At 42.0% G+C, this 72089-nt stretch overlaps 1 protein-coding gene, 1 non-coding gene and 1 pseudogene across 2 annotated transcripts; 2 read left to right on the forward strand and 1 right to left on the reverse strand.

Annotated features, from left to right (window-relative positions):
- Positions 1–22440: 22440 nt before the first annotated feature.
- On the reverse strand, positions 22441–31507 carry LOC147440490 (uncharacterized). Its single transcript, XM_086483306.1, has 2 exons — positions 30923–31507; positions 22441–22527 (listed from the first exon to the last, which is right to left on the reverse strand). Exons 1-2 carry the CDS (start codon positions 31505–31507, stop codon positions 22441–22443), a joined length of 672 nt encoding a protein of 223 aa, XP_086339432.1.
- On the forward strand, positions 28185–28303 carry LOC147440491 (U2 spliceosomal RNA; annotated as a pseudogene).
- A 3624-nt stretch (positions 31508–35131) lies between the features above and the next one.
- LOC147440492 (U2 spliceosomal RNA) lies at positions 35132–35329 on the forward strand. Its single transcript, XR_015184407.1, has one exon. It is a non-coding gene; the product is annotated as a U2 spliceosomal RNA (small nuclear RNA).
- The last annotated feature ends 36760 nt before the right edge of the window (positions 35330–72089 follow it).

Consider the following 72089-nt stretch of genomic DNA (forward strand, 5'->3'; position numbering starts at 1 on the left):
GTTTGCTCTATAGGAAAAAGGAAATATTGCACTCTTTGATGCATTGCCGTGTAGATGATGTTACTTCTGAGCGTTATATTAGTGCAATGAAATTTAGAATGTACTTGCATAAAGAGTGGTATTGGGAAAGTATCTTGAAGCAATGCTTGAGGATCAAAGGGAAAATGATTGAAGAAATGCCGGAGGGCTTTGAAGCATGGTTTCATCACCAATTGAGGGACCACATTGATAAAGCTTTTGTGGAGCTTTGGAGTAAGCTCAACACAAAAGAGTCAGATGAAAAAATTTGAGAGCTTCTGGAATCTTCGAGGAGAGTATTATTCAGGTAATACAATTGATATCTTTATGGTTGTTATTCTATTTTTTACTTAGAGTTTGTATAATAAATAAGTCACTTAGGAAAGGAGCTCAAATAAAGTTAACTGCATTTTATGTAGATGGCTAATTCAGCTTTACGATCAAACGTTGTTGGAGAAGTTTCCAATTGCTGTTGAAAGTTGGAGGGACCTCTCTTGTGAAGAGTGTATGTATCCACTATGGATGAGAGATTATGGTTTGATTGCTTGGGAAATTGAGTATTGCCCTTGGTGGCTAGATTACACACGAGGCACCTACCCACGTGATGAAGGGAACTTATATAAAGGTTATTTTTGGCATTTATAAAAACTACAAAATTGTTAAAGTGCTCATACTATTTAGATTATGTTTGTGAGAAATATATTTTTGTTTGCTTTAGAGCACGTTCTTGAAAGAAATGAAAATGCTATTGAGGAGATTGGCTCAGCTTCCAAGAAAGCCACCTCTTCGAAAAGAGTAAACAATAGTACAATCTCCTCTATAAAGAAACGATTGGATTTTGTTAGATCCAAGAAGCCCAAGAAGTCTCCCAAAAAGAACCAAAAAGGTGCTCAAGGCTCCACAGGTAAACTTGCTTGTAAAGATATCTAGCTGTCACTTTCTTTCTACTCAACAATTATTGATGAAATATTTAATTTTCTGATTATGCAGTGCCTTCCATAGATTGTGATGTGACCGTTATTGGCAACATGCTAGATGTTTACAAATTTCTCTCTATGATGAGAAATGGTAAACACATGTGAAAAGAAAGACTAACTATGTGTGGTGTGTGTTGTGAATGTTTGAAATACATGTATTTGATCGTATGCAGGATATTGGATTTTCTTCATTCAGCCCATGTTGATGGGGAAAAGAGCAATGAAGTGTCCTCTCTTTTGTTTGCGGATTTTTCAACAAACTTTAAAGTTGAAAATTTTTCGGAGAACAAGGTATGCATCCTTCAAAACCACAATGGACAGTCTATGATAGTTTTGGAACTTTAATTAAATTAACAATGCGTATTATGCAAGTCCCTCCATGGAATCAATTCTCTCAAAAATTAAGTAAGAAAGTGGCCATAATAGCTTCAAAGTATGTGGCAGACAATGGGTGGTACAGCACCTTAAGCTCCACTGATCACTTTGGCATTGTGTCTAACCATGCCATCGAGATGGGATTCAAAATGATGCACACCATCCTTATTTTGATCCCCGATGGTTATGTGTGAAAGACCATTGAGATTGAGAAAGTAAGTAAATTTATTTGTTGATTGAAAAGCATGCTCGTAGTTTTCTTCAATTAGATCACATTCTAATTGTAATTTGTAGGTGGAAACACTATTGCCAGGATTGTTTTATCATAAGGGTCAACGTCCTATCTACGATCGACGAGATGGAGAGAGCGTGGACAACAACTCTTTCGATGCCAAGTCCGGAATACTGGTGGAGCGTACTCTTTCGATGCCAAGTCCGGAGAGTACATTGGAGGACACGCTCTTAGAGGTGCCGCCGAGCGTAGCCTTGACTTCTTTTGGTAAGAATATATGCTTCCTGCTATGCGTTATTGGACTATGCTACATAAAGTAAAAATACGCATATTTTTTTCTTTTTTTAGCTGGCTTGTGCGGACATTTACTGCGGAGCACACCTACATTGTTGATATGTTTTCTGGATGTGGTGGCTTGGGCAATGTTTGCATTGAGTTGTCTAGACACTGTCTCTCCATAGATAGTGATCCAGAGGTCTTCCATCAACATCTTTCATGCTTCAAGGCTCCATGTGTACGTGCTATTTCAGCAGTTGATGCAGATAGCGATGAGGAGACTGATTGGCAACAATATGAGCCCGGATCACATTGCGCTTGATTGACATCAACATTGGTATTATCTATCGTTTTTTCTAGTTTGTGATTTTTATGGAACGACGTGTGACCATGGTGTTTGGGTGCCATTTTTTTGGTATTACTGAAGACATGTTGTTGGTGTTGATCGTCCTTATCAATTCAGCCATGATTTCATATTTATTATGCTAGATAGAAGTTAGTTGAGAGCTTTGGATTTACCAAAGTAATATACCAACACATGTTTTTTTGCGTATGTAATTTCTTCTTCCCGTGAGCATGTGCCACTGCACGGAAGCAATTATGGAATGGGGATTTTTTTTGTTTGAATTTTCGCGCCGTTATGTTGCCGAAATTTCGATTTCTTGTGAATATAATCATGCTTTCTGTTCATGTTTAGAAACGTAATCATGGTTTCATGTATACAGAAAAGTTAGGCAAGCTTCACGGAAGCAAGTATGGAATGGGGAATTTTTTTGTTTGAATTTTCGCGCCGTTATGTTGTCGAAATTTTGATTGCTTGTGAATATAATCATGCTTTTTGTTCATGTTTATAAACATAATCATGGTTTCATGTATACACAAAAGTTAGGCAGAGCTTCACAGAAGCAAGTATAGAATGGGAAAGCTTAACGAAAGTTAGGCAAGCTTTCACGGAAGCAAGTATGGAATGGGTTTTTTTTTATTTTTCACGTTGTTATGCTGTCAAAATTTTGATTGCTTGTCAGTATTTATTTACACTGTCGGTCTAAGAATATATATAGTTTTTTATATCATATTTATATTATATATATATATAATATCTTTTTATTTATTTATTTATATGTGTGTTTATGTACGTAAGCAGTTCTGTTTTTAAGTACTTGTTTATACAATATATATAGTTATTTATATGTGTGTGTTTATGTATGTATGCAGTTCTTCAACTCAGTAAAGTGTTCTTAATTACTATTTTATATGCAAGAGTCTATGCGTGTATCATTACTTTGAGGTCTCTGCCCAAACAAGTACAACCATCAATATTTTTTAGATTCCTAGTTTCAAATTGGCTTATTAGGCATTCATCCTTGTTTGCAACAACACCTACATGGACAGGAAACAACATTCTACTAAAAGTAGGGTAAATACTAAAGGCATGCTCATCTTTTTCTTGCATTATATAAAAAACTCACATAGATTTTCTTTACGTTTGGCTTTCAAACAGCTTGTAGTTACATTTGGCGGTTCAGTTTAGCTACAAGATATCAACAATACCCTAAACAATGACAGATCTTGAAGATGTGTTAGTAGACCAGGCCGATTAAAAGTATCACAGCTACTTCAATAATAATAAGTCAGACAGAGACATATGAATTATTCTTGCCAAGGCACTGAAGAGTGGAACACCATCATATAGTTAAAATAAGCATCATATAATTAAAATAATTTGTTTACATGATTAGGTAGGGAATCAAACCTGCACACACACACACACACAATACAACTTGCATCACACTAGTACAATTTATCATGTGCTAGTGCATATTTATTTAAATATATAAAGTAGTGCATAATTATTTAAATCTTGCCTCAATCTTCTACCACATTAGAGCCAGAGATGTCGACCAGGTTGATTGTGTGTTTGCAGACAAGAAAATGGTCAATCTCCGCCTGTAAAGTGGCCCTTCAAGAGCTGTCTATGTACCCCCATGTCTCCCACTTGCCCAGAGCTTCTTGCATTGTCTCAAAGCCATCATTGAGTCCCTGGTCTCCGGTGTTGCGAGAGCGATTAAGGTGGTTGAACATCCGGATCGCCTTGTTTGTGTCATGCTCTCTCTGTGTAAACATCTTCTTTTCTTCAAGGGGTGCGTTGGGGGGGAGTTTGTGAAGCTCTTCATGGATTTTTCCAACTACCTCATTACCAGTAGTTTCATATCCTATAGGCATTGTATAAGTACAAGGAAAATGAAAAAATCTCTCTTGATTAGCACCTCCAATTCACTTGTGCAGCATATGCTGCTTGCCTTGTAACATTTATATAGGCTAAAGCAGCATGCTCTCAAAAAGCATTGATAGTGATGGAAGAGTGGCATGTGTTAGTGACATGAGGGGTCCCACGCATCATATGCTAACTGCTAAATTGGAGCGTGCAATAATATACGCATTATTTGTCAATATGAATATTATGCCTCTATGAATATTATAATCGTCTACTAGTCCACCACTAACTTTTAAAGTGGGGCGTGCAATAAAATATGCATGATTTGTCACTACGATTATTATTCCCCTATAAAATTTATAAGCATCTAATAGTGCAATGAGTAGACACCACTAACTGCCTCTCTAAGGGCTCGGGAAACACTATGATTATTATTCCCCTATGAATACTATAAGCATATAATAGTGCAATGAGTAACCACCACTAACTGCCTCTCTAAGGGCTCGGAAAACATTATTTGTGGACCTAGCTTTGGAACCTTTTCACACGCATATGAACAGGCAAACTCTCTCTCTCTCTCTCTCTCTCTCTCTCTCTCTCTCTCTCTCTCTCTCTCTCTCTCTCTCACACACACACACACACACACACACACACACACACACACACACACGTGTGTGAGTAGAAAACGTGCTCACAACAAAACTCCACTTTTACTTAACTCCACTTTCATCTCAATTAAAATGTGGGATATTTATAAAATATATACATTAAACCAACACATAAACAATTCTATACCAAGTTACTAAATGAAATAATTTGAACCAGCTTGAGAACCTTCTTGCCCAAACTTGAGCCGGACTTTTTTCATTTTGAACCTATCTTTTCTCTAGCACCCTCTCTCCCCGTCATCTCCCTCTCTCTCTCTCTCTCTCTCTCTCTCTCGTTGTCGGTACTCTCACACCCCGATCCTATCTCTATTTTGCAAGTATGTTTTTCTCTCTCCGTCTAATCCTTCTTCTCTCTCCTTCCCTCGGTACTTATTTAACATACCACAACGTCACCTTAGAGAGCATACATATGAGTGAAATCCATGCTTCTATAAACTCAAAAAAGCATCACCTTTAGCAAAAAAACACGAATTGATTAACTCGCAAATAAAATTAACCCACCTTAAACCAATGCATAAATCTCAGTTGCATAATATATAATAACACTCCATCACATCACTTTGTCCCTATGATACTCACACAACAAACGGTAACACAAAAAGAAAGTCGCGTTGTTCATATCTGCCTGTGCGGTTCAGGTTGACTAACCATATACCCTCACATGAGTTTATGGACATCTAATACTTGAAATCAAATCACCAAAAGAAACCATAAATCATACATAAATGGCTCGGTTAACTCACGGCATCATATGGTACTCCCCTTGGTAGCACCCCTATACGTGTAGGTAAACTCGGTTGTGGACGGACTAATAAATCGCATAACCAAGGTGATAACGGAGACCTAAATAAATTTATCATCAAGTTCAATCAAGATTTTCAATCGGCTAAGTGGGTTTGCCCATCCGGTGAATCTATATAGTGGTTCTCCAAGGAGCTTGGGGTCCAAAATTTTGACGTGTAGTGGACAACAAAGCTGTTCTTTGACCATATATCTTAGCTCGTGCATGATTTTCACATGACACCAAAGAGAGAAAATATTCTAAATGATGTGTTTTATCTTTGGTTTAAAGGTTTGGGTTGATTCATAACGGTTTGTGATTTATGACCAAAACAGTGTTCCTATCGCTCCTATGACGTGAAACGAAAAGCGCTTTTTATGCACACACGTGATCATAAACACATCATGTGCATAAATCAACGTGTTAAACATGATGAAATAATCATGGAGAAACTTCATACACACTCGAAAAATCCATACATACACTCGTATATGAAAAAACAATCATCGAGAGGGTGTTTACATAGAAAAACGAGATGGAGAGAGAGATGATGATGGCTATGGAGTTTAGAGCTTCTCTCCGTGCTTTAGAATTGATTAGGGACTATCAAAAAGCTTCTTACTTTGCCTCAAGAGAGTGGTGATGAGAGCTAGGTAGAGGTGTTCACCACGATAGCTTTTGGAGAGCGCGTACACCGTGAAATGAGAGAGGAGATAGTAAGCAAGTAAGAAGAGAGAGTATCCTTCTTCTTCTTCTTCTTTTTCTTGTAAACGCAAGAGAAGAGCTTATGGATATGGTGATGAAGAGCTTGAACCACTCCATATATGCACCACTCCATATAATAAGTACGTATAGCCTTGCGGTAGTAGACGCAACAGACGGCACTGAAAACTGAGCACTGCAGGTGAATTTATAGGTATTGGGCAAGGCTGGAGTGAGCCCCAAGCAAAAATCTGGTGCTAGTTTTCCAGCCAAGAATAGCTGCAAGTTTTTAGACACTTTTCTAAAAACATAGCTTGGCTTTTGGTGGTCATCTCTCCCACTTACTATTCAATTTTTACAGTAAAATTGATCGATTGAACAATATCCGGCTAGCTAATGAGACCTTGACTAGACTATGCCCAACCGTGATGTCCCGACATAATTATGACTTTTTTGTACTGCCTCGGCGTATTTACTGTTATTTCTTTTTATAAAAATAATTCTTGTAAAAATCCTGTTTAGTCGCGGTTTTTCTCCGGGTGATCATTTTTAAATATGACGAAGACTAAATATGTTTAGGTCATCCTGTAAAGCACATTGCTTTTCAAAAACACCGAAAAGCAGAAAAAGCTAAAAATAGCATAAAAAGCAAAAAAAGAAGTTTTCTCTAAAATTGAACCACGGGTTCCCTTACCCACTGGAATAAGAAAGCGGGCTTGCTTTTCACTAAAAAGCACTAAAAATCGCAAAAAGATAAAAATAGCGTGAAAAGCACTCGAAAAGCAGATTTTTACAAAATTGAACCATAGCTTCCCTGGAATACATAGGTTAAGGATTTGACCCTGCTTTTTGCAATCCCCTAAAAGCTAAAAATAGCGGGTTTTCTCAAAACATACGAATCCAAGTTTGTGGATTTGTGGGAGCGATGGGTTGCCTCACTGGAGGAAGGTGAAGGAGCGCCTAATTTCCTGAAGAAGCACCGTTTCATTGCTGGCGTGTGGGCACCGCTTAAAGAGAAGGTGAATGGGAGATTCTCCGTATGAGTTGGCAATGGAGTAGCCTGCCTTAAAGACAAGAAGTTGCACATGCAAGCAAGAGTCAACGGAATCGAGCTCAGTCTGACTAACCCCAGTGTGACTGCAACAATCACTCAGAGAACTCAACCACAAGAGGCATTAGAAGAGCAGCAATACCTATTGAGTCGCATCACTACTCACAGCTTGAAAGTCTATCCATGCATCTGGTGCAACAAGGGCATGCACCTATCAAAAATCCAGATCAAGAGAGAGGAAAACGAAGGCAAAACCAAGAATACCATTGCTACAATTGTGGGGAGGATTGCCATGACATGTATTACTGCCCACATCCAAGAAGGCAGAACTTCAATAGGGGAGGAAGACAGAATTGGATCTCTCCACCAAGGGCGAGGCCACAGCCACCCAGGCAACCAATCCCACTTGTTCAAATCCCACCACTAGCCATGCAACCACAACCAGTCCCACCAGTTCAAGTCCTATAGCCACCAATGCAACCACCGTCACAATCACCACTTACACTCATCTTACGTCCACCACCAATTGGCAGTCGCACACTAAGTTTCATTGGTCTTGCAAAAGAGATCAAGATGAAGATAACAGAAGAAGGGTCAAGCGAGAAGTTTGTTCAAAGGACTGAAGGAGTGGAACAAGAGGTTAAAGAATCAAAGGGTGCTACCCCAGTGAAGGAGGTAGGTCAAGAAAATCATGTTACAAATGTTAGTACATCTCTAACCTTGGAGGAAATAGACACCAAAGCGATCAATCGACAGCATTGGGCAGTAAGGGTAAGAAGGTGTAAAGTGTTGATCAAGCCTTGTCAGAGTAAGAGGAATGCAAAGAGCATGGAAGATACAAGAGAAGAGGAAGACCAGCCTGTGAGCAAGGCTTTGCAGAAGATGGACAACGTATCAAGCAAAGGGGAGGGCTTTGAAAACAGGAGCATGTGCACCAACATGGACCAAGAACAGTGTAGCAAGTTGAAGGCATCCTGCATCAAGGAAGTTTCACCATAGGACCATAACGAAGAGGTAAGTATTAATGAAGGTTTGGAGTTGGATATTGTTCCAGAGGCTTGGCAGACGAGCAAGACTTTATTGTGTAGTGTCATAAACTTGGAGATGGTTAATGCCTCTAGTCTATTGAAAGGTGTTATAAACTTGGAGATGGGTAATGCCTCCAGTTTATGTGAGGGTGTTTAGAGTAAGTTTGATGATCAACATGTTGCCAACCTTTTCAGGATGTTCCAGACTCCTCCACAACGCAGCATTGTGTTTGCATGGGATGCATCAGACCTATGGCTATGGTCAACCACTAGAACATATAGAGGTAAGATCAACATGGAGATAAAAGTTAAGGGGCCATGGATAGACAAATGGCGGATAGAATGCAAGAATGAAGGCCTCATCCCCAATTTGGTGCAAATTTGTACAAATAGTTCATCCTCTCTTTGGAGAGAGGTGAGTGGATTACACTTGTATTTAAGCCGCAAGGTATGTGGCTTACTATCAACATCAGAAAAGACAGCTGACATGTTTGAGCACACCCAAGAGGAGCATGATATGCTTGCTGTTTTTTCCAGTCGTGGCAGTAAGCAAGATTTTGAAGACAACTGGAGCTCACCACACCAACAAGGTGGCCATATATGGTGGATTCTTGGCACACTCTTGGGAATCATAATCTTCAGTTCTACCTTTGTAGAAGAACACATGATCATTTTTCCTCTTGCTACTAGTGATTACAAATTTGGTCCTATTTGGCATGCAAATTTTATTGTTCAGACACTGCAGATAATAATCCTATTCTTTACCTGGGATCCAGGAGGACACTGGCATAAAGTTTTGGAAGCCATGGGCTTCCCATTTAATCAGCCCACACTATTCCAAGGAACAGGCTATCATCCGGACCTATTGCAAATTTTTGGATATCCCAAAAATCTCACCAATGGCCAAATGGAATGGCTAGTTCTGAAGGCAACTTGATATCGGCTCCTACAGATCGATTGAAGAAGAATCAAAGGTAGCACTAGAGACATGAATGCCTCTAGCCAAAAGGGGAGGTTAATGATAGCCATTTTTTGTAAAACAACGAAAAAAAAAACTCTTTCCTATGCCCCTCAACCAAGATGTGATGCCCGACTTTCAGAGCCTGGCTGCGAGAACCAACCCCAACCGGGATTAAAATGATTAAAAAAAACATTTTTATTTACTTGCACCTCCACTCCTTCCATGCTTGCATGTAGTGGGCAGCCTCTCAGCATGGTGCCACCTCCTCTATCTCTCCTCCATTATCACTGCAAGCGGCCAAGCTCCCTCTCTCTCTTGTTCGTCAGCAGTCACAGCGGGAAGCCTCTCCCTTGCTTGGTCAACCTCTCTCTCTCTCCCATCCATTATCAAAGCTCTCTCTCTCACACACACAAACCCCACACACACCCCCTCACTCTCTTGCCATCACTCACGATCTTGAGACTCTCTCTCTCGCTCTCGGTGAAACAGCCCAGCGAGTGCAGAATCTCTTTCTCTCTCTCTATCGTTTGCCAACACACACACACACACTCCTACACACTCCCCATCCCCTTTCACCCACTCAAACCTCTCGTTCTCCTCACTCACGCCCTCTCCCCCCTCGTTCTCTATAGCTTGCACGTAAACATTATTAAAAATAATTTAATAATAAATATCTCTCTTTCCCTTGTTCCCACACACATCTTTACCGACACACACATGCACACACACATACACACACACACACACACACACACTTACACACCCACACACAACCCCACATACAACACGCACACACACTCACATCACCTACACCCTCACACGGCTACATACACCCACACGCGCATTTACGCACTCACGAGCATATGCACATACATACACGAGTAGACGGCATGCGCACACACACAATCAAACAACACAACATGCCATACACACACACAAGAAGGAAATAAACCCAAGAAGGAACTTGACATCAACAAACAAGATGACCAAATGCACGCAGTGGGGACACCAAATCAAGACAGGACGCCGAAGGCATGCCCCGGCTGGCCCCGAATGCGCTACATCAACGCACTACCAAAGCTTGCACTCATTCACCCGCATCTCGTCCATGACACATCTCCGCAGTAAGTATCCATAGGGTAATCTATCTTCTCCATTTTCAAGCCAAAAATCTTGTATAAAAAACCAATTGTATATTGCCACCTCTCTCTAGGTGATGGTCACAAAGGCCCACCTAGGAGATATCATTTTAAACATTCTCCTAAGACAAAGCAAGGGTCAACCATCTGGGACCCAACTCCTTGCTTTGCCTCTCCTGATTAGGGCCCTAACCTAATCAGGTTATCCTAAACTAATGCAGTCTGCACCTATAAAAGAGCACCGAGAGGTCACTATCAGGGGGGCACTTGGGAGTCAGCGCTTGAGAAGGAAGCCATGCATACACCATGACTCCAAGGGTCGCCACACACATGAGTAGAATCTTTGTGTATATGAAATTTCCGCTAGAGAACGCACTATAGGCCCTCTATCTCTCACTATCTCTCTCTATCACCACACTCGCCATCTCATTGAAACTAAGGTTTATGTAAATATTGCTTTGAATCAAGTTTCCCTCACATCTTGATGGGTTTTCATCACCTACGTCTCTCTCTCTCTCTCTCTCTCTCTCTCTCTCTCTCTCTCTCTCTCTCTCTCTCTCTCTCTCTCTCTCTCTCTCTCTCTGTGTGTGTGTGTGTGTGTGTGTGTGTGTGTGTGTGTGTGTGTGTGTGTGTGTGTGTGTGTGTGTGTGTGTGTGTGCGCGCGCAGTATTTGTGCTATTTTAAATTATCGATGTTCGCATCCTAGCCGCTCAAAGCTAGGTGGTGCCCCCTGTTCATTTCTCGTGATGAGCTCGACGTATGCGGTCCTGGCGTTGAGGCCGTTGGGGTCCATTTTGCGCTTTGCGCTTGTCAGTACATCATTGGGAACTATAGTCTTAATAATGGAGTCTCTCGCAGCTTGCCTTCTTGGCTTAACCATTATTGAGCTACTAGCAAGGTCAATAGGAACTATAATCAACCGAGAAATGTAAGACCCTCTCCACTAGTCTTGCAATCAACAGTGTCTAAACCACGGGTGTTGCTGCTTGACAACGGATTTTCAAAGGTAAAGAAGAGTAGCGACTAAGGTTTTTGAGGGTACCAAAGCACAAAGTAATTTTATACATAAGTTTAATTAGCATGGACGACAATAACCAAGAGACTAGAATGAACATTGATAACTTTGATTTTGCACATGAATGTGCTAATTATGATGCCCCCATGTTTGTCAATTATCTTGTTACTAGGTTGCAGCAAGCTATGGGCAACCCTGCTTTGCAAGCCGAAGTTACTCAACAACTTCGTGCTTATGGGATTTCCCTTTCTGTCCAAGAGGAGAGAGAGCTTAGGAGGCCTCTTGATGAGACCCCCAAAAGAAGATTCTCCCCCATACGAGAGGAGGAATCCAAAGAACCAGAAGGTAATGAATCCCCAAGTTCCTCTGAAGATGTGGCTCCACAAAGACGGCAGTCTAGACGATCGCCAACTCCTCCCAAGAGGAAACGGTCAACCCACAGTCCTTCTCCTCATCACTCCGAAAGGGAAGAGAGGAAACAAAGGAAGAAAAGCATAAGAAAGAGGTCACCCTCTGCTCCCTCTTCTTCATCTTCCTCCTCTTCCGACAAAAGCAATAGCTATTCTCGTAGAGAATACAAGAGATGAGGACATTGCAAATCTTACTCTGGATGGCAAAGGTCCCAAAAGCTCAAGAAGTTCAAAGAGGGAGGAAAGAGTATTTCTTTTCTCATCAATGATGGCACCTTTGGTGCTACCAAAAAAGTATTGGCCTTCATCCAACAATTTGATGTGGCCTTTGGAGACAATCTCAAAGGGAAGCTTACCTCCCAACCAGTGCTTATGCTTCCAAATCTCTCAAAGCCATTTGAGGTCCAATGTGATGCTTGTGGTGATTGTCTTGCAGCAGTCTTGCTTCAAGAAAGGCATGCCATAGCATATGAGAGACGAAGGCTAAGTACCAATGAGCGAGTCTTGGGAATATACAAAAAAGAGATTTTAGTTGTCCTACATGCCCTAGACACATGGAAGCACTATTTATTGGGGACTCCATTTATTTTATGAACAAACCACCAAAGTCTCAAGCAATTCATGACACAAACCAAGATTTCCAACAAACAAATGAGGTGGGAAAATTTCCTTTTGCAGTTTTATTTTCATATTGCTCACATTGCTAGTAAACACAGTCAAGTGGCCGATGCACTTTCATGAAGACCAAAAGTTAGTGCAGTGTCTATAGCAACTCACAATGATCTATCTTGTATGATAGATGAGTATGCTATTGACCCCGACTTTAAAGACATAATTTCAGCCCTTGCTTTGGGGAAGAAAGAGGAACCATTCACCTTGCAGGATGGTTATCTTATCCATGGAAACAGGCTGTGTGTTATCCACTCCCTTCATGAGAAAGTCATGTATGAATCCCATGCTCCTCCCTATGCGGGTCATAGAGGCATTCAACCTACTCTTCGAGGAGTAGAGACATACCTCTATTGGCCTACCATGTTGAAGTGGACATACAAGAGTATGTTTCAAAATGTGTGGTATGCCAAAATACTAAGTATGATAGAGGGAATCAGCCTCGATTGCCAATCCCTAATTCACCATGGGAAAGTATATCCATAGAATTTATCTTTGGATTACCCAAGTCTATCCATGGGAATACGGGAATATGGACAATAGTTGACAGGTTTAGCAAGCAAGCACACTTTATTCTTGTCAAAAAGACTATTAAGGCACACCAAATGGCAACTCTCTTCATATCCCAAACTTTAAAACTTAATTCCAAATGGCAACTCTCTTCATATCTCTTCATATCCCAACCTTAATGTTCAAAGAAAATGATTGGGTCTTACTTAAGTTTCCTAAGGCTCGATCGAGGCAAACGATGGGCAAAAATCCTACGGGCCATCAAAAGTATTATGCTAAACTAGCAAAAAGATACTATGGTCCTTTTCAAATCTTGAAGCCAATCAATGAGATGGCTTATCAACTTAATTTTCCCAACCATTGGCTCGTACACAATGGTTTTCATGTCAGCCTACTTAAGCCCTACAAAGGAGAGCCACCAAGGGAACCAATTATTGAACACCCTCCTGAAATCGAAGACCAAGAAGAGGTGCTACAACCCGAAGCTATCCTTTGGCATGAGGACAAGGTACTACGGCATGGTAACATTATCCGGTGGTATGTTATTAAGTTCAAAAATTATCCTTTTGAAGATGCTAGATGGATGCAAGGAACACATCTTAAGGATAATATGAACCTTGTCAATGCTTACAATGCTACATTCGAGTAAGCAAATGTGCATGTTTCTTTTAAATAATAAATGCTTTTGTCTTATCAGACTAATTCTCTTTTTATTGTGCATACATTCAAATAGTATGCATGCTTTCAATTATGTTTGTGATGATGACGTCTCGCAACAAACACCAAGTAGAATTTGTCACTCTTCTTTGGGAGAATGAAATGGACTAAAGAGCCGACATGCTTGCGGAAGCTACATCTCCCAAGCACCAAATGGATTAGTCATCCATCTTTGAATGATGTCATAGGGTAAAAAGGGATCCTCTACCCGCTAAGAAACATTGACTAATGACTAAGGCTTTATCTCTTCTACCTCATAGTCCAGGACGACTATGATTTCAAGAGAGAGGTAATGTCATAAAATCTAATATCTAACCAGCCCAAATGATTTTCTCATAGTAAACTGGTCATTTAATGTTGGATAATAAACGGGAACAAGGGTTAGAATATAGACATGTGCTTACGGGTCTATCTCAACACGGGGCCAATGATAAAGGGGTCCAAGTGAGAGATTATTTGTGTCAAAGAGCAAGGCTAGCTAATGGAGCTTAAAGACCTTAGGGTTAGATTCATTAATGACCTCCAATGGTTAGAGTTAGAAGTCCTTTGACATTAGGCAAGACCTTAGGCAAGCTAGGGCGGAGCTTGAGGTGTGAACCCGACCCAAGCTTGAGGTTCTTGTTGTTCTTGCTGATTAAGGTGCTTGAGGTGCTTGTCGTGCTTGTTGACTAAGGTGCTTGTCATGCTTGCTGACTAAGGTGCTTCAGGTGCTTGTCGTGCTTGCTGACTAAGGTGCTTTCATGCTTGATGAGTAAGGTTCTTGAGAAGCTTTACATGCATTGGGGGAGGGGGGGGGTAAGGTGCTTGAGGGACTTGAGTCAAATAGAGACCCTATAAAGAAGGGGGAAAGCCCCAAAGTTAGGGAAATATTTGACTTAACCTCCCACTCACCCAGAGGGCACCCCCTTTTTCAAGGGGCACATTGATGCATGTCAGACTCTCCCTATGCTTAGCCACATGGTGTGCTTGAATCCTATTGGCTGGGCTAAATAGGGGTCCAATAAGCTTTTAGTTCAATTCAACAAACATCTAGATATTTTCAAGCTCTCTCTCTCAAAGGGGTAAGGAGGAGGATACTTGTCCAAAGACTACCCATGTTGCTTGAAATGCATTGTGCATGTGATTGGCTAGGCTTAGAGGGGTCCAATGAGCTTCAAGCTTGAGCTACAAGGAGGTGTTGACCAAGGCAAGAAAGGGGTGTGCTTGGGGGTATACACCATCTCACACACTCATTTTTTCACACATTCTCACTTGGTGAAAGTGCAAGAACTCCATCTCCTTCTCCAAGCTTGTTGAGAAGTTGAGAGCCTACACCAACACTCTTGGCTATGGAATGCAAATCCAACCAAGAGCCATGATTCAATGCTTAAGCGTTTCATATTTTCCATCTTCATTACTATGCTATTATGTATGCTAGCAAGAAGAGTGACGATAAGTTAGAAACTATTTCTTTCTCCTATAAATGTTTCTTCTTTCTCTTCCCTACCGTCATTCCCCTCTAGCTCTCTCCACCTTTAAAGGTGTTTGAGGACTTGGGACTGAGGCTGAGGATGGTTAATGCTTTTTACAAGTTCTATGTTATGATTGTGATGCATGATGCTTTCCATCTTCATTGCATCACCTAGGTCACAAGGAACACAAAGATTTATTGTACCAAGTCTCTCTTTATGGGAGAATCTATAATACAAAATTCTATTGGAGGGGGGATCGGCTCCACATAAATCCGGTCCTCAACTGTTGTCAAGTTCTCTAATTCTCTCTCGTGCAAAAGTATTGTTCATGCCAAGTTAATTAGGTATTGAAGGAGTACGAGCGGAAGTGCGACGCGAGAGAGAGTGCGAGAAGAAGAGCACGATGATATGGTGAACTCGCTCTACTGTAATGTGTAGAGCATAGTGAGTTCTTATTAGGTTTTTACAAAAGAATATGTGTACATACCTGGCGGCCCGCCCACTTACCTGGGCGACCACATTGGGCTTTATACCCCAACAACCTCCCACTTAAAGTCCAATGTGGTACTTTAAGTGTGAGAGAAGCTACAATACAAGCTAATATACAAGAGATGTAGAGAAGTGATGTACTACCCTACACCTAACTGCTTGCGAAAATGCGCAAAGCTCTCTGAGGGAAGTCCTTTTGTAAGTAGATCAACAGGATTTTCTGTGGTGTGAACTTTGACAAGCTGAAGTTGCTTATCCTTGAGCATTTCCCTGATGAAATAATACTTCACATCCACATGCTTTGTCTTTGAGTGATAAACTGGATTGCGAGCCAATTGTATAGCACTTTGACTATCACAATATAACACAGGCATCTCTTCTTTGATTCCCAAATCTGTTACTAGTCGATTAAGCCAAATTGATTCTTTGCATGCCTCTGATGCTGCAACATATTCAGCCTCTGTAGTAGATTGAGTAACACAATCTTGTAATCTAGAACTCCATGATACTGCTCCACCAGCCAATGTAAAGACATACCCTGACGTAGACCTTCGGTTGTCTAAGTCACCTGCATAATCTGAGTCTGTAAAACCCTTTACACTTAGCTCCTGACTCCCATAGCATATACGCATACTCTTTGTAGCTTTCAGGTATCTCAATATTCCTTTCACTGCCTCCCAATGTTTCTTGCCTGGGTTTGACATGTATCGACTTACTACTCCCACTGCAAATGCAATGTCTGGGCGAGTAGCAGTCATTGCATATATCAAACTACCCACTGCAGACGCATATGGAATCTTATCCATTTCAGCCTGTTCTTCCTCAGACATAGGACAATCTTGTTTGCTAAGTTTCACATATGGTGGCAATGGAACACTTAGTGCCTTTCCCTTCTCCATATTGAAACGTTGCAAAACCTTGTCAATATACTCTGTTTGAGATAACCAAATCAACTTCTTTGATCTGTCTCTCTCAATGCGCATACCAAGTATATGACTTGCCTCACCCATGTCTTTCATGTCAAACGATTTTGCCATCTTTGACTTCAAAGCTGAAATTTCTTCCAAGTGCTTGCCAGCAATCAACATGTCATCCACATACAAAATAAGGATCAGCCAACTACCATCCTTAGCCTTCTTTGTATATAGACAGTGATCGAACTCACTACGTTTGTAGCCTTGAGAAAGCATAAACTTGTGGAATTTATGGTACCATACCCTCGGTGATTGTTTTAAGCCATAAAGACTCTTTAACAACTGGCATACCCAATCTTCCTTGCCTTTCTCAACAAACCCTTCTGGCTGCTGCATGTAAATTTCCACATCTAAATCACCATGCAAGAACGTTGTCTTGACATCCATTTGGTGCAACACCAAATCTAATATGGCAACCAATGCAAGAAAGCATCTCAATGTAGTCATCTTGACCACAGGAGAGAAGACTTCATCAAAGTCAATGCCTTGTTCTTGCTTAAAGCCCTTGGCAACAAGCCTTGCTTTGTACTTTGGCTGACTATCATGAGCGGTGATCTTATACCTGTAAACCCATTTACAAGGTAGAGCCTTTTTACCCTGTGGTAATTTAACTAGCTTCCATGTCTGGTTTTTATGCAGAGCTGTCATCTCTGACTGCATGGCCAATTGCCAATTCCCGGAGTCCTTCATTTGCACTGCTTCCTTGTAACATGAAGGCTCATTGCAATCAATCAAGATGACATAGTTCATAGATGGAACAAACCTATCAGGAGGTCGCGTGACACGTCCAGATCTACGCACAATAGGTGGCTCAGGCTCAGCCACAACCTGTGGTTCCATTCTATCCTGTCCTTGCTCCTCTTGAGCCCTGACATTTTGTCTTGCACGTGCAGGTCCATCTTCTTGGAAGACAACTCTTCTAATCTCCTCAACCCTCTCTGGTTTAGAATGATATTTGGATTCATTAAAGTGAACATCATTGCTACGGACAACCTTTCTGGATTCGGGATCCCAAAGTCTGTACCCCATCTCACCAGAATTACCATAGCCTAGAAAGATGCACTTTCTACTCTTTGGCTCAAGTTTGTTCCTAAATTCCTTTGGAACGTGAGTATATGCCTCACAGCCAAAGACTCTGAGATGCTTGTATGAGGGCATTTTGCCTGACCATACCATCTCTGGCACTGAATCCTTCTGCAAAACCTTGCTAGGAGATCTATTTACAAGATGAACAGCTGTTGATACAGCTTCAGCCCAAAACCCATTTGGTAGCTGTGCATTAGACAACATACTTCTGACCTTCTCTTGTATGGTCCTATTCATCCTCTCAACAACACCATTTTGAGGAGGATTGTAAGGAGCAGTAAGTTCACGTTTTATACCTTTTGACTCACAAAAGTCCTGAAAGGCCTTTGAAACATACTCTCCACCATTGTCAGTGCGTAAGCATTTAAGCTTCTTGCCACTCTGATTCTCCACAAGTGTCACAAACGTTTTGAAAACACTAAACGCTTCATCCTTGTGCTTGAGAAAGTAAACCCATACTTTCCTCGAGTAATCATCTATAAATGTCATAAAGTAAGAAGCTCCCTCTAGAGATGGGCTAGGCATAGGTCCACACAAATCACTATGAACAAGTGCCAACTGTGTATCTCTTCTATTGCTTCTATGCTTATGTGGCTGTTGTGTTTTCTTACCATACAGACAATGTTCACAAAATTCAAAATCATTAAATGAAAAGCCAGGCAAATAACCAGAATGAGACAAGATTTCCATTCCCTTCTTGGACATATGTCCTAACCGGCTATGCCACAAAGAAACGTTTGGCTGCTCGGTTACATTGATTACATTTTTAGAGACATTTGATACATAAATCATGTAAAGTCCTCCAGACTTTACTCCATGTGCTACTGTCATAGAACCCTTGGATATCTTCCACATGTTCTGTCCAAAAGTGGTGACGTAGCCAGCATCATCAAGTAAACATGTGCTGATCAAGCTCTTTGTAATTGCGGGAACATGTCTCACATTCTTCAGCGTGAAAGAAGAGCCATTCTGAAACTTCAATTGAACATCTCCAACACCTAAGATCTCACATGTCTGCCCATTGCCTAGCCGAACATGATCTTTAGTGGTCACATAAGAAGTAAACCACTCCTTGTTTGGAGACACATGAAGTGATGCCCCTGAGTCTATAATCCAGTCACTCAGTGCATTTCCATCAGATGCTGTAAGAAGAGCTGAGTCCATTGTATTCTTCAAGAAGTAGATGTCTCCTGACACTAGACTGTCATCCTCTGCAACAGTGTTTGTCACATTTATTTCTTGAATCTTCACTGAGGACTTGTTCTTCTCACCATGGTCTTCAGCTTTCTCTTTGTCTTTTTCTGCTTTCCATTCTCTGCAGTCTCTTTTCATGTGACCCTTCTTGCCACAATGGTAGCATTCTATGTCACTCTTGCCTTTAGCACTGCGGGACTTGCTACGAGACTGATTCCTCTTTCCACCTTTGTACTTTTCTTTGGTCCTTCCCCTGACAACTAAGGCTGTTCCTTTACCTTTGTCCATTGTCTTTCTATTGGTTTCTTCAGTAAGCAGACTTCCTTCTTCACCTGCTATGTTCAAACCATCTGGAGGTGCAGAATTACTCAAAGCTGTGCGAAAAGTGTCCCAACTTTCCGGCAATGTGATCAACAGGAACATAGCTCTAACAGGTTCATCAAACTTGACACCTTGAGCTGACAACTGACTATAGATTGTGTTGAATTCATTCAGATGATTGGACATAGGTGTCCCTTCTTTCATCTTCAAGTCAACAAGCTTCTTAAGCCAGTATACCTGTGAAGCTACACTCTGCTTCTCATAAAGATCACTCAGCTTTAACCATGCTTGATAAGCCGACATCTCGTCTGCTACATTGAAATAAACGCTTTCTGCCAAAGTCAGCATAATGGTAAAAGTGCCAATTCATCCATTTCGCTCCATTCATCTTCGTCCATATCTTCTGGTTTTATCCCCTTGAGCTTTATTGGTTTTATCTGCTTCTTTTATACCAACACGTGTCAAATCTGCTTCTTCCACAATGGGAAATTGGTTCCATCCAGCTTCTTGATATTGTAAAGAGCACTGTACTGTGATCCAGCCATAGCTACGCTTCACAGTGGTTTACTTTCCTGGGAAAAATTCGGCAGAGTTTCCCCTGTAAACTGACCTCTGAACCAATATCAACCTGTCAAATGAACCAAGAAAGCTTCAGATTCTGCATAAATTTTGGCAGAGTCTCCTTTGTAAAATGGCTCTGGTGTACTCAAAAAACATACCAAAAAATAGCTCAAAAACACTGTCTCTCTGACACTGTAAGCTGCGGGTAAACCTGTCCTGCACCTGTACTGTCTCTCACTGTCCTGTCACTGTCCTGTAAGCATAGACTGTGACAATGCCTCAACGACAGTAAAGCAAAGATGCAATCCCAACTGTCTAACTCACAGTTAATACATCCTAGCTGTCTATCTAAGGGTGCTCGAGGGATCGCTCCAAGACCTGTATCACCGAAAGGATCTCAACATTCGAGAATCCCCCAGCTCAATAAAACCTCACTCGACCCTCAACAAAGGCTGCAGTAAATCTGACAGTACATAGACTTCCCACAAAGTCATACATCCACAAATTTCCCACTGTATGCTGTAACCGCTGCGTCGTTTGTTTGGTGCGTGACTCACAGCCAGAAAACCCTCAACAGACATACATCATCTCTGACAATACATCCCATGTGGAAGTACCTGCAATGTCAAGATGAAATCTGGAATATCAAGCAGCAAACACAAGCTACCTGATGAACTAGTGGATGTCGCCTACAATCTGTGTGTAGATGCGCCCGTGTCGTATGTGACACGCCTCCAAGAACTGTGAGCCGTCCTTCGATGTGTAGACAGCCACAAATCAACACTCTGGGAGTGTCGATATCCTCAGCACCTGCAGTCGTAGGCCGAAAACCCCAAATTTGCAGAGTCGGATCTGCACCCATCGAGACCACGTAGTCGAAAATGGCCAGCGCAGAACTTTGTCGAAGCCGAACGGTGACCGAGATGACCTCAGAATGAAATTCTGAGCACACCAAGCCCTATGGTCTCTCCCACAAGATTTGGGGCCGTGTCTTCGCCTGTCGAATTTCACTCCAATCTGAGTTGGTAACTCTAGCCTCCTGCAGTGCTGCCCCGAGCCTCGATCTGAGCTCTGATACCAGTTGAAGGAGTACGAGCGGAAGTGCGACGCGAGAGAGAGTGCGAGAAGAAGAGCACGACGATATGGTGAACTCGCTCTACTGTAATGTGTAGAGCATAGTGAGTTCTTATTAGGTTTTTACAAAAGAATATGTGTACATACCTGGCGGCCCGCCCACTTACCTGAGCAACCACATTGGGCTTTATACCCCAACAGGTATAATGGATATGTTGCTACTACTAATTAAGTTCACCCTCTATGATCTCAAAGTAGTCTCACAAAAATGCTCTCTTTAATTCTCGTAATTCCACTATTCTCAAAGTTCATAGGCCATTTCCATTATAGAGGATTATTTATATGAGCATTCTATGCTCATTCAGCCTTGTGCTACACATACTTCTATCTTGCACTCAATTGGAATTGTAGCACACTATGGTTTTGTTCTTATAGAAAATCAAGGAGAGATGGTGGAAACCAGTTCTTCTTAGTATTATTTGAGACTCTTAAAATGATACTAGAATTGATCATTTAGAATTCTTGCTATGGTTCTGAAAATTGGATGAGACTCCTAACTCTCCTAACCTAATGATGGTGAATTAAATGGGTATGTAGACCTATTTACTGGGACTTAACACATAGTTCTATCTTTCACTCACATTCGTTTCTAGCACATTATAGTTCTATTATAATGGCAAAACAAGAGACACGGTGGCAGCCACTACCTTGTAGGTATTCTTTTGGGCTTTTCCATTGTTAACCTCTTATTGCTCTAGTATTTTGAATTGGCTATGGTTTTAAGTCATTATGAAGTCTTTAATTGATATTAGAATTTGTGCTTTCCAAAACCTTACTATCCTCTTAAAGTTTTCACTTGATTTTTGACTTGATGATGGTGAATTAGATGGGTATTTTTACCTCCTTATGGGGAATATGCTAATGTGATTAATCAAAAGCGTGGATATTATTTGAGGAGCTAATTTGATTTGGAATTTTAAACATGGCACAAAATAGACCATAAGTTGGATGGATGTCTTGGTAATATGCATTGATCTCTCTTAATACTGTTGGGTATGCAAGCCCTTGTGCGTCTAGCCTATGGGAAACTCCCTTATAGCATGTAGGTGTAGGAGTCAGTTGGAGTCCGAGTTGTGCATGAAAATTTTTGCTTTACATATGTTTTAAGGTTTACAAGAATAATATCAAATCAACAATAGCGTGATTTCGGTTTTGAGTGTCAAATTCTCCTCTCTCTCTCTCTCTCTCTCTCTCTCTCTCTCTCTCTCTCTCTCTCTCTCTCTCTCTCTCTCTCTCTCTCTCGTTCTCTGCAAGCCTCGCTCCTAGCCATGGCACCCCAAAGGCGGCATCCCCCATAGCTTCAGCCTATCATCTAGTATCAGAGCCCGGGTGGGCCACCAAAGTAAGCAGGAGTGGAACTCTTGGCACTGTTGATGTGGTACAGGCGGATAGGCAATCCTCTCACAGGAAGCGCGCAGAAGAGCTGCTCATAGCCAGTGAGGTGTTTTGAAGAATCATGTGCAGTCTCAGACTCTCTAGGATATCATTACTGCCTAAACCCCTGCTCACGGTGCCATCCGCGTTGTGCGCGGTGCTTCAGAAGAGCCGGTTGATTACTGCAGAACCTTATTTTCTGTTTTACAAACACAAACCAAAGTTTTGATTAAAACTTTCCTTTGGAAGCTAGAGTTCACACATAGTGTGATTATCCACGGCTACAAATTCTCAAATTAGCCTTGGATGGTGATGCTAAAGAAAAGCATGAGAATGACTCCAAAAATTGAAGCTTCTCGAAAAAGAAAGACAATGGTGATTATTCAATGGTTTATCTTCAAGCTAGGTCTAGGACATGCTCAAATACATTAACGAATTCTACACATCTCACAAGAAGATCTCCTTTTGTGGAACGGATAAGCCGCGATGGATGTCAGCACAGCGAGAACTGACCTAACAAGATTTGTCAGCTCAGGAGGAAGCTCGACCCGCAGGTGCGTGGAAGCAAGTATAAGGTGTCAACCTACACTCGACCAACTCCTAACTAATTCCTACAAAGGTCTCTACCCAATGTCTAAGTCACAGCCTTCAAGAGTGCATAAGAGGAAACTTCCTACAACGCTTTCTAGAGCCTAACACCCATCAAACAATCTCGAAACACCACAGAACTTGAAGGAGACCCTACTCACTCCAGTAGATCGCTCTCCCTAAGGTCTATGAACCAAAAATCCAACCCAAAACACCCGGTGCAAAATCACATAGGATGTCTGGCCGAAATTTTTAGGTCTTTGTTTTCGAAATCTAAAGTGCCTAATGTGTAGCTCTACTCAATGTAAACGCATGGACATGCTGCAATGCAAAATCGGACAAAATATGCTCACCAAATAACCAGATGAAGCTCGTAGGAGGAGCTCGCAAAACCGGACCGTACTCGCGCAATGTAAGTATTGGTGGGTAGCTCTCGTCGGGAGCAACACGTTGCACTTCTCCGCACTCGATTCCGACCACCGGTGCACACGTAGCATCAAGAAGAAGATCTCTCTCTCTCTCGTACACAGTACGCTCACTCACAGATAGTATATTTTTCAAAATGACAAAAAGGTCCTCCATTAAGGTCAAAAAGTGGTATATATACCTTACAATTCTCAAACCCTAAAGTTCCAAATTAACCAACTACTCAATCTAACTACCAAAATTGGGATACAATCTGGAAACTTCCATTAAGCCCCAATATTTACAAGGTGAAAAACCGGGTTTCCTCAATAAATGAATAATTACAAAAAATGATAATCTTCCGAGTAGTCAGTTTCCGTGGGGTGTGTCTAGCTTCTAACACTCCCCCCTTCTTGCTCATGTCGTCCCCGACATGGCCGTTGAGCTGCTTCTTCATCGTATGGTTTCGTGCATTTTGATCAGAGATTCATATCTTGCATGTAGATTCATCATTGTTGGGCCGAAAATATCAGTGTTTACGGTGAAGAAGCCGGTGTAGAACGCTTCTTCAAAGTCCTGGAGATGATAGGATGGCAGAAACATTATCCTTTGATAAAACGCATGTATCACTTCCTTGGAAGCCTGACCAGAGAGATCATAGGCACATTTGTAAGTATCTTGGAAGGAGAAGATACTATCTGTCACCTGGCCTTGCTTGAATGTCTCAAATACTGCTAAAAGAGTTTTGCAGATTTTCTTCATCGTGATGCACGTAAGGTCAGGTGAGCCAGTGAACAATTTGATGGCGCCCGTTAGGGTTTTCACCATGTATTGGACACTTATTCTCTCACCTGCCTTCAAGCCCGGCAACTTAGGATAATTCAAACAAGTGGGTTGGCTCCTTTGTAATATCTCCTGGGCCTTCCACGTCCTGATCCTTGGTAGAGGACAAAAGCTTCGGTTGTCTCTGATGTTTTTGGGTGCCTCTACCAAATGGATTAGGTACTGTGGGTACTTCGTCAGCCATGCCTTCCTCCATTTTGGCCGAGAGTCAACTATTAACTAGTTTGTCATGTATATATAATTGATTAGCTTTGGAGTGCTCTTCATCATTGCTCGAGTGAATGTCGTGGCAATTGCTCTTGGAGGCATTCTGTACTTTTGTGGCCGCTTTGTACACATATGGAAGTATTGGTTGTACAATTGACTCATGATTGCCACTTTTGGGTTGGCAATATCTTCAAAAGTGTAGTTACCTTTCTTCTCAGTGTACACCTTGACATCATCTCTTCTTTTAGTTACACTATCCCCCTTGTTTGGGAGGTCTAGTGCATCTGCTACAACGTTCTCGATGATGACTATTATTGTGTCTGGCCTGCCTTGCATATCTGTAACTTTGGCCACGCCATTCTCTTTGATGGTCGTCACAAACTGCCACACTCTCTTTATGTCAATTCCGGCAGGTATAGCTTCAAAATAGTTGTGGAGATCAATCTTCTCCAAGTACACGGCCATCTTGCTTCTTACGAACTCATTGAGTTCCCACGATAGCATTGGTAGCTCGATCACATTCCCTTCAGTGTCTTTGAACACTCCTTGGTAGATCTTTAGGTCGTTGGACTCTAGCAGATCTTCTTGGATCCATGTGTTGGTGGGCTTTAGTGTTCCTTCTGGTATGGTGAAGGGCTCCACTTCTTCTAGGTAATCCTTAATGGTCGTTCTTTTCTTCTTTGCTGGTGACTTTGCGGCTGCCATAGATCCTGTTGCACTCAGTAGTCCGAAGTTAGCGTTTTTTCCATTTTAGCTGAGAAACTGAGTTTTAACTATCCAAATGACTTGAAAATTGAAAATAAAGCTTAAAAGGAACTCTTGAAACTGTGCATGTGCTCACAGTGTAATTCTGGCCAAAAATTTCTATTTAAACATCCTACGCGTAGGATGTCTTTTTCATCAGAATTGGGTGATACTTGACATGCTGGTAGTTCTTGGCCTATGGAACATGGCTATGTGCTTGGACATGGATTTGGGCATCAAAAAGTGGATTTTTTTGGGCTGATTCAGGCTTTAGGTCACAAATTGGGTAGAAAGTCTATAACAGGTAGCAAGCGATGTCCAAATGGGTTGAAAATTGATATATGGGCTCATTGCACCATGGTATTGGCTCCCATGATGTCACTCTTTGCACAGAAGGTCTAAATTATGCTGGAGAGATCCTACGCGTAGGATGTCTATTTCATCAAAATGGCATGGGATTTGTTCTGTGGGTAGTTCTTGGCCTATGGAACATGGCCATGCTCTTGGATTTTGATTTGGACAAGAATTGATGCTTGTAAGAGCCTGTGTAGTGTTTTTGGTCTCCAAAAGTGTATCTTGAAGGGGTTGGGGTTAAAAATGATTAAAATGGCTTCAAAATTGGTATATGAGCTCTTGAAGATGATGTGATTGGATCTAGAATGGACAAACATCCTCTGTAGGCAAAAAATGTCAAATAGACATCCTACGTGTAGGATGTCTACTTCACCAAATTTTGCAGGTGAGTACACAGATGGATTGGTTATGTGCTTGTGAATGTGTTGTGCAAGTTTCATGTGATTTGGACAAGATTTGGTAGGTCTAGGGCCCATTATTGCCTCTATGCCCTAACTTTGCATTTTTTCATGCATATGAGGTCAATTTTAGTCCAAATGCGATGAAGCTTGGTGGCTAGCATGTAAAGGTCATTCAGAAAATGTGTGTGATGAAAAATGTTGGGATCTGTGCCCAAAAATGCCCTTGAGACATCCTACGCGTAGGATGTCTCCTGATGATTTTTCTTATGGAATGTGCCACTAGTGCCTGCCCTTAGTCCCCTTGAGTCCCTTTTAAGCCTAATTTCAACAAAAAAGTCAAATGGATAGAAAGTAACTCCCTATGTGGACTTTAGAGCCTTCGAGCCGTTTTCTGACTTTTGAAGTGCTTTTCGGCGATGAAATTTCTTGATATTGGTCTTCATAGCTTCCCGATCCCTTGGGGATCCTTGCCGTATGATTTTTGTCGACTTTGGCTTCACGGGAGCTCCTTTTGGCAATTTGTCGCTCTAGAAGCACCCGTGGTTGCGTTTACATATCTTCGATGATTTGTGGTGGTCTACCACCATAGGACTTGGTTGTTGATGGTATAGGAAAGCTGCTCGTGAGGTTTGGTGGCAAACGGGCATGCGGTTTGGCCGCGAGAGCTATTTGACGCTTTGTGTGTCTGATGCCATTTCTGAAGTTTAGTGCCGCTTAGGGTCACTTTTTGGTCATGTGGGCCACATAGAAAAGTACTCCAAAATCTATTGAAACCATGAATGATGTCCTCCTAGACGGTGGGAGCCTCACAAATCATAAACAATGTTCTTCTAGAGGGTGAAAGACTCACAAATCGTCAATCTGTTTACCACCTAAAAATTTGTCCCCTCATCATCTACATCCATGGAGGTAGAAGCCTCCTTTCCATTTTGCTTTTTTGAGAGGAGCAAAGGCTACACAAATGATGCAATCAGATATCACTATCAATGGAAGCACAAGCGTGTTGTGTGGTTGAACAAGCAGTAAGAATAGGAGCAGTCCCACACCGAAATTCCAAACAGATACTCTTGGGCCTACACAACATCTCCACAAAGCTTGCCAATAGTCCACGGCTCCTCTGCAATCCACCATGCCATGGCTCTTTCGACGAAGATGAAGCTTGAGAATCATTGAGGAGATAACGTGTTATTGGCGAATATGTTGGTGGCTTCATACCCAAGATGTGAAACATTGGCACGCTCTTTATAATGAAACATGGTGGATGGACGGCCCTCTTCTGAATCAAAAATAGAGTAGAACTTTCATACATGTACATAAAAGTAAGCGTCACATAGTGAAACCATATATCACCTAAAGCAAGTTTCAAAAGATGTTACCTCAACTCTGTGTGTGTGTGTGTGTGTGTGTGTGTGTGTGTGTGTGTGTGTGTGTGTGTGTGTGTGTGTGTGTGTGTGTGTGTGTGTGTGTGTGTGTGTGTGTAGCTCTCTATGCAACCATACAAATCATGGTGCATAATAATAAAGCAACGATGCACATGTATATCAGCTCCTCCACATAACCTGTCAACCCATCGAAGAATATCTCCTAAAAGAAAACCAACAAAATTTTATGAGAATGAAAAATCAACAAAATCAATATTAAAAACCAAACTCACAATTAGTGGAAAAACAAATAAATTAAACAACAAACTATTGGAAACAAAAAAAACATACATGCACTTGAAGCCATAACAAGTAACCATCCTAAGTCTGCAAGTGCATTATGAGCCAAATGAACACTAGTACGAACATGCTCCTCCCTACAAAAATCCCATGGTGGTTGTGTGCCCGATGGATGATGCAAACCTCCAAAGGGAAAGAAGTTGACAAAACACCACCAATCTAAACTACCAAAATCGTAGAAAACTTTAGCCAAAACCATATTTTGGGCAAAAAGGCCATAAGTCTTTTGAAATCTTAAGATGTGCTAGGAAATAGGGCAAATCTAATCAATATCATCGTGTGTTGATGGAGTTAGTTGCCACATACATTAAGGAATATGTTTGATAAGTTTGTTCTAATTCTGTAAAAGAAGTTGGATCACGATTCATGTACCTTAGACTAGAAATCCAAATCACACACAAAGGGCAAGGCGGGAGGCGGAGGCGGGGCAGGTCGAGAGTTCTATAGACTTGTGTGGTTATAATGGCATCACGAACATAGTGTAAACACGGGCTTGGAAAGAATAGGAGTGCTACCGGAGAAGCAATCATCCCACAAGGCAAGGCGCAAGGCGGGGCATGTATAAAAGCCATAGGGGGCACTGTGGGGAGCTCATACCTTTCTTGGCCTTTTGGCTAAGATCAAGTGTAGTATCTGTTCTCATCAGATAGTAGATTTGCAGATTGAAGTTCCATCGATAATTATCGATAATTTGTCCAACAAAGTACGCTTATCATAATTCAAAATTGGGTATTTCCTGCATTTATTTCAAAGCAATTGCTAAATTTTCTTGGATTTGTGAAGACAGATGTGCGAGGACATGAGAAGAAGTAGATTTTGTAGAAGATTGGCTAAGCGGTGATTCCAACTCGGCATCAAAGTGCCTTGAAGGAGTTTTTGAAGGGCTCAAGAGGATGTTGCATGTTTGAACAACATTGAGAAAGCTTGGGTTGTTGCATCACCAAAAAGATGAAGATTCTAGGAATCGGCTCGTCTCGACAACGGTCATGGGAACTAACGCCTTCACACATACGTAGTGTGAGGTCGACTTCAACCAACCCCTGCAAGATCGATTGCAACTAGTTTGCCCTATTGTGTGGAGTCTTTTTCAACTCTACTACATCTGCAACTCACAACCATGGCGGTCACCATCTCCCCCAACTCTTTTGGTGGTGCCACATTTTGTCCCTTGCACGCTGCTCCACAACAAAAACCCTTGCATTCACACTTTGATAAAATCAAGTGATGCTCTTTTTTTAACACTCACGACCATTGGTCAACCGCCTGCCAAGCCCCAAGTGGACAATGATGCAAATATAAAACCCTATCTATACACCTACCCTTCTTTGGGTTGCCACTAGGTCTAAAAGCAAGCTTATTCCATTCTTATATTACCATACCCTCAGCTTGCTCATTAGTGGCTCCTCAAACACATTAAGGTTATCTAGCTTGAGGATCACTTCTTGATAACGATAAATATGGCAAATCACTCATCCCAAGCTTGCCAATTTATGTCATATTTATTGGTAAGAAGGACCTCCTTTTGGAACATAGCTTGGACTCACATCCAGGTTGTAGGTTTTTTTGTGCGAATTCAATAACATCCACCACTTGTAGGCCTTGTCTTTAAGTTCTAAACTCGTACTTTGGAGAGGGGAATACATCTAGAGTTGCACAGAGATGATGGTAGTGCAAAAAAGTATTCATCAAATCTTTATATCCTCTCCTTGTCTTCACCTCTATACACTGGCGGCTTTTAAGTCCTTCATCCATGATGAAGTTTTGTGGTTCCCGTGCCCTACGAGAAGAGATTCAAACGGTGGTGGTCTGCCATTAGTCCCTTTATTGGCCACAATGGGTTTTCGTGAGACCGATCCTTGGCAATCTGTATTATGAAATTGTTAACTAGCTGCATGAGCGTAGTTAAGTTGGCATCGATGGAGGAGAGCTTTCAATTCCTGGATATCAACGAACCCGCAATCGTCATGCAATCCAACCCGCATATCCTCCATGGCCACGTTGGTGTAGCCAAACTGTGTCGACCTATGGAAGTGCAAGAAGCCTAGGCATGGCAGTTTGCAGGCAAGTGACAGGGACATTGGGCAGGTATTTGATGGAGCTAAGAGAAAGGTACACCGAGATGGAACACTTGCTAATGAAAACTGCAATTGTTTCTTCCTATCATAGGGGACAGGAGGAAATGCTTATATCAGGTATGCAGGTGCTATGGAGTCTATGATATGGGATTTTGATCGAAGTGTCTGTAGGATGCTCTACTTGCCAGGGTATGTATGCTACAACATGTCCATTGAGAGCTAATGCAACTGAGTGCAGCTCAAGTCTCATGAATGTCGGAGTGCTCTCAACGGGGTTCTTTTACCCAAGGGCCACCGATATCTTAGATTCTTCTCATTGGCCGACCAATGGCGATGGATCTTGCAGAGAAAGCATACTTTAAAGTGCATGGAACAAAACGTGCAAAGCAGCCGACTATGTGACCAGTGATTATCAAGGGTCAATGTGGGAGTTTGGGGTGGCCAGCTAAAGGTATGAAGTGGAGTAAAGCTGAATCTTTTTAAAAAGATGGCTCAAGGTGGCAGACGGACGCGTGGGAACAATGCCAAGCTGAGGAATACAAAAGGAAAAAAAATGCTATTGCAAGGAAATGGCGGCGCTATTGCAAGTTAACTAGGGGGATTACCTTCATGGGCAGGGAAGAGAACTAGGAGTATGCATGGAAATGGAGCGCCATCTGTTTGGCAGGCCGTGAGCATAGGGGGAGTGGTGGGTTGCAGTTCATTGTGAAAGGGGCGCCACCTGGTGTTTGGGATGGGATCGAGCTAGCTATGGTGGATTAAAGAGAAACATAGCATCAATGTGTGAGTGTGTGTGTAAGCAAGGTTATCACTCAAGTGAATTAGGTTCCAAGATAGAATTAGCTTGGACTCATAAACATAATCTTGAGTATTGACTTAGCTTAGTACAAGCTCACCATAGACAAGCATGTAGTGCAAAATAGAGTTGTGTTTATTCATTCATGAAATGAGCTTTAAGTAGCTCTACAACCTTGCTCCATAGCATGTGGGATAAATCCACTCTCTTCTCCTTGACTCATACTTTAGGACAAAGCTCACACTTTACAATCCTCCCCTTGAGGTTTGGACTATGACAAGATACTGAAGATGCATGATCCACACAGGATGATAAGTTGCTATCCACACAGGAGGGTAATATCACACAGGCTAACAAAATCCACATAGGATGGTGATGTCCACACATAGGAAAAATCCACAAAGGATGGTGATATCCACACAGGATAATAAAATCCACACAGGAAAAAGTCCTCCCCTACAAGGCTGCATCTTAAAAATGGGTCTTCATAAAAGACAATGTTGCTCTCGTCTTCATCCTTTTTGTCTTCTACTATGTGAGCTGATCCTCTGTCAGGTCTCTTGCCTTCGTTGCTTCTGCTGTTGCTTCTACTGCTGCTGCTTTCTCCACTGCTACTGCCTCCATTTGAGTAGCACCGAGAAGGAGGGTGTCCCTTCCTATCACATTTGTTGCAAGGTTTGTTTGTGTAGCAGTCTTTCGCTACGTGTCCCATTCTTCCACATTCATAACACTTTCTTCCATTTGTCGATGTTGATGGCGAATGCCTTTCCCTTGAGGATGTTGCAATAAAAACTCCTCCTGATGAGGTTAGTGAACCTCTTTGCTTTCTTTCTTCTGCTTGGATTGAGTTGATGACATCTTGGAGTGGTGGTGCTGGTTCTTTTTCTTCAAGAATTGTGACTAAGTGGTCATAAGAAGGTGGAAGTGCACTTAATAGTATGGCCACTTTGTCATCTTCTGGTACTTCAACCTGGATGTAAGTGAGCTGCGTGACAATGCTCTTAAGCTTATTTATTAGGATAGCAATGTCCTCCCCTTCAATCATAGTAATTTTGTAAAGCTGTCTTTTAAGACTAACTTTGCTTCTTTTGGCCCAGGCTCCAAAATTACTTTCTAGGACATGCCCGGCATCATGTGCATGTGTACATTCATCTATGAAGTGCACATAATTGTCATGCAAGGAGGTGATGATGATTCCTAATGCTTGTTCGTCTTTGACCAAATTCTATGCACTTACTATGAGTGTAGATGCCCTAGTCTCGCCCTAGTGTGCACTCCATCGGGTTCGGCTTGTTGCTCTAAGGTAGTGCTGATGACAAACCACAAACATTTTTTCATAAGGTAACCTCTTAATTTCATTTGCCAGGTGTGAAACCCTTCCCCGTTGAATTTTTCTATTCCCTTGTCCCCCATTTGTGCTAATAGAGGGGTCTTAGCTTAGGAGACTCTCCTAGCCAGTGTCTTCCTCTTTACACGGTGCACCAATAAAGACAAGCGATATTTATTTGCAAGTTATTGTGCTTGGCTGCAAGATTCAATTTTAATGTCTTCTTAATAAAACTCTCTTAATGTGAAGTACCTCTTCACTCGAGGTGAAGTCACCCTTCATAGCCTTGAGTTCTTCTTTGATGACTGGAATGAGCCTTTGAAGTTGGCTTTGGATACCTTTGGAGGCTTTGAAAGCTCTGGTTTATTTGCCTTGGAGAAGCCCTTGAATCTTGGCAGAGTGCTTTGCTGCAGTTTGGTGGGAGCAAGCCCTTAAAGGGTCTCGGAGGCTTGAGGCAGCAAGCTTGTGAGACTGCCCCCTTGAGGGAGTTGGAAGTTGGCCATGGGAAGGTGAGCTTGATTGGAGCTCTTGAGGCCCGAGAGCAGTGTGGGAAGGGGGGCCCGAGAAGGGCGGACCCAAAAATGGTATCAAAGGATTGTTTGGAGCCTCGGTTGAGGTCCGCAATCGGACGGTGGGGGGCAGGCACTTGCGGCCGGTTGCTGGTGAGTAGTCAGTAAGGACCGTCGGATGGACGCGCGTAGCCGTCGGGTTTAGGCTTTGCAGCTGACCGGTGGTGGACTCGCCTTCAAAAAAGAATTGGAATTTACCGCCTGCCAAGAATCTGCCGGCCTTGCTCGCTTGAAGAAGTCCTTGTTGAACCCACAACCCTCCAAAGCCACACCAAATATGGTGTTTAAGCTAAGCCAAGGGGCCCATTGGGCTCCACGTGAGTAATAGGCCAAAAGGAGGATATTTCAATGCTCGGTTCTGCAGGGCTTCTCCCACAAAATACACACACACACACACACACACCTTATTTTAGTAAGGTTTTAGGGGATGAGGCTTAGGGGGTTCTCGAGCTCGGATTTGAGTGCTTGAAAGCTCTATGAAAAGCTTGAGATGAGCACTTCGGGATGAGGTGAGCAATGTGAAAAGGAAAATGAGTACACATAATTAATTGAAGAGGCAAATGACGCAAAAATTGACACAAAAGGGCAATCTAAAATGCAATACAAAAGGATGCTAATCCTCTCCCTAATCAAGTCTACCTAGCCATGGAGGGTGGTGGCCTCTTGGGTCTGCCAAGGACATGCCCACACATAGCTAGATTAGTGCTTAATTAGTGAGAGATGCAACTAGTTATGAAAAATCAATGGGTCGTAACAATAATTATGAAATGCTAATCAATCTAATGGAGATGCTAATAATTAACACACACTAACGCATAATGACAAATCTAGCTAGCATAACCTAAAGCTCTAATACCAAATGTTGGGGACGGGATCGAGTTAGCTATGGTGGATGAAAGAGAAACATAGCGTCAATGTGTGAGTCTGTGTGGAAGCAAGGTTATCACTCAAGTGAATTAGGTTCCAAGATAGAATTAGCTTGGACTCATAAACACAATCTTCAGTATTGACTTAGCTTAGCACAAGCTCACCATAGACAAGCATGTGGTGCAAAATAGAGTTGTTTTTATTCATTCATGAAAAGCTCTAAGTAGCTCTACAACCTTGCTCCACAGCATGTGGGATAAATCCACTCTCTTCTCCTTGACTCATACTTTAGGACAAAGCTCACACTTTACACCTGGTGGCCATGCAAAATAAAAGAGGGTCTAGTTTTGCATGATGAGGCCAGTTTGTTGAGGGGGGACCAATAGGAAGGTCGCTATTGGCCAGAGCAGAGCAAAGGGAGGTTTTGGTTTGGCAGAGGCGTCGTTTGCAGGAGGGCCTCTGGGTGTTGACGATGACTGCCATGAGGAGTGAGACCAACTGAGGGGCGTGAGCTGGGGCATGATAGCGCATGAGGGAAGGTCGATTGGAGGCCTCCATAGGGTCTGAAGGGGAGCACTTCGGGGCTGAGATGCCGTGAAAAGGAGGTCATCAAGGACCGACACCTGCAGGAGGAGGGCTACGGCCCATCAAGTTTTTTTTTGGCTGTGCTATATGAGAAAGGCCGCCAAGGGCCTGCTTTACAAGCAAGGCAAGGGAGCTGAGGGTTGGAGGGGAATCCCTTCAAGATTAAAAAAAGGAGAGCTTTGTAGGTTGAGGTGTTACAAGCAAGAGAAAAGGGGAGTCGGCCATGCTCTCTCGCTCACAATATGCCACCGCAGATTTGGCGGAAGCGACAACAAGGAGAGTGTTCTTTTGGGATCCATCATTGTACACTCCTAAATTAAAGCTAATTCTATTGACATCATGATATTCTCTATATCTTTTTCGGCGTTTGAGTAAATGTTCTCAATCTCTTTCTCACTATCATGTCAACCCATGTGTCAATTATGTGGGTTTCTCGTGTGGGAGAGGTGTGTAGACATGAGATATGAGCTTACATTAGAGTTCGTGCATGTCAAAGATCTTGAAAGGCTGTGGTAGAGCAGATGTATGCTAGAGGTCTTGAAAGCATCCACATATATTGGTCGACTTTGAGTTGCAGTTTTGTTGTTTCGATGATCCCTTCAACCCTTTCCTTCTCCCTTACAGAGCTTCTACTCAACATCACCTACCGAAGAAGACTCCCTAGCCTTTAGCTTAGTTATTGGAAGGATCAAAGATTGAGGGAGTGGCCACTGATGGCTTTTGTATGAAGGACACAAAATAAGACATAGCTTCAACCTCATGACCTGCACATTGGTGCCTATTCTCAGGGTAGATTCGTTCCTATTTGTGTGTGACACTTTTGATTGCCTCTTTTGACTCTTGCGTATAGAGAATAGAGGGCCTATGTTATGGATTGGCTTCTGCACAAACAGATGGCCTGATATTAAGCTACCAAAACTGAGCTTATCTCTTACAGCTCGTAGACTATGGCGGATGAGAGAGAGTAAGCAGCAAGCTGCCAAAAGGGAAGTGCTTATTACAAGGCCAAAAAAAGCGCACAGTCGAGAGCTCCGTTGGCATCATGTGAATAGCGTAGAAACCTTCAAGGATGGGTGCTCAGATAGTGTGCTATTCCGGGAGCTGTGCGTGTAAATAGAAGTAGAAAAGTTTGACGGAGAAGCAATGATCTGAGAGGGCAAGGCGCGCGAGGTGGGGCAGGCCGAGAGCTTTGCGTGGCATCACGAACAAATGCTTAGATAGTGTAAACACGGGCTTGCAAAGAATAGAAGAAGCAATTATCCCAGAAGGCAAGGCGCGAGGCGGGGCACGTATAAAAGCCATGCAGGCACTCTGGGGAACTCATTCCTCTCGGCCTTTTGGCTAAGATCAAGTGTAGTATCTGTTCTTATCAGTTTAATATCTGATACGTGGTCCATCGGGCCACACGATATTAACCTAATTTTTCTCACAGGGGTAGTCCCCTTCCGGAAGCTTGCTGCCCGGGGACTGCGCACGTCGCCTCTGTATTGCACTGCCTCACAGGCCTGGCGCACCCCCCTCCCAATCTCAATTGATAATCGATTCTCTGCCCGCCCACTGACAGTGATCTGCTTCTGGTGTATTGTGGTGAGATTGTTGCCTTGTTAGTGCCAAAAACCGGTTGGAATGGTGTCATAGCTTCGATCAATTCTTCTTCTACGGAGAAATACTATGGATTGTGACAGAGAATCGGATCATGAATGGGAAGTCATCCCACCTACAATTTTGTGTGATAAAGAACCCAACGGCAGGTGGATGCAAATGGCAGGTGAGCCAACCAAGAACCCAATGGAAGGTGGATGCAAATCCAACCAAGAGCCAAGCTTCAATGCATGCTCATCTCCTCTACCATGCTAATTACTAAGCTAAGCTATGCTAATATGAGTGATTATGTGAGGAGATGTACATCTTTCTCGTAAGATACTCCTTCTTCCTCTCAATCTACTCTCATACCCTACTAGCTCTCACCATCTTCGAAGGTGTGTGAGGTCTTGGGTCTGAGAACGGGGATAATTAAAGTTGTGTTTGCTAAGTGTTTTGCTTAGTGCATGAAGCTTTCATCTTCATTGCACTAGCTAGTCTTGAAGGAACTCAAAGAATTGTATTGTACAATGTGTTGAGCCAGCAGAGGATCACACCCACATTTTTGCTCACACCCATCATTTTGTAACCATTGATTGTAATAAATGTCTTTCCGACATTAATTTTGATTTGAGCCATTCATTAAGTAACGGGACTCAATTGAGTTTCCAGCTTGTAATCCCGAAGTAATTTCACCTGCTGATGTAAATAATTAGAGATGTTCTCACCTCCAAGGCTGAGGTATATAAGCCAAAGTTTTGTAACCTAAAAAAAGATTCAATTATTAATCAAAGTGAGTTTTGAGCGCCGTGACTGTGTCTGAGAGAGAGAGAGAGAGAGTCTTATCTTCCTGCTACGCGAGCTACGGGGCCGCCATTGGAGAAGCGACACCGCCATTGTGTTAGCAACGGTGAGAGCTACGCACAGATACCAAGAGTGCGCGCTATCGGCTTCTACGTGTGGTAAGTTCCTACGAGCTTCGGTGTGAGTTTTCTTCCAACTCGTGTGTCGGAATAGAGCGTGCAGCATATCTATAGAACCACAACGAGTAGAGCTACACATTAGTACCATCGGGGTCAAGTTTCGGTCACCTGTATTTTTCGGCCTGTTTTCATACGCGTTTTACCGCACGGAGTGGTTATAGGTTGATTTTTGCAGTTCAAGTCTTTAGGGTGTTGTTCTTACTAGTGTATAGACTTCCCCTTGAGTTTGAGATCGATTCGATGATTCTAGGATCCTGTTTCGTATAGCATTTGTTCGTAGTACGGATTTCAGTCATTGCGTATTTTAGAACTTAGATTTGATTTCCTTAGTAGTGATTGTCATTAGAAGGTCGTCGAGTAGGTGATTTGACACCCACCTAGTTGTTTCCATGCGCCTGCGGGTCAAGCTTCGTCCTCGTCTGACAAATTCTGTTGTTGGTTGAGTTCTCGCTATTTAGCTTCCGCTAGCGGCGTAACCGCCTTAACATTTGGCGCCGCTGCCGGGGACGAGAGCCCTAAGTAGGTGACCTTAGACTAATCCTACGAGGTGAGTCGTATAAACTACTTTGTATACTTTAGTTAGAAAAGATCTAGGAGTGGTGGACTCCGAAGGTCTCGCGAGATACTAGGAAGTGGGGTATTCCTGGGTCTTCCGTGTTGACAGTATTTTTAGTTTAGCTTAGATTAGATTGTTTTTGATGGTGTTTAAGTGGTTGTTGACATAAAAAGCATTTGCTACTCCTTGTGTGGTAGTAAATTCTCTTTATATTTTCAATTGCAAAAAAACCATTTTATGATTAGAAGTAGCTTAGGTAGGGCCTGATTTGATCCTGATCTAGAGCTATCAATTGGTGTTCTATTTGCTTGATGTGTTTGATTGCATGTTAGATCACTGAAAAAGTCTCTTTGGTAGTTGAAATATGCAATAAACAAAGTTCAGAAAAATTTTCTGTGTAACTGATTGTTGCTGAGCACTTAAAAGAGCTATTGGAAGAGTTCTGTGCTGAAAAAACTGGAAATCTGCAACTTTAGACATCATACGGTATGATGTCTTAGGACCTAAACAGAGACTAAAATTGAAAATTTGACATTGCCAGAGTGTTTAGAAAGGGGGGTTTTACCCTAAGATCAACTTAAAACAAGAGCATTAACACTCAAAGAAACCAAAAAAGACAAGTCGGAGTCCAAGAAACGCAAAGAATAGGAAATTTTGGATTCAAATCTTGTTTTTACATTCAAACCTGACAAAAAACACTTGAAACTCAATTATAAACATTGGAGAAGGCTTAAAAACCAAAATAGTCAAAATCTGGGAAAAAAGACATCATACGCGTATAATGTCTTTTGGCACATCCACTACTTATTTTTGAAATCTGACCTGACAAGATTGTTACAAACACTGTTGGAAGCATAAATATCAAGTTTGGACCCAAATTGATGAAAAAGACATCATACGCGTATGATGTCTTTGACCTAATTTTGGACATATTTTGATACTTTGCTAACACAGATCCATTGTAATAGCTGTCTAGAGGTTATATTTCAAGTTTCATCCCAATTGGATCACAATTGACCCAAAGAACAAGTCAAAAGCAGAAAATTGCCAAGAAAAGCCTGAACTAGCCATAACTTGCTCAAACAGAGTGCAAACTGAATTTTGTGAGTGAACAGAGCATAAAGGGGCCACTGAGAGTGAGCATAACCAAAATAGTCAAAATCTGTGAAAAAAAGACATCATACGCGTATAATGTCTTTTTCAGCATAACAGTAACAAAATTCTCACTTGATGAAACAGAAGTTGTCCAACTGACAAGATTAAACAATTGACCAAGTATCAATCAGTTTGGATCAATTCTGACCACAAAAACCTGGGAAAACAAATTGCCGAGACGGAAAAGTTACAGTCCTTTAGGGGAATTGATGAATTTGAGATCGGGCAGGAATCTCCGGAATAATCAACCAAAACAAGGGGAACTAGCAAGTGTCATATCAACCGAGGGAAGTGTAAACCAAAGTTGGGTGCAACCATTAGAGCCGATCTTTGAAGGAAGTGTTTCTGATACTTCTTCGGAGAGGTCTTACGAGATTTTCACCGAACACTTGAACTTGAACAACAGAGAAAATATGGCAGCGGGATCATCAAACCCTTCCGCCACCATGAAGCTATTGTTCATAAAATACCAGTACGACAATGAGCAAGGTGCCAAGATCTACAAAGATGGAATGGACCGCTATTGTGTAAAGATAGAAGATAGACCTAGTGAGTTCAAGGACTTAGTGCCTGTGAGCTATAGCGGAGATAGATATCTAGATGACGAGGGTACCATGTACTTGGTAGTCCTAAATCCTAACATTGTGGACAAGTGGGGATTGATGGGCACCAAAGCCAAAATAGATGAAGAACTCGAGGAGAAAGCACCAATAATGAACTTCCCTAATGCGAGGTTAAGAAGAGAGAATGAAACTACAAGGATCAACACTGATAACATCTATGTGGGCTGTACAAATATAATAATGGGGAGCAAGATCTCTATTATAGATGTGAAGAACCCTACACCGGAGAGTTGACAGACCAAAAAAGACTTTATGTCTTTACCTACACAGAGGGATCGGAAGTGAAAATTGCCGCTTACGATAAGTATGGCAGGCAATACTCAACAATGGGCAAGAAAGAATTAGAAGGATATACATACTTTGGGGGACCACTACATCAGTATTATGTTACTTCTAGCTCACATAGACCAGCACCAACAAATGGAGTGCAAAACTCAATGACAACAGGAGGACAAAGAACTCAGGTTGCTGACTCTTTCAGTCAACCTTGGGACTCGAAGCTCGGACCAATGGGATCATTACATTCCAGAGAGTCAATGGAGACGAATCGAGGTAGTGCTGTTCCAATCCCCACCTATACCACTCCAGGTCCAAGGTTTGAAGCGGAACCATCACATTTACCTCCCAGTAGTAGATTCAGGGCAGAGGGAACCGACAAGGGTAACCATGAAGTCCATGGTGCTAGAGAAAGCTTTAGCCGAGACACAGGAGCAATGAGATTGGTAGCAGATCATAGACGTATGAGACCATCTCAAGTAGCCAAGTGTATGCCCAAGAAGTATGGTGGTTCAGGAGATCCGTATGCACATGTGTCACTCTTTAAGCAAGTTTTAAGAGCTGAGCAGATAACAGATTTCCATACACAATACGAGGGATTTGGTCTTACTCTAGAAGGTACCGCATTGACATGGTTTCAACCAATGAACATTGGGGGATTCCATGACATTGACCATTTGCTAAGAGAGTTTGCTGAGGAATTCTCAAAACGAGGGATTAAACACAATACGGTCTCACAAATATATGCTTTTAAATAGAGAGAACATGAAAACGTGAAGGAAGCGACACTTCGCTTCAAACAATACATTGAGAGATGTCCAGTACGAAAACCACCACAAGATGACAGACTATCTGTTCTCTTTATTGAGGGACTGAGGAACGACACTCTCAAGAAGGACTTGCACTTGAAAGCTTGTACAAGTTTCGAGCAAGTAACGAGAGAGTAATTGTACTTAGTGGATAACTGTACGGTTTATGGAGAGGTGTCAGCGGATACAGATTTTGCATCCAGTAGCTCCTCCTCCGTAGCGAGCGAGACTACCACTAAAAAGAATGTTCAAACAACAACCATGCCAAATGTAGAGCAAATGATAGAAGATGCTCTAAAAAGGATGGCACCATACCAAAAACCATTGCCAAAAACACTGAAATGGTGTGCTATTGAACAAAAATGGACAAATCATCCAACAGAGGAGTGCTATTACAACAAAGGGTATGTAAGGGAGCGCCAGTATGCACCTCCTGCTCAATTAGCACCACCTCAGATACATCCAGTACCTCGATACCCAACGGGAAATGTACCTGGACCTATGGGGATAGAAAGACCGCAACCGGTATTGGGCAACAACCACCTTTACCAGGAGCAAGACCAGTGGGCATTAGATATGCACCAACCTTAGAGAATCAGGAAGAACAAGCCTTAGTGCCTGTTCAAGCCTATTACGAAGAATCGGGTGCACACATGTCTCCGACAGTTTATTACCCACCAGAAGAACCAAAACAACCAGAACCATGGGGCATGATGGGGAATGTTGGAATACCCACAATTACCAGTGCTTCTGATGAAGAGAGATACAATATGGACGCAAGAACCTTGATGTTCATAGCTCATGGAGGGTTAACAGGACAAAGACCATCCTACCCACAAAGGACGAATCAAGCGGGACCAAGACCAGCACTAGGACCCTGTTACAAGTGTGGAGGTGACCATCTGATGAATGTTTGCCCACATACGGAAATCATTCGAATTAACGCTTATTGCACTGAGTGTGGGGTTACTCACTTCATTGAGGATTGTTCAAAGAATCCAAACAAAGTGCAAAAGACGACATTGAATATGCTAGAAACTATTCCTACCAGCAGTGGGTCTGAAAATGAAACTCTGATACCAACGCAAGTTGTTACTAGAGCTCAAGCTAAGAAAACCACTAGAGAACCTGAGAATGGAAAGTTAGCGACTGAAGTGGTTAGTCAAGGACCGCGGAGTCAGAAAAACACATGGAAAGCTAGAAAAGCACGCATGAAGTTGAGAAAAGAACGTGAAGACGCTATTCTAGCTGAGGAACTAAAGCAAACTAAAGCTAGATTAGAAAAACTTGAGAGTCAAAACGGGAAACGAGAGATGAGCCCGGAAAGAATGAAACAAAAGAGTATCAAAGAAACAACGAGCTTAAGCTCAGGGGGATCAGTGCTAGTCGACAAGGTACACGAACCATTGGACGCACTGATGAGAGCTTACGAAGCTAGGTTAAAGAACAACCAAACACAAGAACAGAGGTGGATGACATACCCAAACGCGGAATTGGAAAAGCAGAGACTTGAAATGTGCCAGAGAATGATCGAGACTGCACAAGCCTTATTAGAACCACCAAAAGAAACAATGAATTGTGGAAAGGAAAACCCAATTCAGCAAGAGACTATCGTTTCACGGGTAGCTGAAAAGACTCCTAGTGCACAAAAGCCTGAAGATACACAAAAGGATGACCGCATAGTATTGAACACAACCGATCAGGAGATAGAGAGTTTTCATCCAGTCATACAGAGGAGTTACAAAAGAGATGATGATTACAATGAATTTTGGAAACAAGTGAGAGAGGCAAACTTTGCAAACGAGCTAAGTTGCCAAGCTAATCAGACAAATTGGGAAAAGGACATCAGGAATCCTCCCATAGTGGAATTTGAGGCAGGATCTCAAGTGGACTTGGATCTGCAATCTTACTGGGGAGATGGGGGCTCTGTTAGAACAATGGAGAGCAAACCTCATTCACTGAAAACCTTACCTTCATACTTAGGAGAGTATGAAGCAAAATCCGAGATTAGAGCACTTCCCTCACAAAAAATCTCATCAAAAAAAGTCATGGACTCGCAAGGATTGATAGAGATTTTGTCAACACCAGTGACATGCACTATCACTCTAGCTGAGCTTTTGAGGCTAAGACCACATATGTGGACCACTGTAGGAAAATGCTTGGAGAAATTCGGGATAAAAGATCCAACATCGAGATTGCAAGAGAGCATTGAGGAGCTGAGCAAGCCACAAAAGAACGCTAAGCCTGTACCCTTAAACAAGGTCGGAGAGTATTGCGAAGGTGAAGAGGGGAATACAACCTTACCAGTTGAATTCCAAGGAGTGCACACAATGGCAATACTAGACAGCGGAGCTGGGGTAGCCATAGCTACAAAAGGAATCTGGAAAAAATGGGGGAAACCAGCAATAAGGAAGACTAGGTTGAAACTCCAATTAGCAGATGGACACATGGAGAAACCTATGGGGTTATTAGAGAAAGTTGTAGTGACTTCTTGCGGCATTGAATACGAACATACTTTTGCTATTGTCGATTTTGCCAAGGAGAATAACTATGAAATCATATTGGGAAGACCATTCATGAGACAGTTGAAAATGGTCCAAGATTGGGGCTACGATCACATATACTTGAGAAATATGGAAACCACTACACGTGTGAACCTGAAAGACCATAGCTACAAAGATGTAAACCGAACACCGGTAGAGGAATTTGATTCGGCTACTTTCGCGGGATCCGAATTTCCAGCTTGGTTAGGTAAACCCAAGGAGTTATGGATGTGTGGAGCTTCGAAATGTGGAAGTTTGAAACGAGAAGAATGTGTTTTAGAAAGGGCTATCGAAGACGAAACTTATATAGGAGAACCCTTTCCAGAGGACACGTTTGAACCATTAGAATGGACACACATTCTAGCAACCCTAGATGTTTGTGCAATTCCGGAGGGTCCCACAACGAAATTTTGCGATAAGGACGGGTACGATGTGGTTCCTTACTTCATGTTGAGAACTGTACTCGAAAAAGAAACTGAAAAGAACGATACACTGGAAAAGGAAGATGGAGAGGAGGTGTTTCACGACATTACAGATCATCCTGAGTGGGGAAATGAAGCAGACAACGAGTCAACGGACAATTCAAGCGGAAACGAAGAAACTATAATGGATGTCCGATTTTATGATTTTCCGAACCAAACTAAACAACGCTAGAAACGCTATAGAGCAAAGAGAAAAACAAAAGGGGTTAGAACCAATCCGATGCATAGAATAAGAGGAAAAAATCAATTCCTAATGCTAGTAAAGGCTGAAGATTGTGTTAAGGATAAGATTTCTGGAAGAATGAGAGGCAGTGATCAAAAGAGCTTACGAAAAGACAAAAGAGGCTCAAGAAATCAAGTTCAAAAGAATGGAACGAAAACTAAAACAGAAAAATCAGAAAAGAACAAGCGCAACAGAGAATACACGGAGTCCAAGTTAGAACGTAGAAACAAGTACAGAGAGCTCAAGAAAACTCTGAAAGAAGTTTGGACTACAGAAATTGAGAGTGGAGAGGACGAAAACGTCAAAATCAAGGAAAACATGGATGCTCCCTCTCACTATAGGAAATTCACAATAGAGGTGATATTAACCCCACCTATTCGACAGAGGAAGGAGAACGAATCTTATGACGGACCGGAGGATGCAAAAAAAGTTGATTTAGCAGCTCCAGGTGAGACGCCTAGACCGGTGTACATAGCCACAGATTTGTCTCCAAGCGAGGAAGAGAGACTTTTGAGTCTTCTCAGAGAGTATAGGGATGTGTTTGCATGGTCTTATAAGGACTTAAAGGGAGTTGACCCATCGATATGCCAACACTCAATCCCACTGAAACAAGACGCAAAGCCTAGCAGACAGAGACCATACACATATAATGATACTTTTGCTAAGCGAATCAAAGAAGAGATAGATAAGCTAATGGAAGCTGAATTCATATACGAGATTGAACACACTGATTGGGTATCTCCGATTGTGGTAGTACCTAAGAAGAACGGAAAACTCCGAGTGTGTGTCAACCTAAAGAAAGTGAATGCTGCAACAATCAGGGACAATTATCCCCTACCGATAACTGATCATGTTCTAGAGCATGTATCAGGAAAAACAGCATACTCCTTTCTTGATGGTTTTTCAGGATATAACCAGCTAGCCATAGCACTGGAAGATCAACATAAAACAGCTTTTGCAACGGAGTGGGGAATTTATGCTTATCGGGTTATGCCTTTTGGTCTAACCAATGCTCCCGCAACCTTCCAGAGGCTGATGACGCATGCTTTCAAAGAATACTTAAGGCTGTTTCTCGAAATATACATGGATGACTTATGTGTACATTCTCTACTGAGAAATGAGCATCTAGAACACCTAAGAAAAGTATTTGAGAAATGTAGGACATATCGCATTTGTCTCAATCCTTAGAAATGTGTGTTTATGGTCCGACAGGGCAGAATTCTGGGACATATTGTCTCACAAAACGGAATATCCACGGATTTAGAGAAGATAAAAGTTATAGTGGATATGCCTAGACCAACCAATGCGAAACAAGTACAGAGCTTTATGGGACATTGTGGATATTATAGACGATTCATTTACATGTACGCTATAATAGGCCAACCACTTTACAGGCTAATAGTGAACTTTGAATGGACAGAGGAGTGTGAGGAATCGTTCAAGAAATTGAAAGAGGCACTCATTACTGCTCCAGTCTTGAAATCACCAGATTGGGAGAAGATATTCCATGTGCACATACATGCTTCTGCATATGCAATAGGATGCATTCTGGCTCAGCCAGAAGAAGGAAACATGGATTTTCCTATCTGTTACGCCAGTCGACAGCTCAACCATGCAGAGAAGAATTACACCACAACAGAGCGAGAAGGATTAGGAATGATCTATGCTGTGAAAAAATTTCGGCATTATCTTCTAGCCAACAAGTTTGTGTTTTTTACGGATCACCAAGCCTTGCTCTACCTAGTGAATAAACCATGTAATACCGGGAGAATAGTGAGATGGTTCATTATCTTACTGGAATTCGACTTCACGGTAGTAGTAAAGAAAGGAAAAACACATCTTAGAGCTGATCATCTTTCGCGATTAACGAATGGAGAAGACCCTATAGGAGTAGATGACGACATGCCAGACGCGTACTTGTTCAACATAGAAATGATACCTAAGTGGTCTCAAAATGTCGTTGACCTATTAACCTATGGAGGAGAGTTTGATAGAAGCGAATACAACCTGAAACATATTGCTATTCAGCAATCCAAGAATCTTCAATTGATTGCAGGAAGGTTGTATCAATTGGGAAATGATCATGTTTTACGACTATGCATCAATCCTGAGGAATATAATATATATCTGTGCGAAGCACATGTTCAGGAATGTGCATTTCATTGTTCAAGAAGGAACACATATAGGAATTTGTTACAATTGGGAGTCTATTGGCCAGGAATGAAAGAAAGCGTACATGAATATGTCACAGTATGTATTGTATGTTCATCAAAACCGCCAGCCGAGTATTCAACATTATATCAGATAATGATCGCTCCAGAATGGAGTCAGTATATTGTTGAATATCTCACAAATAGAACTTTCCCAGAAGGAACGTCAAAAGCTCGTCAGAAATCTGTAGAGACAGAAGCTAGAGATTACGCTTTAATAGGAGATCAACTCTATAAGAGAGGTAAAGACAACCAGCTTAGGATTTGCGCATCAGAGTCTGAGTATGTGATAATCCTAGAGCAATCTCATGGAGGAGTAGGTGGAGGCCATTTCTCAGGTGATAAGACAGCAAAACTTGTCTTAGCCGCAGGAATATGGTGGCCAACATTACATATGGACGCTGAGGAATACGTTAAACGGTGTGATGACTGTCAGCGGACCAAAGTACCACTTAAAAGAGATGATATGCCGCTTAGACCAATGATGGGGGCAAGAGCTTTTGCAAAATGGGGGATTGATTATGTCGGACCCATTTCACCTCCTGCATATAAGACTCATGCACAATACATCGTTGTGGCTACAGACTATCTAACAAAGTGGGTCGAAGCAAAGGCAACTCAAAAAGCAGATGCCAGGACCACGGCACAATTTCTATATGAATACGTCTTTGTACGATATGGATTGCCAATAGAAATTGTGAGTGATCGAGGCACACATTTCATAAATGAAGTGATAGAGATCCTTCTAGATGAATTCATGGTAATCCATAGGAAATCAGCCCCGTATCATCCACAAGCAAACGGACAAGCTGAAGCAACAAACAAAACCATATGCACGGTCCTTACGAAGATTGTATCTAAGTCGAGAACTGACTGGGACCAGAAGTTGCATTCAACATTATGGGCATATAGGGTAGCATATAAAACATCAATAGGAACGACCCCATATAACATGGTTTTTGGGCTAAATGCTATCTTGCCAATAGAATTCTTGATTTCAACCTTAAGGGTGGCTAAGGATCTAGAATGGACAGGGCACGAGCTCTCTGATAGAATAGATGACCTGGAAAAGCTAGATGAGCTTCGCCTAAAAGCAGTAGCTTCCATCTACGCTCAAAAAAGGCGACAAAAGGAATTTTTTGATAAGCATGTGCGGACTAAAGAGTTTAAAGTTGGGGACTATGTCCTAGTTTACACTCTGAAACAGCATGCTAAAAAGCTTAAAAAGCGAGGGATGGGTCCTCTGGTGATTAAAGATCTATCACCAAGTGGAGCCGTCAAGCTTGCTACATTAGACGGAGAAGAAATGCCCAATTGGATTAGTGGATGCAGAGTGAAAAAGTATCTGTTGCCGCTAACACAAGACATGCTTCTCAAAATACATCAAGAAAAGCTGCGTGTCCAGAAAAAGAAAATGATTGTGGAGGAAGCACAAGCTGAGGCGAAGGAAAGAATGGAGAAAAGAAGACTACTGCGCCAGAAACAGCGCAATGAAGGAGCAATACGAATAAACGCAGTTAGTATAACAGAAATGGGGAATGACAAAGAAGAACCCATCATTGAATGCAAAGTAGGGACCAACCAAATTAAAGCCAGAGCACTATTGGATTCAGGAGCTCAAGCTAACCTACTTTCACTCAGTTTGTATAGACAATTGACAAATGACACGAAATTACAAACTGCCAAGCAAGAGTTAGAAAGTTACTCTGAGAATTCAATCAAAACTGTCGGATGCACAGTTTTACATATACATATTAACCAATATGTGTATCCTCATATGTTTTACGTGGTTGAAGACCAAGCTACACAACATCCATTATTGCTAGGACAACCATGGCAGAAGCAATACAATGCAATGATTGACTGGAGTTCTAAATCAGTGCTTATCAAATACGAAGGTGAAAGTCAATCAGTTAAGTTCACCAAAGGAGCAGAGCCAACTCCAAAGGAAGATTCCACGGACAAGGTCAAACAACAAACAGAGAAAAGGAAGAAGCAATGGAAACCAAAAGTTTCTACACAACTGGATTGCTCGTCGACGAGGAACTCTCAACATTGGATAAGGAAGACAAGCAATAATATAACAGCTCAACCTTGGGATAAAACGGAGTCAACATTGGTATGGAGACCAAAAAAGGTGGTGCCAGAAAAAACAAACAGAGTCTTCAATACCAGACAACAGAGTGATCCCCGACAATCAAGGACAGTGAAACAGATCTGGATTCCAAAGCAGTTCATGACGGCACAAAGCTATAGCAAGCAAATTTGGATCCCAAAGATTTGTAAAAAGGAACTCCCTTCAATACAATCAACGGAAACTCCTAGGTATTTCAAAGCGAGGAAATCAACACACAGAACAAAGCAGGTTTGGGTCGCAAAGAGTTTGTGGCAAGCACAAGCAAAGCGGAAGCAGATTTGGATTGTGAAAAAAGACAACAAGGTAATGAAGAATCCATCTACTGATTCTACTACTGAAGTGCCAAAACCAACCCAAAACCCGACCACCAATCCTTCAATCAAACAAAGAGCAGCTTTATTGGAAAGACTGTTGTATCATCGCTCTACAATTGCATTGGGAACTGATGACCAAAACAACTACAATGCTTCACCCACAGACACTTCATAGTCGTCCGGGAGGACTCAGACTCGGAGGGGGGGAGGTATACAGGAGCTACAAAGCAGCTACAAGCGGAAAAAACAAAGAAAAACAAAAATTATATTACAAGGGCAGTGTCTTACATGATTTTGCAATTTTTTATGTTTGATTGCGGATATTGATAATATTTATGCCCTTATATACCTTGTTTTGCAACAAAGAAGAGATCAGATGATGAATTTGGGTCTTTAGATGTGTAAATATCACTAAATAAGAGTGTTTTTGGAGCTAAAAAGTGGAAAAAAGTGGTAATCCAAGTCCAAAAAATCACAAAGAAGTGTATATTCATATACACAGGGTTACCAGATATTTATCGTGTATGTTTGGAATTTTTTGGCTTCAATTTGCTATTTTCCTTTATTTTTTATGATTTTCTTAATAAAAATAAAAGAAAAATAAAAAAGCAGGTGAAATGAGATCGGAAAAAAGAAAAGAATAGACGGTGATGATCCTAATGACAAGGGCAACCCATGGTAAAAATGGGGTACAATTCTGAAAAAGTTGCGGAAAGCCCGAAATGACAGAATTTTGGCAAAGTGGACAGATTTCTCAGAAACAGGTCAAATGGAGTCCAAATTGAGAAATTTCAAATCCTAAAGTGTATTTCACGACGAGATAGGAGCACATGTCAAATTTGGTAACAAGTGATCCGGGAAGCCCGAAGTTAAGTATTTTTCACTTCACTATCAAGCTCATTTCCACTATTACCTTCTTGGAGAGAGCAAAGAGCACACAGGAGCATCCGACCTTCTACCGCCTTCTACGACTGCTACGAGAGCTCAGAGGACACCAAACATGAGAGGTAGACTCGTTGCCATAAGCTTTTGATGCTTATCGTTAACTTTTGTCGCGAAAACTCACCAAAACCAAGAAACAAGAGCAGACGGGGAATGGGGAAGAACGCTAGGTAGGGGCACAACCGCCTAACCAAACCTTACAAGAACTTAGAGGTGGGTTACCCTAACATAGAAGATGAGTTTCTAGCACTCAAAGCTCGAGAAAGAACGACTGGAAAAACCCTAGGTCAACAGAGCCTGCAAGAGGCAAACAGAAAAAAGTTGTCGGAACGACACAAAACTTCTCAGGAAGCTTAACAACATCGAGGGAAATGCAACCATGGAGTATCTCCAGGTTTGGATCACCAAAAGTAGGTCGGAACAACCGATTCGGCTGTGGACACACAAAGCGTCATTTTGGCATAACGGCTAAAATTGACGACCAAATGACATGAAACTTCACAAGCAGTTTCAATTATACATGGATGACTTATGTTTGCAAGCAAAACCCAAAAGAAAGCTGATTCACTTACCGATGGTGAAAAAGACGCTTTCGAGCAACCAAATGGATAAAGATGGAGAACGGGGAGCCAAAGTCAAGTCCAACCAACTGGATGGCTTCGCAACATATCCAATGATCTGGAAATGCAACTCTCAAGAAGAAAAGTTGAAGAAATTCAACTCCAAGGCAAAAAGACGACTTCGGAGACTGAAATGCCTATAAGGGGGCTTTTTAGCTAAACTGATGACTTTTTAAGTTGAAAACTAGTTAGCAGGGCTTAGGGCACTAGCACAAAGCATTCCTTGCACAAAAAGACCAACATTTCAAGAAAAGACATCATACGCGTATGATGTCTCACAGCATGATTTTCACATCCATTTCAACATTTGAGTGCATAGCTTCATTCCACATGTTAATCACATCCTATGAACCAAGTATCATGAGAATTGGAGTTAGAAAACCCAAGAAAACCAAAAAGACGCAAAGTAGGCCATAAAATTGATTTTTGGTCCTAATTTTGTCAAAATAACTCCAAACTCATTGAAACTTTGTAGGATTGTTGATTAACACATCTACAAGCTATTTGGAACCAAAAAGCACCATTTTGACACAAAAGACATCATACGCGTATGATGTCTATTTGCACTTACAGAGCCAAAAATGCTCACTTGTCATCATACATCCATTATATATATCTAATACATGCTACATATGAAGTTTGGAACCATTTGGTCAAGTGGATCACCCCATTAGCCCAATTAAGAGAAAATCCTTCATACAAAGCCTATTTTTGTCCCAAATCCAACATATTCAAGTCCAAACCAAGATTTGAGTATAAACAGTCCTTCACTAGCACATGGAGAGTCCACAGAACCAATCCCATGAAAAATTGATGAAAAAGACATCATACACGTATGATGTCTCCAAAGCCATTTTTAGTCCAAAATCTATCCAAACTTCATAAATCCACTGAATAAGCCTATCTAAAGCCAAATCCAAGCTTATAGAGAAAATTGGTCCAAAAATGCACCAAAAGACATCATACGCGTATGATGTCTCACTATGTGATTTTGGCATCTAAGGGCTTCAACCACCAAACAGAAGTGTTCTACATGCCATTTGAAAGTAATCCACCAAGTTTTACCCAATTTGGATCATAAAATCCATTTCCCTTTCAAAATTTTGCCAAGAGCCTGAACTGGACTAAACTGGCCAAAACTTGACCAAATGGGATCCAAACTCAAATCCAAGCATATGATACTCATGTATACACTATCAGCTACAAGCACAACCAATATGAAGTCATTCTGACACAAAAGACATCATACGCGTATGATGTCTCAAGCATGTTTTTGAGCCCAGTTTGCATATTTTTTCACCTACATTGCATCCTTAGGCCCTGAATAGCTCATGTTTCAATTTTCAAGTCATTTGAATAGTTAAAAGCTTCATTTCGGCTTTCAGTACTAAAAAGACGCTAACTTCTGAAATTGGAGTTACAGGATCCATGGATTCTGCTAAGTCATCGGCAACTAAGAGAAAAAGACCAACCATCAAGGATGCTCTTGCAGAGGCAGAACCTTTTGATATTCCAACAGAAACCCTCAAGCCAACCAAGACTTGGGTGGAGGAAGCAGTACTAGAAAAAGAGGGAATAAAGATCTACCAGGGGACTTTCAGAGATCCTCAAGGGCAATCGATCGATGTACCTATGATCCCACGAGAATTAGTGGATTATAGCAGATCAGAGAACATAAGCAGATACCTGGAAAAGGCTGACTTACACAGGTTCTTCACCTCGAGACCATCAGGTGTAGACACAAGAAGAGTGTATGAGTTGGCAACATCCATTCAGAAGGATGGGAAAGCCACGTTGACAGCCATGGATGGAGAAACAGTTGAAGTACAGATCACTCCACAGCTCATTGCAGATGCACTGAAGCTGCACAACAAAGGGAGTTCTGTCAGAGAAAGAAGAGAGGCCATAGAGGTCTATGGATCAAAGAAACAAAATACAACCTACGGAGATATGGCAGATCAACGAGCGGCAACCCTTTGCCGGTTATACAACCAGTTTTTCCATGTGTGCAGTAAAAGACCGCAGAAGTATACTACACCACCCCATGCCATTGCGACTACCATCACATGGGCACTGAAGAGCAACGTGCCAAAAGAGGTGAATTATGCTCAATACATCCACGAGCAAGTAATCGCCATGCACAACCAGAAACCAAAGTACATAGGAGGAGGAGAAATCCTAACAAGAATAGCTTATGAAGCTATTGGAGCTAGGGATCAAGGGCCACGGATTCCCTCCCAGAATGAGTGGCTTAGAGAAGCCGATGAGGAGGAAGAACAGCAAGAAGTATCCAAGAGGGCGTCCACAAGAGCACGCCGAAAACTAGAAATAGTCAGAACCTGAAGAGGCCGTGGACGAGCCGCTCAAGAAGAAAGTGAAGAAGAAGGCCGATCCCAAGCAAACCAAAAGTCAAAAAGCCACAAGAATGGAAAGGCTGGTGGAGCAGTTTAGAGCGGAAAGAGCTCTAAAGGGGGACTTTGAAGAAATGTGGGTGCCAGACCCCAGTAAAGTCGGAACCAGCTCAGCCAGGCCACATGTTGATCAATATGATCAATATATTAGAGCTTATGAGGAGTCGGAGGCCATACTGGAGCAACAACCTGTAGAGCCTTATACCGAAGAGGAAGTACAGCTTTTAAAAGCTGAGCTGCAAAAGGACGACAAGGGGAAGAAGAAAGTAGATGAGTCTACTGAACCTCAAGAGAAAGACGGGCAAGCAAACAAAGGGAAAGCCAAGATGACTGAGGACAATCAGCCCTCTTTTACTGTTGTACCAAGCCCGAAGAAGATGGAAATTATTGTGGAGGAAACCACAATAGAAATAGAAACAGAAGTTATAGAAAAGCCGGAGGACGGGACCAAGGAAAAGGAGATAGATCCAGTTCAGCAAAAGAAAGATGATTATGAGGATCTGGTCGCAATCGGATACAGTGAAGAAGAGGCCCTGGAGGCAGTTTATGGGATATCCCTACGGAAACAAGATGATCGGAAAGGGACGAAAGAAAAGACAAAGGGTACATGGAGAGTGAAAGGAAAATGGACGAGCCGAAGCCATTGGAGGTGGTGGCAGAAAGAGCTGTCAAGTTGACAGATGAAGATGAAAAAGACATGCACATGGTGCATGAACTGCTCAGCAAGATTAAAGAAAGATCCAGAGCAAAGGAAGTAGCACTTGAGACAGCAAAACAAAAGGAAGCAGAGTTGCAGAAGAAGTTAGAGAATGCTATGACTGAATCTGAAAGTCATAAAGCATTACTCTACGACGCAGAAAACGAGAGGGACGGCTTGATACTCCAACTAGCCGAAGCTTCAAGAGAGGTAACAAGCTCACAGGAAGCAAAGGAGCGAATAGAAGATGAGTTGGAGGCAGCCAAGGATGAGCTCATTGAGCTAAGGGAAAGAGTCGAACTTCAAGAAAGATCAATCATGAGACTCAGGACCACCCCTAGAGCTAGCAGAGCAGGAACAGAACAAGAGGGAGCCCTCGTACCAGCTCTGGAAGATCAGGTAAGAAGTCTGCAAAGAGAGCTGAGGTTAGAGCAAGTGCAAAGATTGCACATGGCGGAGGGATCATTGGCTGCAGAGGAGAGGCTCACATCAGAAAACCAAACACTAAGGACAGAAAATGAGGCCCTCCGCAAACAGCTCCAAGACATCCAAGAGCAACAAAGAAGAGAAACAGAGACACCACAAGAAGAAGCAGGGGGAGCAGCCATAGAGCTACCTGAAACTGGAGAGGCAACCACAATTGAAGATCCAGCCCCAGTTCAAGAAGTGGCCTCGACTTCAGGAATCTCTGAAGAAGAAGAACAAAGGCTCCAGGACCAAATAGAAAAGTCAACAGAGGAAAGTGCCAAGGCGGAAATGGAATGGGAAAGGAGACTCCTCATCTCCATTAGACTTCAAGGTTTAGACACAAAAGTGCTCCACGAAGAGTGGATGCAACCCAGCCTGCCTTTCCCTCTGATGAAATTTGAAGTGATAAAGACGAAAAAGAGAATAGAGGAGGAGCAGTATGTCGCTCTTTACGAAGGCGACATCACAAAGGATGAACAATCAAAGAAGATTGTAGATTCTCAACCTAGATGGAGGAAAGGTTGGCTGAACAAATACCCAGCCTACCTCATCTACTTGGTAGAGGCTCCAAAGGAGATTCGGGAGGATGCAACCTTCTGCCCGGTGCCAAGAGTCAGAAGCTGGAAAGAGCATGGCAGGATTGCAAAAAAGAAGCCAAATTGGCTTAATTACCCAAGGATGCCAGGACCAAAGGCAGGAGAGAGAATAGGTAAAGCCTATATGGTGAAAACCCTAACGGGCACCATCAAACTTTTTACTGGCTCTCCTGACCTTTCGTGTCAGATGCTAAAGAAAATCTGCAGGACTCTCTTAGCATGCATTGAAGTGTTCGCGCCAGATAAAGCCACGACCTCGAGTCTACTATCGACGGCCGACACAGTGACGGATATGATGTATGATCTTTCATTGCAGCCATCACCAAAGGTGTTACATCTCTTATACCAAAGAATTATGTTTTTGCCTAGCTTCCACATGCAAACATTCGAAGAAGCTTTCTACACCGGCTTTTTCACTCACGAAAGCAAAATATTCGGCCCAACCTTGACCATCGGCAACCTACGCTACGAATCACATTTGCAGATGCTCAAGACGACAGGACTCTATTGACCAAGCCTAAAAGTCATGTCAGGGACGACATGAACGCGGAGGGGGGGGAGTGTTGAGCCAGCAGAGGATCACACCCACATTTTTGCTCACACCCATCATTTTGTAACCATTGATTGTAATAAATGTCTTTCCGACATTAATTTTGATTTGAGCCATTCATTAAGTAACGGGACTCAATTGAGTTTCCAGCTTGTAATCCCGAAGTAATTTCACCTGCTGATGTAAATAATTAGAGATGTTCTCACCTCCAAGGCTGAGGTATATAAGCCAAAGTTTTGTAACCTAAAAAAAGATTCAATTATTAATCAAAGTGAGTTTTGAGCGCCGTGACTGTGTCTGAGAGAGAGAGAGAGAGAGTCTTATCTTCCTGCTACGCGAGCTACGGGGCCGCCATTGGAGAAGCGACACCGCCATTGTGTTAGCAACGGTGAGAGCTACGCACAGATACCAAGAGTGCACGCTATCGGCTTCTACGTGTGGTAAGTTCCTACGAGCTTCGGTGTGAGTTTTCTTCCAACTCGTGTGTCGGAATAGAGCGTGCAGCATATCTATAGAACCACAACGAGTAGAGCTACACATTAGTACCATCGGGGTCAAGTTTCGGTCACCTGTATTTTTCGGCCTGTCTTCATACGCGTTTACCGCACGGAGTGGTTATAGGTTGATTTTGCAGTTCAAGTCTTTAGGGTGTTGTTCTTACCTAGTGTATAGACTTCCCCTTGAGTTTGAGATCGATTCGATGATTCTAGATCCTGTTTCGTATAGCATTTGTTCGTAGTACGGATTTCAGTCACTTGCGTATTTTAGAACTTAGATTTGATTTCCTTAGTAGTGATTGTCATTAGAAGGTCGAGTAGGTGATTTGACACCCACCTAGTTGTTTCCATGCGCCTGCGGGTCAAGCTTCGTCCTCGTCTGACAAATTCTGTTGTTGGTTGAGTTCTCGCTATTTAGCTTCCGCTAGCGGCGTAACCGCCTTAACACAATGTCTCTCTTGATGGGAGAAACCATAACACAAAGCCTTTTGGAGTGGGGACCGGCTCCATGCAAATCCGGTCCTCAACTGTTGTCAATAGCTTAATTTCTCTCTCTTTTGAAAGTATTGTTGATGCTATCTAACTAGGTGTTATGCTTTTTGTTGATCTCTCCACCCAAGCACTCTTGTAATTCTCATTAGGAATCTATTCTAATGAAATGCCCACTATGTTCATGCTAATTTCCGCTACACACAAGTTATTAGGCCATTAAATGTTACACAGGAGCCGATGATGTTTTGGTGTTGAAAGACCCTCTCTTCTATTCCTTGCAATTAATGGTATTCGAGCCACGGGTACAATAGCTTGAGTGCTTTTTCTAAAGAGGTAAAGAGGAGTAGCAACTAGGGCTTGAAGTGCCAAAGTACACCTAAAAAGTTTACACCTAAAAGTTGTTAGAATGGCTGACAATAGTAAAGAGAGTGAAATTAATGTTGATAACTATGATTTTGCTAATGAGCAAGCTACTAATGATTCTCCGATGCTTGTTAACTATCTTGTTTCTAGGCTTCAACAAGCCATGGGCAATCCATCTCTCCAAAGTGAAGTGCAACGGCAGCTCCGTGCTCACGGGATTCTCCAAGCTCATCACCATGACGAGAGAACACCTAGGAAGCCTCCTTGTGAGACTCCCAAAAGAGGTCTCTCTCCGATTCGGAAAGAAGAAGAGAATCCATATGAAGGGCTCAAGAATTTACTTCTTGATGATGCATCTCCTTCCCAAAGGAGAACTCAAGAGCCTCCATCGAAGGAACAAGAAAGAAGTGAGTCTCCCGCCACCTCGGTGGAGATGGCTCCACGAAGACGGCGGGCTAAACGCTCTCCATCACCACCAAAGCGGAGAAGACCATCACACTCTTCTCCACACCATAATTCAAAGAGGGATGATAAAAATCAAGAGAAGAAAAAGGCGAGAAAGAGGACACCCTCTTCTCCATCTTTTTCATCCTCTTCCTCTTATGAAAGTGGTGAAGACGACGAAGATCAAGACAAGAAAAAGGTGAGAAAGAGGTCACCCTCTTCTCCACCTTCTTCAAATTCTTCACCTTCTGAAGAAACTGATGGTGCAACCTTTGAACCATCAAAAAGAAGAGGCCATAGGAAATCCTATGCCGCATGGAAGAGGTCATCCAAGCTGAAGAAGTTCAAAGAGGGAGGGAAGAGCATCTCTTTCCTTACCTATGATGGCACCTTTGGTGCTACGGACAATGTCTTGGCCTTTATCCAACAGTTTGATGCGACGTTTGGAGATGAGGGCTTCACGGAGTCCTCTAAGCTACGCAATGTAGCTATGCACTTTCAAAAGTCCGCCAGGCATGGTGGTCTAGCCTACGAGCCAACGGTGAAGCTCCACGAACATGGAAAGCTTTAAGAGCTTCCATTATGAAGCAGTTTTTGGCCACCGATGCCAAAGACAAAGTACTCACTGAATGGCGAAGCTTAAAGCTCTCTCCCTATGAATCCATCCACAAATCTGTAGACAAGTTTTGGGACTTATAACTCAAAGCCACTGTCTTCAAAAAGTTGGATTTTGGAGAGCAAAAGCAACAATTTTGTGCGGGCTTAACGGAAGAAATGGTGGAGTATGTCAACTCCCAAAGGCCATGTACCATATCGGCGGTAATACACCATACTATGGTGGCCTCTTGAATCAATTTCCAAACGGGGGCTAAAAGAAATAATAAGCCCACGGAAAACAAGGGTTCCAACGAGCCTAAGGGGACGGACAATGTCCAAAAGTCTCCTAAGGGCAACCCCAACAAAGCTAAAGAGAAGGGAGTTTACAAAGGTAAAAACAAACTCTCTCCTGAAGAGCTTGAGCGTTATCGCAAGGATAACCGGTGTTTCAAGTGCGGCGAACAAGGGCATGCGTATCGCGCTTGTCCCCAAAAGAACAACCGCCAAGATCCTCCTAGAGCTTCCTTGGTTGAAATCCAAGAGCAGAAGACTCACCAAACTCATCACAAAGGATCTCCTCTATGCCATGCTTGGGGAAAGGTAAGAGAACATGATGCTTTTATTCTCTTTGACCCTGGTTCTACTCACAATTTTATATCTATAGAGTTGGCCACCAAGCTAGGCATACAATCTTATGAGATGGGAGATGTCCTACCCGCAGACAGTGCCTTCAAGGGGCAAGAAGCTTCAGTCACTCCCTTAATCGGGAAATTGAGGCTTCATGTCCAAGGCTATGTGGACAAAGAGGACTTCTTTATCTCTCCTCTCAAGCATGAGGATGTAATCCTAGGGGCAAGCTCAACAAGAGGAGATTATGCGGCAAGGGCATGAGTTAGTTGAGAAGGGCATGGTTAGGCCTAGCTCATCTCCATTTTGCTCACATGTGCTATTAGTGCAAAAGAAAGACGACACATATTGTATGTGTGTCGACTATAGAGCACTAAATAGGATCACTATCAAGAATAGGTTTCCCGTTCCACCGGTAGAAGACCTATTTGATAAGCTACAAGGATCGACCTAAAAAGTGGCTATCATCAAATAAGGATAGTTGATCAAGACATTGTAAAGACAACATTTCGCACCACATTTGGTCTTTATGAATACATTGTCATGCCTTTTGGCTTGACCAATGCACCAGCCACATTCAACCGCTTGATGGAGAAGCTGTTCAGACCTCATCGAACCTTCACTGGAGTGTTCTTTGATGATATTATCATCTACTCTAATTCATTAGACGAACACAAGCAACACCTCCAAGTAATATTTCAAGTTTTAAGAGAGAATAAACTTTATGTTAATTGAAAGAAAAGTGAACTTTTCTTGCAAGAGATTCAGTATTTAGGTCACATTGTCTCTCAAGATGGTATCCAAATGGATCCATCAAAGTTGGAGGTAATAAAAGGATGGCCTAAACCAAAGAATCTTCATGAACTAAGAAGCTTTATAGGTATGTGTGCATACTATAGATGCTTCATAGAAAAGTTCTCACAAATTGCGGGACCATTACATGACCTAACAAAGAAAAGCGTTAGGTATACATGGTCTGCTAAGGAGAACAATGCTTTTGAAAAGCTTAAAGAAAAGCTTATCTCTCAACGTGTGCTTACACTACCGGACCTCTCAAAACCATTTGAGGTCCAATGTGATGCTTGTGGTGATTGCCTTGGAGCTGTTTTGCTTCAATGCCTTGGACTCATGGAAGCACTATTTATTGGGGACTCCTTTCATTCTGCGAACGGATCACCAAAGTCTTAAGTACTTCATGACGCAGACCAAGCTCTCCGACAAACAAATGACGTGGGAAAATTTCCTTTCGCAATTTCATTTCCATATTGCTCACATTGCTGGCAAGCATAATCAAGTAGATGATGCACTCTCAAGACGACCGAGAGTGAATGCGGTTTCCATAGCAACTCACAATGATCTATCTTCAATGATAGATGAGTACGCTATTGATCCCGATTTTAGAGATGTGATTTTAGCCCTTGCATTAGGGAAGAAAGAAGAACCATTTACTTTACAAGATGGTTATCTTCTCTACGGCAATAGACTATGTGTTACTAACTCACTACGTGAGAAAGTAATGTATGAATCTCATGCTCCACCTTATGTGGGGCATAGAGGGATTCAGTCTACCTTAAAGGGAATTGAAAAATATTTCTATTGGTCTACCATGAAAGTGAACATACAAGAGTATGTTTCTAAATGTGTGGTATGCCAAAAGACAAAATTTGATAGAGGGAAGCAACTTGGATTGCTTCAACCCTTGCCAATCCCTAATTCACCATGGGAGAGCATATCCATGGATTTTATCTTTGGATTGCCTAAGTCTATCCATGGGAATACGGGAATATGGACGATAGTTGACAGGTTCAGTAAACAAGCTCATTTTATACCTGTCAAAAAGACTATCAAAGCCCATCAAATGGCAACCCTCTTCATTTCACAAATTTTCAAGTACCATGGCTTGCCAATTTCCATAGTGTCGGATAGAGATCCTAGAATGACCAGTAATCTCTGGAAGGGTCTCTTTGAGAATTTAGGGACAAGGCAAAACTTTCTCTTCGGCCTATCATCCACAAACGGATGGCCAAAGTGAAATAGCTAACCTAACCATTCTCGATCTACTAAAAGCCTATGTAACGGAAGTAGATCAAAGATCCCAATGGGAGAAGTACTTACCCTTAGTGGAGTATGCTTACAATAACACTATACATACTTCCACGGAAAAATCACCTTTCGAGGTAATTGAGGGAAGATCAAAAAGTCCCTTGTTACTTAAGGTACATGGGAAGATCTTCGCTGCAGATGAGTATAGCCGAGACCTACAAGAATCTTTTCAAAAGATTAAGGATGCTATCTCTATCTCACAGCAAAGGCAAAAGGCTGCTGCTGACAAGCATAGAAGAGCCCAAGCCTTCAAAGAAAATGATTGGGTCTTATTAAAGTTTCCCAAGGCTCGATTAAGGCACACGACGGGCAAGAATCTTACGGGACACCAAAAGTACTATGCTAAACTAGCAAAAAGGTACTATGGTCCCTTCCAGATTCTTAGGCCAATCAATGAGATGGCCTATCAACTCAAGTTTCCCAATCATTGGCTCATACACAATGCTTTCCATGTGAGCCTATTAAAGCCTTACAAAGGAGAGCCACCTCAAGAACCAACTATTGAAGACCCACCGGAGATCGAGGACCAAGAGGAGGTGCTGCAGCCCAAGTCCATTCTCCGACATGAAGACAAGGTATTAAGAGGCGGTAAGACTATTCGACGATATCTTATTAATTTTAAGAATTATCCTTTTGAAGATGCTAGATGGATGCATGGCATACAATTAAAGGATAACCTAAACCTTGTCAATGCTTACAATGCTTCCCAAGAGTAAGAAAATGTACAAAATGTTAAAAATGAACAAAGTTTTTGTCTTATAAGACTCTCTTTTCTTTATTGTGCACAAAAATGAAGTAGTATGCATGCTTAGATCTAGTTTGCGGAGACGACGTCTCCCAAACACCAAGGAGAGCTTGTCACTCTACTATGGAAGACTAATAGGACTAATGTGCATACATGCTTGGGGCAGCCTCAGGCTCTCAAGCGCCAAATGGACTAGTCATCCATTGTGGAATGATGTCGTAGGGTAACATAGGGATCCTCTACCCGCTAAGAAAAGGACTCATGAATATGCTTTACCTTCTCTACACCATAGTCGAGGACGACTATGATTTCAAGAGAGAGGTAATTGCTTAATAATCAATATCTAATTCTCCTAAATGATTTTCTCATGTTAAACTAATCATTTAATATGGGGAAGTGCCAGGGGAGAAAAAGCTAGAATATTGGTTAAGCTAGCAGACCAGCCACAGTAGGGATCCAAAGGAGGAAAAATAGGGATCCAAAGGGGGGGCCATCTGCAAAAGATCCATGTGCAACAATTGGCTAAAAAGACCCTAAGGTTCAGCCCATTAAGACTTCCAAAATGCTAAGGTTCCAAAATTCAAAGGTTGTGTCCAAAGGTCAACCTTGAGGGAATTGGATGCTTTGTGTGTGTACAAAAAAGTCTTTGCAATCCCTACTTGGGAGGGGGCGAGCCTTGCTTGTAGGGGATGAGAGTGAAATCCATACACACACACACACACAAGCTCCCTTTACACAAAGGGAATGAGGGACACATGTCAGCTCCCTAGGCCAGATGCCCACAAGGTGTACCCAATTCCTATTGGATGGCCTTGGAGGTGGACCAATGCGAATTAGGCTAGAGTAAATCTAGTTTAATTAATTTAAAAACACTTAAGAAAAGAACCAATGAGAATTGAGTCCTCTAGAAGACTATTGGACAGTCTCCCAATGGGTCCAATGAGCATTCAACAGCCCAATGGCTTGCCTGATTCCTATTGGCCAGGAGGCAAAGGGGTCCAATGAGAGTTTAGTTGAATTATTAAATTACCTAAAGCTCTCACAAAAGGAGAAAGGGGGACACATGTCAGAAAGCTATCACTTATGCTACTTAATAGTCATTGGCTAGCCCTGGGGAGGTCCAATGGGAGGATACCAAGAGCAATTAGCAAGAGGGCTCGCCCAAGAGAGAGAGGGGGCTGATTTTTGCAAGGAATTATCACACACACACTCTCACACAGTCTATGTGAGAAGCAAGAAAAAGACTATCTCTTCCCAAGCTTTAATGGAGAGCTCATCACCTACTCCAAGCTTGTGAGATAGAAGCCTACATCGACACACTCTTGGCATGTGGATGCAAATCCAACCAAGAGCCAAGCTTCAATGCATGCTCATCTCCTCTACCATGCTAATTACTAAGCTAAGCTATGCTAATATGAGTGATTATGTGAGGAGATGTACATCTTTCTCGTAAGATACTCCTTCTTCCTCTCAATCTACTCTCATACCCTGCTAGCTCTCACCATCTTCGAAGGTGTGTGAGGTCTTGGGTCTGAGAACGGGGATAATTAATGTTGTGTTTGCTAACTGTTTTGCTTAGTGCATGAAGCTTTCATCTTCATTGCACTAGCTAGTCTTGAAGGAACACAAAGAATTGTATTGTACAATGTCTCTCTTGATGGGAGAAACCATAATACAAAGCCTTTTGGAGGGGGGACCGGGAGGGGGGACCGGCTCCATGCAAATCCGGTCCTCAACTGTTGTTGTCAATAGGAGAAACATTCCATAGGAGAAAGAAATAGTTCCTCACTTATCATCACTCTTCTTGCTAGCATACATAATAGCATAGTAATGAAGATGGAGAGTTGGAAAGCTTAAGCATTGAAGCATGGCTCTTGATTGGATTTGCATTCCATAGCCAAGAGTGTTGGTGTAGGCTTTCACTTCTCAACAAGCTTGGAGAAGAAGGTGGAGTTCCTCTACTTTCACAAGTGAGAATTTTCAAAAAGTGAGTGTGTGAGAGGTGTATACCCCCCAGGCATACCCCTTGCTTGCTTTGGGCGAGCCCCCCTCCCCCTTTTTTTTTGCTCAAGCTTCAAGCTTATTGGACCCCTCTCCTCCTAGCCAATCACATGCAACATTCATTTCAAGCACATGGGTAGTCTTTGGACAAGTGTCCTATCCCTTTGAGAGAGAGAGAGAGAGAGAGAGAGCATGAAAATATCTAGATATTTGTTGAATAGAACTAGAAGCTCATTGGACCCCTCTTTAGCCTAGCCAATAGAATTCAAGCACACCATGTGGCTAAGCATAGGGAGAGTCTGACATGTGTCCATGTGCCCCGTGAGAAAAGGGGGTGCCCTTGGGTGAGTGGGAGGTTAAGTCAAAGATTCCCCTAGCTTTGGGGCTTTCCCCCTCCTTTGTAGGGTCTCTTTTTGACTCAAGCACCTCATCCCCCATGCATGGGAAGCTTCTCAAGCACCTTCCTCATCAAGCACGACAAGCACCTCAAGCACCTTAGTCATCAAGCACGACAAGCACCTCAATCACCTTAGTCATCAAGCACGACGAGCACCTCAAGCTTAGGTCGGGTTCCCACCTTAAGCTCAACCCTAGCTTGCCTAAGGTCAAAGGGCTTTTAACACTAACCATTAGAGGTCTTTAATGAGGCTAACCCTAAGGTCTTTTAAGCTCCATTAGCTAGCGTTGCTCTTTGACATACCATCTCTCATTTGGACCCGTTTACCATTGGCCCCGTGTTGAGATAGATCCGTAAGCACATGTCTATATTCTAACCCTTGTTCTCGTTTATTATCCCATATTAAATGATCAGTTTAATATGATAAAATCATTTGGGTTGGTTAGATATTATATTTTAAGACATTACCTCTCTCTTGAAATCATAGTCGTCGACTATGAGGTAGAAGAGATAAAGCCTTAGCCATTAGTCAATTTTTCTTAGCGTGTAGAGGATCCCTTTTCACCCTACGACATCATTCCAAGATGGATGACTAATCCATTTGGTGCTTGGGAGACATAGCTGTCGCAAGCATGTCTGCTCTTTTTTCCATTTCATTCTCCCAAATAGAGTGACAAATTATATTTGGTGTTTGAGAGACGTCGTCATCAAAAACATGATTCTAAGTATGCATACTACTTAAATTTGTGCACAATAAAAAGATTATTAGTCTTATTAGACAAAAACATTGATCATTCAAAAGAAACATGTGCATTTGCTTACTCTAATGTAGTATTGTAAGCATTGACAAGGTTCATACTATCCTTAAGTTGGATTCCTTACATCCATCTAGAATCTTTGAAAGGATAATTTTGGAACTTAATAAGATAATGTCGAATAATCTTACCATGTCGTTGTACCGTGTCTTCATGCCGAAGGATAGCTCGGGTTGTAGAATCTCTTCTTGGTCTTCAACTTCGGGAGGGTCTTCAATAATTGGTTCACTTGGTGGCTCTCCTTTGTAGGGCTTAAGTAGGCTCACATGAAATGCATTGTGTATGATCCAACGGTTGGGCAACTTGAGTTATAAGCCACCTCATTGATTGGCTTCAAAATTTGAAAAGGACCATAGTATCTTCTTGCTAGTTTAGCATAATACTTTTAATGGCCCGTAGGATTTTTGCCAATCGTTTGCCTTAATCGAGCCTTGGGAAACTTAAGTAAGACCCAATCATTTTCTTTGAACGTTAAGGCCCTTTTGTGCTTATGAACACCAACAGCTTTTTGCCTTTGTTGAGAGATGGATATAGACTCCTTAATCTTTTGAAAAGATTATTGCAGGTCAGGGCTATACTCATCAACAACGAAGATCTTCCCATGTACTTTAAGTAGCAAGGGACTTTTAGGTCTTCTCTCTATGATTTCAAAAGGTGATTTTCCCGTAGAAGTATGGATAGTATTATTGTACGCATACTCTACAAAAGGGAAGTACTTTTCCCATTGTGAGCATTGATCTACTTCTATAACATAGGTCTTTAGGAGATCAAGAATCGTAAGATTGGCTATCTCACTTTGGCCATCCGTTTGTGGGTGATGGAACGAAGAGAAATTTAATCTTGTACCTAGATTTTTAAAGAGACCTTTCTAGAAATTACTAGTCATTCTAGGATCTCTATCTGACACAATGGATGTTGGCAATCCATGGTGTTTGAAAATCTGGGATATGAAGAGAGTTGCCATTTGGTGTGCCTTAGTCTTCTTGACAGGAATAAAGTGTGATTGCTTGCTAAACCTGTTGACTATTGTCCATATTCTCGTATCCCATGGATAGACTTAGGTAATTCAAAGATAAAATACTCTCCCATGGTGAATTAGGGATTGGCAATGGCTGGAGTAATCCAGGTTGCTTCCCTCTATTATACTTGGTCTTTTGGCATACCACACATTTTGAAACATACTCTTGTATGTCCACTTTCATGGTAAGCCAATAAAAGTACGTCTTTATTGCTCCAAGAGTAGGTTGAATGCCTCTATGTCCCGTATCGGGAGGAGCATGGAATTCATACATGACTTTCTCACGAAGGGAGTGGGTAACACAGCCTATTGCCATGGAGAAGATAAACATCCTGCAAGATGAATGGTTTCTCTTTCGCAAGAAAGTTTGCCCACCTCAATTGTTTGTCAGAAAGCTTTGTTTGCGTCATGAAGTACTTGAGACTTTGATGGTCTGTTTGTAAAATGAATGGAGTCCCCAATGGATAGTGCTTCCATGTGTCTAGGGCATGTAGAACAGCTAAAAGCTCTTTCTCATAAATGCCTAAGACCCGTTCATCCGTATTGAGCCTTCGGCTCTCATATGCTATGGCATGCCCTTCTTGAAGCAAGACTGCTTCAAGGCAATCACCACAAGCATCTCAAATGGCTCTAAGAGACCCGGAAGCATAAGGACTGGTTCAGAGGTAAGCTTCTCTTTGAGCTTGAGCTTGTTAAAAACATTTTTCTCCTTAGCAGTCCATGAATACTTAACGTTCTTCTTTGTTCAGTCATGTAATGGTCTTGCTATTTGAGAGAATTTTTCCATGAAGCGTCTATAGTATGCACACATACTAATAAAGCTTCTTAGCTCATGTAGATTCCTTGGATTAGGCCATGCTTTTATTACCTCCAACTTTGATGGATCCATACGGATACCATCTTGAGAGATAATATGACCTAAGTATTGAATCTCTTGAAGAAAAAAATTGTTTTTCTTTTTATTGAGAAAAAGCTTGTTCTCCCTCAATGCTTGAAAAATCACTTGGAGATGTTGCTTGTGTTCCTCCAAGGACTTGGAGTAGATGATGATATCATCAAAGAACACTCCAATGAATTTGCGATAGGGTCTAAAATTTGTCTCTATTAATCGATTGAACATGGCTAGTGCATTAGTCAAGCCAAAAGGCTGGACTAGATATTCATAAAGGCAAAACGTTGTACGAAACACGGTCTTTAGGATATCTTCGTTCACTATCCTTATTTGATGGTAGCCACTTTTAAGGGCAATCCTACTGAAGTAGGTAGAGCCTTGTAGCTTATCAAACATATCTTCTACTCGAGGTACGGGAAATCTGTTTTCGATAGTGATATGGTTTAGTACATGATAGTCCACACACATGCGGTATGTACCATCTTTCTTTTGCACTAAAAGGATTGGAGAACAAAAGGGAAAGGAGCTAGGCCTCACCATCCCTTTGTGTACCAATTCTTGTACTTGCCTCATGATTTTCTCTTGTTGAGCTTGGGAAACTCGATAAGGAGGCTTGTTAGGCAGTGAGATTCCTAATAGGAGCTTAATTCAATGGTCATCATCTCCTTGTTTTGGAGGTGAGTCCATAGGAATATCATTAATGAACACATCTTGGAATTCTTTTAGAAAGTTAGACAAGTCTAACTCTTCTTGATTCCTACCATTTACATTTGATGAAACATTAGGACCTTTTAGGGACTCTTTATCATGTATTGCAGAAACTTAGCTCTTCATTGACTTATCAAGAGCAAGAGGATTTACAAGTGGTATAGTATGACCAGACTCATTAGTATCTATATACATATTCTTTCCCCTATAGGTGAAGTAGATTCTCCTTTCAAGAAACTTCATGTTGGTAGACATCGGTTGAACCATGGTGCCCCTAGGATAGCATCCTCACGTTGAAGAGGAGAGAAAAAGAAGTCTTCTTTGTCGACATAGCTTTGTACATGAAGCCTCAACTTCCTAATCAAGGGAGTAACAGAGGCTTGCTGTCCCTTAAAAGTGGCATCGGCAGTTACAGCATCTCCCATCTCAAAAGCTTGAATGCCAACTTGGTGGCCAACTCCGTTGATATGAAGTTGTGAGTAGAGCTAGGGTCAAAGAAGATGAAGGCAGCATGCTCCCTTACCTTTCCCCAAGCATAGGAGAGAGATGATCCTTTGCAATGAGCATCCTCTTTTGGAGCTTCGATAGTGGAAGCTCTAGGAGTCTCATTGCGAGCATTTCTTTTGGGGCAAGAATGATAACCATGTCCTTGCTTCCCACACTTAAAACATTTGTGGTCCTTGCAAAAAGTTTCAAGATCTTCAGGAGAGAGTTTATTTTTACCTTTGTAAACTCCTTTCTCCTTGGACCGATTTTTGTTGTTGTTGTTGGAATGGCCTTGAGAACAATTTTGGGCATTGGTTTTTCCCTTTGCATCACTCTTGTCTTTATTTTCCATGGGCTTGACATTTTGTCTAGCCCCTTGTTGGAAATTGAAGCGCGAGGCAACCATGGTGTGGTGGATTACTCCGATGATAGAACCATGCCGTTGTGAGTTGACATACTCGGCCATCTCTTCAGGTAATCCCGCAAAGAATTGTTGCTTTTGCTCGGCAAAGTCTATCTTTTGAAAGACAATAGCCTTGAGATGTAAATCTTAAAACTTGTCCACATATTTGTGGATAGACTCATGAGAGAGAAGCCTCAAACTCCGCCATTCGGTGAGCACTTTGTCCTTTGCATCTCTTGTAAGGAATTGCACCATGATGGAAACTCGTAGAGTTTTCCATGTCTTTGGGGCTTCGTCGTTGCCACGAAGGCTAGCCCACCATTGTCAAGCAGATTTTTGGAAGTGCATAGCTACATGGCGTAGCTTGTAAGACTCCGTGAAGCCCTCGTATCCAAAGGCCACATCAAATTGTTGGATGAAGGCCAATACTTTGTCGGTAGCACCAAAGGAGCCATCATAGGTGAGAAGAGAGATACTCTTTCTTCCCTCTTTGAACTTCTTGAGCTTTTGGGACCTTCGCCATGCAAGGTAAGATTTGTGATGTCCTCCCCTCTTGTATTCTCTAGGAGAATAGCCATAGCTTTCGTCGAAAGAGGAGGAAGGTGAAGAAGAAGGAGAAGAGGGTGACCTCTTTCTTGCCCCTTTTTCCTTTGTTTCCTCTCTTCTCTTTTGGAGTGACGAGGAGGAGGACTATGGGTTAACCGTTTCCTCTTGGGAGGAGTTGGCGATCGTTTAGTCCGCCGTCTTCGTGGAGCCACATCTTCGGAGGAACTTATGAATTCATTACTTTCTTGTTGTTTGAATTCCTCCTCTCGTATGGGAGAGAGTCTTCTTTTTGGGGTCTCATCAAGAGGCCTCCTAAGCTCTCTCTCCTCTTGGAGAGGGAAGGAAATCCCATAAGCACGAAGTTGTTGAGTAACTTCGGCTTGCAAAGAGGGGTTTCCCATAGCTTGTTGCAACCTAGTAACAAGATAATTAACAAACATGGGGGCATCATCATTAGCACCTTTATGTGCAAAATTAAAGTTATCAATGTTCATTCTACTCTCTTGGTTATTGTCAGCCATGTTAACAAAATTTGTGTGTTTACTTAGTGTATGCTTTGGAAATTCAAAACCTTAGTTGCTACTCCTCTTAGCCTTTTAAAATCAGTACTTAAGCATCTACACCCACGGCTAGAATTGTTTAATTACAGAGAGTAGTGGAGTGGGTCTAACATAGTAGAGTTACCAAGGGATAGCTCCTTTTGGACTTCTTATGGCTCAATAATGGTAAAGCCGTAGGCAAGTCTAAAAAGACTCCATTATTAAGACCAAATGTCCCGAGGTGTGCACCATATTTCACATAGTGGGCTCAAAAAAATTGATAATAGATCCCAGTCCCACTTACCCTAATATAATTAACAAAATCAACCATTAATAGGCTACTTATAAACCTCTTTTCTTAAGCAAGAAAAGAGAAACCAAAATGCTCTGATACCAATGTAATGGAAATGGCCTATGAAATTTGAGAGCATCAGAATTAGGGAATTAGATAAAGCACTTTTGTGAGCATGGCGGGTGAACTTCATTGATGGTAGCAACATAAACATGGTACTTAGTTAACTTGGCATTGAACAATACTTTTGCAAGAGAGAGAGAGTTTAGAGAACATGACAACATTTGAGGACCGAATGCATATGGAGCTGGTCCCCCCTCCAATAGGCATTTGTATTATAGTTTCTCCTCCTCTAGCACCATTCTATAGCAAGCATTTTGGAACATTGGTGTAGGTCTACTAATTAGCATCATCGATTATGACCTTTGTGCAAGCGTTGTCAAGGGTAGAGTTTTGAAATGCTTGTGTGTTACATCTACTGCAAGCGTCACTTACCAATTTCCCACCATTGGACGACATTAAAATGCCATGCTTGCATAGAGTAGATTGCCATTGACTTAGTTTGTGCCACAAAAACACCAATGTTCAAAATGCCATAGCAGGGACCTCCTGATGCTCTAATATCACTGTTAGGTACATGGCGGGGCTATGGTGGGTGCCACTTGATGCAAGCTATGGAGAGAGAGAGAGAGAGAGAGAGAGAGAGAGAGAGAGAGAGAGAGAGAGAGAGAGAGAGAGAGAGAGAGAGAGAGAGAGAGAGAGAGAGTTTGACCAAACTTGCATGCTATGTCATGATTATTGAAAGCCATTTACATATATACAGAATTTAAGTAAATAGGCTAACTACCCCTTTTAGCATGCAAAACTCTAGACTAAAGGGTGGTATTTATTAGTTTGTGATAGGGTAGCTTCCCACATGGGTAAGAATAGGCCTAAAACCCAACAGGTAATGTGGCAAGGGTTATGTAGGTCTGAAAGCCATCCTTGTGTTGGGCAAGGTCCAGTGTCCAAGCCACCTCAGATCATGGTTCTGGCTTATTCTCATTAGCAGCATGCTGGAAACAACAACGTTATAGTTCTATATTTGAGGATTTGAAGGAGCTAGTTTATTCATTTTGGCAATTTGAGTCATATGTTTCTCCCAATAAGAAGGATGTTTGTAGAAAAAGATTGGGGAGGGACATGCACATCAAACACCCTATTCATCTACTTTTTAATGAGCCACATGAATACCATCTGTGTTATACTAAGGACCATATAAGAGATGCTATTTAGCACAGGGATTGCTATTGATCAAGTACATTGCTCTCTTCATTTGAGTGTATTCACTGCCAATTTCCTAGACCTTAGGAGGTGATGTTAGACAACTTCTATTCATTTCTGTTGGCCTAGTTGTCAATGAATTGCAATTTGTGTACCTCTTAGAATCAAACTTTCAATGTTAGGATGTGTTCTATTAGACCGTTTCTATAGTCTCCTAGAATTTTGTAGCATTTTGAGCTCGTTTACCTGAGAAACCTTCAAAGCATTGAGTGATTAGTTGGTGTGAGGATTGACTATGCCTGACGAGACCAATTGTTGATTATTGATTTGTGGTTGCTCTTGTGCATCTTTCTAAATAGGTGCACTTTGTGAAGTTTGGACAAACTCAATGCATCTCTGTGTCCCATCTAGATCGCTTCCCTAAGTATTGACATTGTGTATCTTAGTGCCCAATACGTATGCTATAAACGTCCATTGCGGCGATGTACTAACATTGGCACCACTATAGAGGATTTGATCTTATGATGGTCAAGTGATCTTGTAGTTGTACTAGTGTTCTTATAAACCTTAAAAACCATTCCAATTCACTAGGTAACATAGTGGCAAAACAGGGTTTTGTCACTTGATAGAGTTTAGGAGTTGAGGACTAGCTTGCACTTTCATTTAGTAACACGCTCTTTAGTGTTGTGATTGAGAGTAAAACAAAGCAGTTCAATCTCCAATTTCTCATAGCTTTTAGAGTGTTGTGCATTGCACCCCCATTAGCCATTTTTTTTCAAGTTTTGCTCATCTTACTGCATTTTGTCATATAAAGTTCTTAAGAGTAGGTTAAGTTGACAAAACACCACCAATCTAAACTACAAAAATAATAGAAAACCTTAGCCAAAACCATATTTTGGGCAGAAAGGCATAAGTCTTTGAAATCTTAAGATGTGCTAGGAAATAGGGCAAATTTAATCAATATCATAGTGTATTGATGGAGTTAGTTGCCACATACATTAAGGAATATGTCTGATAAGTTTGTTCTAATTTTGTGAAAGAAGTTGGATCACGATTCATGTACCTTAGACTAGAAATCCAAATGACACACAAAGGGCGAGGCGGGAAGCGAGGCAAGTCGAGAGTTCTGTAGACTTGTGTGGTTATAAAAAGATGAAGATTCTAGAAATCGGCTTGTCGGCAACGGTCATGTGAACTAACGCCTTTACACATACGTAGTGTGAGGTCGACCTCAACCAATCGCTGCAAGATTGGTAGAAACTAGTTTGCCCTATTGTGTGGAGTCTTTTTCAACTCTACTGCATCTGCAACAACTGACGACCCTGGCGGTCACCATCTCCCCCAACTCTTTTGGTGCTGCCACATTTTGCCCCTTGCACGCTGCTCCACAACAAAATACTTGCATTCACACTGATAAAATCAAGTGATGCTCTTTTTTTAACACTCACGACCATTGGTCGGCCGCCTACCAAGGCCCAAGTGTCCAATGAAGCAAATATAAAACCCTATCTATACACCTACCCTTGTTCAGGTTTCCACTAGCTTTAAAACCAAGCTTATTTCCATTCTTATATTACCATACCCTCAGCTTGCTCATTAGTGGCTCCTCAAACGCATTAAGGTTATCTAGCTTGAGGATCACTTCATGATAACGATAAATATGGAGAAGCACTCATCCCAAGCTTCCCAATTTATGTCCTATCTATTACTAAGAAGGACCTCCTTTTGGAACATAACCTTGGACTCACATCCAGGTTGTAGGTTTCTTTGCCGAATTTAGTTACATCCACCACTTGTAGGCCTTGTCTTTAAGTTCTAAACTCGTTTTCAAAGAGCGGAATACATCTAGAGTTGCACAGAGATGATGGTAGTACAAAAAAGTATTCATCACATCTTTATATCCTCTCCTTGTCTTCAACTCTATACATTGGCGGCTTTTGAGTCCTTCATCCATGATGAAGTTTTATGGTTCTCGTGCCCTACCAGAAGAGACTCAAACGGTGGTGGTCCGCCATTAGTCCCTTGATTGGCCACAATGGGTTTTTGTGAGACCGATCCTTGGCAATCTGTATTATGAAATTTTTAACTAGCTCCATGAGCGTAGTTAAGTTGGCATCGATGGAGGAGAGATTTCAATTTCTGGATATCAACGAACCCGCGGTCGTCATGCAATCCATCACTTTCCTCAACTCGCATATCCTCCACGGCCACGTCCATCCCGCAGCTGGAGCGGTCTCAAAATCAAATCAATGACTTGTCAAAAGCGATTGATCCGATGACATCTCATCGTACATGCAAAGCTATGGTTCCTGTCGTCCCTTCTCTACTACGATTGAAAGGCCATGAGGGCTTCGTGGGTGATGACTAACACTAAACATGCAACATGCAACATGCATTTCAAGCACATGGGTAGTCTTTAAACAAGTGTCCTCCTTATCCCTTTGGGAGAGAGAGCCTGCAAATATCCAAATATTTGTTGAATAGAACTAGAAGCTCATTGGACCCCTCTTTAGCCCAGTCAATAGCATTCAAGCACACCATGTGGTTAAGCATAGGGAGAGTCTGACATGTGTCAGTGTGCCCCGTGGTGAGTGGGAGGTTAAGTCAAAGATTCCCCTAACTTTGGGGCTTTCCCCCTCCTTTGTAGGGTCTCTTTTTGACTCAAGCACCCCATGCATGGGAAGCTTCTCAAGCACCTTCCTCATCAAGCATGACAAGCACCTCAAGCACCTTAGTCACCAAGCACACCAAGCACCTCAAGCACCTTAGTCAGTAAGCATGACAAGTACTTCAAGCTTAGGTTGGGTTCCCACCTCAAGCTCAGCCCTAGCTTGCCTAAGGTCAAAGTACTTTTAGCACTAACCATTGGAGGTCT

The sequence above is a fragment of the Adiantum capillus-veneris genome, chromosome 15 (genome assembly GCF_014529385.1).
Source record: "Adiantum capillus-veneris isolate H3 chromosome 15, ASM1452938v2, whole genome shotgun sequence".
In the NCBI taxonomy this organism is placed as follows: domain Eukaryota; kingdom Viridiplantae; phylum Streptophyta; class Polypodiopsida; order Polypodiales; family Pteridaceae; genus Adiantum; species Adiantum capillus-veneris.

What these genes read in the sequence shown, in the direction of transcription:
- LOC147440490 (XM_086483306.1), bottom strand. Translation starts at nt 31,507, where the DNA reads ATGATTGAAGGGGAGGACATTGCTATCCTAATAAATAAGCTTAAGAGC. An exon ending in CATTTTTAAGATGCAGCCTT is followed by an intron (nt 22,528 to 30,922) that starts GTAGGGGAGGAC and finishes TTTGTAAAACAG; the next exon opens with AAAATAAGGTTCTGCAGTAA.